Here is a 72089-nt window from a genome sequence, read left to right as displayed (position 1 = left end):
GGGTGCATGTGGATCCATCCAATATCCAAGTCATTCAGGATTGGCCATCTCCAACCACTTTGACATAGCTCCGCAGCTTTCTGGGTCTTGCCAACTTCTACTGCAGGTTCGTGTTGGAATTCTCTCATATCACTTGGCCCTTGGGTCAAGTCACCAAGGGAGGAGAAAAAGCAAAATTATTTTCATCTGAATCTTAACAGAAGGCATTCACAGAGTTGAAACATCACCTTTGGCCAACACTAGTGATCACATTACCACACTTGCAACAACCATTTGAGATTGAGATAGAGGCCTCTGACTATGATATTTGGGCAGTCCTTACTCAACACGAGCATCTAGTGGCATATCATAGTGAGACACTTTCAGAAACAGTCCAGAGGTATCCCACTTATCAAAAAGAGATGTATTCCATTGTGCAGGCTTGCCGATAATGGAAGCATTACATTTTGGGGAAGGAAACTGTCATCCACACACACCACTGGCCCCTTCAGTTCATACAGACGGAAGGGAAGTTGTAGAATGATCACCATCAAAAGTGGTCCACATACCTACAACGGTTCCATTTGAATATCAAGTATAATAAGGGTAGCACCAATAACATTGCAGATTGCCTCATTCGACCACCGATCATGGCGTTAACCACCATGATCAAGTCTTGCGGGCATGAGACTTTTGATTGGCCACTTCTCTACAAAAGCAACCTGGAATTCAGCCACACATACCAAACACTCTTGGAGGGTCGGCATGTTCTAGATTTTCACCTCCAGGATGCCCTGTTATGCCACCTCAGTAACCTTTGTGTTCCTTAAAGCGAGTGTGCCAAGATGATTTTGGAAGCACACTACAATCGGGCTGTTGGGAATTTCGAGGTTGAGAAGATGGTGGCACTACTGCAGAAATTCTTCTATTGGTCGAATCTTCGACAGGATGTTAGGAAGTCCATCAGATCTTGCACTGCCTACACCATTGCCTTATCGACCATCAAGAAGCAAGGCCTCTATATTCTGCTACCTACCTTTAGTTGGCCTTGGGAATCCATCTCCGTGGATTACATGACGGGCCTTCCTTCTACTAAGCATGGAAATGACTGTGTTTTTGTGGTCGTCGACAAGTTCTCGAAGATGGCCATTATGGTGGCCTGCAAGAAGAATATCACAACAGAAGCCACTACTAAGCTCTTCTTTGAACGAGTGTGGGTACACTTTGGGATCCCACAATCTATCATCTTAGATCAGAAAAACAGGTTCCTTAGTACATTTTGGTCCAATCTTTGGTCGATGCTGGACACCAAACTCACTAAGTCCACAACCTTCCATCCCCAAACTGATGGCTAGATGGAGGTTGTCAACAGGATGATCGTACACATTCTACGCATGTACAACTCAAAGCATCCATACACATGGGATGAGAGCCTCCCCTATGTTCAGCACAGCTATAATCGGGCTCTCCATAGCTTGACTGGCCACAGCCCTTTTTAGGTGGGCTTGAGATTCCAACCATTATGTCCCATTGATGTGGCCATGGCATTTGCAGCTACTCAGGTAGATTCTTCTCATGTCTACTCTAAAACAGATAAGGCAAACAACTTCATTGAGCACATCCAACATATCCGTCAGTAGGTCCACGACATTTTGGATAAATCAAATGCCAAGTACAAGCAGCGACATGATCAAAACCTGGTGCCACACAAGTTTTAGGTGGGCGACAAAGTCTGGTTGCATTTGCAAAAGGAATGCCTTACCGGAGCCTATCGAAAACTCAGACCACTCCAATATGGTCCTTACACCATTACCAAGGCTGTGGGAGACAATTCATTTGAGCTCAGCATTCCCCCATTCCTTGGCTTGCACCGAGTGTTCAATGTGGACCACCTTCGGCCATACTTTCCACCATTACTAGACACATCCGACGTTGCAGAACAACTCACACCAACAGGGTTAAATCTAGATTGGATGGAACAAGTTGCAACTAATTGGATCATGGATGCACAGCTCAAGGACACTCGCCAATGGAAGATCCAACTGTATCGAGTTGTCAAAGTAGGCCAACTACTTCACTTGGGCAAGTGGCTCACTAGGGACCATGTTCAGCAAAAGTTTCCTCATCTCATGGAGGAACTCAACGCAATGGGGACCATTGCTTCCTAAGGGGGGACGAATGATCTAGGTCGATATTGGTGACCACTCGCCAATTCCACTTGGACCCTGACCATTGTTTCTTTCAGTTTTTTAGTTTCCTTAATTATAGCACAATTTAATATTTTTAGTATTTTTTTGGGTCCATAACTTCTGGAGCCATTTGGAGGCCCTAAACAACATTTTTTTGGAAACCTAGGACCAACATGGGTCCATTATTTAATGTTTCCATTCTGAAAGTTGTATTCCTCAGATAGATCTTTCTAACGAGGTATTTTACGCATCAAACGGAGATTGTATGCCAAAGTTACAACCTTGGGAATTTGATGTAGGCCTTTGAGGAATATAACTTTTTGTTCCCAAAGTTATATTCCTCTGATAGATCTTTCTAACGAGGTGTTGTGCGCGTCAAATGGAGATTGTATGCCAAAGTTATGACCTAGGAAAGTTGATGTACCAATTTACCCAAAACGGGGCCCATAGTTTGGTGCTTCATCTCCTAGGGTTAGGTTTTTGGATGTTTAGGGTTTTCCATTATTTCTTAGCAATAAATAGGCCTTTGAGCCTCATTTTAAGACAATTCAGAGGCATGTAGCCGCCATATCTCTTCTCAGAGATAAGCTACCATTGCCCTAGCTAGTTTATTTCCATTTCTGTTTGTAAGCATATTTCAGTATTTTACAGTAATGAAATGAAGTATTATTTCTACTCCATCTCTGTACGCATTATTATATCTCTAATTTGTTGCATTCTTGTTTAAATCTGGATCAGTGGTATCATAGCAGTCTGCTCTTTCTCTGTATTTCTTTGCATGTCCCCAACGATGTCGGGATATAAGGAGTTAGGGCTTGAACTGGTCGAATCTTTACATGACCAGCCTCGTAAATCCCAACGGCCTCCCACGGTGGATGAAAATAAAGACGAGGGGGCAGGAGATCCTATCAAAATATTGCTCGAAGAGGCCCTCGAGTGACAAAGGAACGTGATGATGGACAACTTTACCCAAATCCTTCAGCAACTACCCAGGGGTGACACATCTACTTCGAGTAGCTACTATGGAAGTGCCACACCCTTTAAGGTACAAGTTAACTTTGACATTAACATATTTGAGGGTCAGATAGATGCAGGCATCGTAGATAAATGGTTAAATTTGCTAGAAGGGTATTTTTTTAGTCATGATTTTTCCGGCTGAGAAAAGATTACTTTCGTTCTTCTGAAAGCTAGCCCCCACATCAAGGACTGGTGGGAAACCTACTGTGAGCATAAGGATGAAAGTACAACCTCACTATTCTCAACCTCGCCCACTTGGAATTCATTTCGGGCTACCATCAAGGAGCAGTACTACCCCGTCGAAAGATATGAGGATCAATACATAAAGTGGGCCATGCTGTAGCAGGGAAGGGACTAAGGCGTGCTAGAGTTTACCAATATTTTCCATACCCTTTGCACAAAGTTGGGTATCAAGGATTCAGAGCAGCATTTGGTACACAAATACTGCGGCTACCTACACAGGTACATCCAGGACAAAATAGAAATTCATGAACATCTCCTCGATTAGCACGACCTACTGATATGCCATCAAGATCGAGCAAAAGTTTAAACAGAAGAAGCGAGACTTTGGATCTACAAATCTGAAGCAAGGGAAAGGTGCCCCCAAACCACAGAACAAAGGACAAAGCCAAGGTGGGGTGACCCAAGACAACCCGCCAAATCTGCAAGAAAAGAAAAATGTTGCGAAGTTGAAAGAGGACACAGTAAAGTGGTGTAAGTTCCATAAGAGCTCCACTCACAACACAAGTGGGTGTCAGTCCAAGCAGTCACTAGTAGCCGAGCTAAAGGTTTTAGAATTAGATGCATGTTCCAACTTTGAGTTAGAACTCGACAAGGTGAATGACAAAGGGAAGCATATTATCAATGCGGAGCCCAACGCCACCGTTTCCAGCACGAATATCCAAAAGGAGGAGCCCGGAAATCCAAAGGAGGAGGAGCACCTCTTCCACTCCCAGATGTGGGTAAAGGGCTCCCTACTATGGTTCATTGTTGATAACGGGAGTGAAAAGAACCTCATTTCGACAAAGGTCGTGAAGCGGTTGGGCTTATCGACCACAACACATCCACAACCGTACACTATCGGGTGGCTTCACCAACGATGGGATCTTTGCGTGAGCCAGCTGTGTCACCTTCCATACAAGATCAAGCCCTTCACGGATGAGGTATTGTGTGACATTGCTCCCCTTGATGTTTTTGATGTATTATTAGGCCAACCATACTTGTGGAAGTGACATGCTGTGTATGAATCAAGGCTTCGCGCTGTTATTGTCACTTTGGGAAATACGTTGTACAGGATACCGGAGGTAGCATTGCTTACCACCATCTCTTTGGTTACTGCAAAACAATGCAATAAGCTCATTTTCAAAACCATGAAATTTGTTTTCCTGATGATATGCCCTCAAGGAAATAAGAATATGGTGGCCATGACCTCAAGACAGGGCCCCTTTGCATGACAACTATAGATGTACAAGGTCATGGAGGAGTACAAGAACATCTTCACCTCCCCCGCAAGGGTTCCTTTGCACTATCAGGTTAAGCAATCCATCGATCTGACCCCAGGTGTGTCATTGCCCAATGGACCAATCTATCGGTGCTCCGTTCTGGCAAATGTTGAAATCAAGAGGCAGATTCAGGAGCTACTACAGAAAGGTCACATCTGACCGAGTTCATCGCCCTGTGGGAGCCCGATCGTGTTGGGTACAGAAGAAGGATAGGACTTGGAGACTCTGTATTGACTATCGGGTGTTGAATAAGATCACTGTCTGGAATAGGTACCTGATCCCATGGATTGATGACCTTCTGGACCAACTGAAGGGGGTAAAATATTTTAGCAAGATCAATTTGAAGTCAAGATATCACCAAGTACCAATCGAACCCTTTGATGTCTGGAAGACTTCATTCAAAGCCAACGAGGGCCTTTTCGAATGGTTGGTTATGCCTTTCGGGTTGACGAATGCTCCTGCAACCTTCATGAGGCTAATGAATGACATCTTGTGGCCATTGACCAACTCATTTGTAGTGGTATACTTGGATGACATCCTGATCTTCAGCCAGAGTTGGGAAGAGCACCTCCACCACATCCGATAGGTTCTCCAAACATTGCGGGAACACAAGTTATGTGCCAATTTGGAGAAATGCACTTTTGGCATGACGCAAGTTCAGTATCTGGGATACATTATTGATGAACAGGGGGTGCACGTGGATCCATGTATGGAAGCGACATGATAAGGAGCATATTTATTTAATGGATTATATAATTCTAACTAACTAACTATACTATATATATATATATATATATATATATATATATATATATATATATATATATATATATATATATACGCGCGCACACACACACACACACAAAAAATGAGGTGTACATGGGGTGGAGGTGGCCGAGCTTTTCCACAACAATGAGGCACCATATTCTTTTCCCATGACTTAGTTGCCACCTATTTCAGTGTTATTTCTCCAGATACTCAAAGGGAAATTCACAACCTCGAGATGTAAGTGGGAGCAGAAAGGAAATCTCTTTCGAATTCTAAGCTCTTTGAGGACATGTCTGCTTGGGTTCCTATCCATGGGTATACTAGGGACAGAAAGAAGCAATACCTAAACTCTATGGCTCTTCATTGAAAAATGAATACCTTGTTGGGGTTCGTCTTGAAGGATAAGAAAGCTGAAAATATAATGTGTTTTCATCCCTGGAAGAAATCAAGAGGATGCTCAGGAATCAACAATTTTTCTTGGCCATGATTGACTCTAGCCTAATGCATTTGGACAATGATATTGCTTGTGAATTGGGTGGTGGGGTGACGGATCCTCCCAGTTCTAGTGTGAGAGCTCCAACAAATATTTCTTCCTTTGATAATGATTAGTGAGCACAAAGGGTTGGCGGTGCAGTATGTTGGTCTTTGTGGTGGTTCTTGACCCGCTTATGCAAGGCACTTGTTGTCTCTTTTGGTCTTCTTGTTGTGTTGACAATGGGCGGTCATGGTGCTTTGGTCTTCATGATGGTTTTGGGCCCATTTTGTAGGTTCCTTGTTATTTCTTTTTGTATCCTTACTATGTGGCAAATGGTTGGACGTGACACTTCAGTCTCAATTTGAATGTCTGTGTACAAGTTGTGGTAATTTTGTAAGGTTACTTATGAGAGAATTTTGGGTAGATATTTTGTATTTTGTACATCATTGGTGACTTTTATACTTAGGTAATTTGGATGTTCTCTTTGTATGGTACTGCTGGGTAACGAGATAAGCCAATTGTGGCCTTGGCCTCAATATAATATCATTGTGAGAGTATTTTGGTTTTTGATTGTTAATAACTACATGATGAAAAAAAGTTGAATCCTCCATAGTCATTCTTGAAATCCATATAAATCTGATTTTTAATTAATATAACACCTTAATTCTCTCTCTATATAATTATATATTCTTAAAAAAAAATGAATTGTAAATTTCTTACATATTTTTTTTAAACAAAGTCTTTCAGTAGAAATCACATGAGAGAATTTTTGGTCAATGCTTATCGAACCAACAAGTGTGGTTCATCATCAGGACCAGATGAAAAGGCAAACGATGGCAAAGGCTCAAATAGAGAGCAATGTAGAGACATAATTTCAAGTAATGGCTATATTTGAACAATAGTGTTTAAATTATAATATTCATTTATTAATATATTAAAAACAAATATTATTAAGTAACGACTATATTAAACAGCTAGTTTTTGAAAAAAATATTTAAATAATGATATTATTTCATTAATTTATTAAAACTGTTAATAGGTAATGGCTATATTAAACAACTAGTTTTTGAAAAATAACATTTAAATTAATGTATTAAAACCAAATATTACTAGTTCTTGAAAAATGATATTTAAATAATGATATTAATTTATTAAAATATTAATATGTAACGGCTATATTAAACGGCTCATTTTTGAAAAATAATATTTAAATTAATTTATTAAAACCAAATATTACTAGTTTTTGAAAAATAATATTTAAACTGTGATATTAGTTTATAATAAAACAAATATTAATAAGTAACCACTATATTAAACAACTAGTTTTTAAAATAAATAAATAAATAAATAATCAAAGTCAAACTTTAAAGGAGGGAAATACAAAATTATAAAAACTAATGAAGGCCCTAATCGAGACAAGATCATTTGATAAATAAAATAACTAATGGAAATAAAATAAATTATATTAAAAATAATTTATGGAAAAATAAATAAAATATACACGAGTCTATATATATATATATAAACACACACACAAATATATATATCCAAAGAAAAAATAATCAATAAATAAAATAGGGTTAACAATAAAATAAGGGACTCAAACTCATTAAACAAATAAGAAAAATACTAAAAAGAGTTAAGAACAAATAAGATGATAAAATATATAAAAACACAAAGGATCAAGAAAAAAAATGATAAAATATTTTTTCTATTTTATCTGAAATATTATAGTTATTGTTTAAAATATTTTATTAATTATAAAAAAAAAACATCTTTTCATGTAAAAAAATATAACCTTTTAATTTATTAAACATAAAATACGCCCATAAACTTAATAATGAAAACGATACTAAATTTTATTATATTTTTACTTCCCGCTCCACTAAAAGACAAAACCCATTCGTAACAAGAAGTACCTAGTCACATCTTACATAAAAGTGCCTTTCTTACCTGATAGTTTGCTTCCAAAGACGCATGTGCTTCCATTTACTTTTCTCACTAGGGGATTGTTTAAAGGAGAACGTGTTCGTGAAATATTTAAAGATAAAATTTCATTTTAATTTTAGTTTAATAATATACAACTATAATGATGTCATGACCTAATTCCAAGTGTCAGGAGTTATGATTGTTGTCATCATCCCCTATATTCCCATCAATTACTTTGTTTTATATGGGATACAATAATTGTATAACTTAATAATCAACCAATCATATGTTGGACATTAGGGAAAATGAGGTGGCCATTTTCCTGGGACAAATTAAAGTGGGGCATGTAGATATCTCATCCTTCAAGGAAAAAAAAAATTGTCCACCATGTAATCACTTACTATATTATTGCCCGTATTTCCATTATTAATTGTTCATATTATTCATTATACTTTTTCATACTCACTACTTATCTCTTACTCTGCCAAGGTCAACAACCTCCTCTAAAAGTAAAATTAAAAATATTATTGTTAAAATTAGTTGAGGAAAGTGTGGGGACAATGTTATCTTCAAGATTCTACACTTGTTTTTGTAGTGGAAGTTTGACTAAGAATAGAAATATAATAATGCATATATTAATAAAATATGTAATAACTATATTACAACGTAGTGGACTGCAATTTTTCAACTGTCAAATATTCAATTTATACTATGGAAATAAGTGTACACTTTATGGGTTCATTTAATTATGGTGGTTATTAAAACGGAGTCGGCTCCATTGTTTCAATTGCAAAATATTAAATTTATGTGAGATAATAAAAGTTGAATATTTTAAGTTCATATTTTAAGTTCATATGATGATATTTTTATAGTGAGGAATTTTGTTTTATCATATTTTATAAAAGATAGAAAATTAATTAATCTGTTTTAAAAAAAAAAATTCATGTTTAAAAAAATTAGAAAAGTATTTTTAAATTATTTTAATCAATAAAAAAGCTGGGAAGGTTAGTGTTATAATAAATATATAGAAATTGAGATATAATGTAATAAAGATTAACAAAGATTCATCTGAGCACCAAATACTTAGAGGGATTATATTTTTTTACAGGCAATTTTTTTTAGAGTTCAAAATTTGAGAAAATGTTTGTAGCTTGAGAGCTTTAACCGTCTTGAACTTTGATAGATGTGGCTAAGGTGGATCCATGATGGTTCTATGTGTGTGTGTGTGTAAATTTCTTGTTGAGCATAGAAAGAATTTCATATCTTTTTCATTTTGAGCAACACACTAATAAAATGTTTTAACCATAATTTCTTTTTGTTTTCAATTGATTTATTTATAATTGACATTGAATATTTGTAAATAAGTCTTTCTCATATTGAGAATTAAAAGCATGTAATAGGAACCCTTTCTCTCTCTCTCCCTCTCTCTCTTTGTGTATCTATACACAGTTTTTTTGTTATTTACATTATTGTAAAACACGGCATGTCAACTCCATATTAAGAATTGAAGGTGGGCATTAGCATGTTGTTTTGCTTTACCTATATATAGATATATGCATGAAGTTGATATTGAAATATTAGTTAATGGGTATGTTTAAATATTTTATTCAAAGTAGACATTGAATAATGGATGAATTACACAACTAGCTCATACTACAAAAGTAAAAATATAATAATTTTTTTTACATTCAGTTTGTTTATCTCTCTTTATATAAGCTTGATATAAAATTATGTTAATATGGAAATTCAAATATTACTACCAAAGTAGAAATATAAATTTTTTTTACATTCAATTTATTTATATCTCTCTATATAAAGTTGATATTGATTTTTTTTAATAAAGTTTTTTTAAATACTAATGTTTTTTTTTGTAAGCTTAATAATACCTTCCATTCATTCATCTATAGACATGAAACTTATAGTTGTATAAGTCGTTCGGTGGCCTCAACCTACCCAGTGGGAAACCAGGTCTGTTGGCCATCAAATCGCATCATAAGCCATCCAAAACATGAATAGTTTGAGTCTATTTAACCAAGCCATATAAGGCTGATAGTCTAGAAACCAACTAGTAGGCATAACGTTGAAAACATAAATTCTACCTAACATATACAACTAAAATTAGGCCAAAATTAATAGGCATAACTTTGACCAACTAATCATTTGACGATTTCACCAAAGCAAGATCTTTAGCACTTGATCCTGGCAATTCAGATTGTGGCAGACATGGGATATGACACTCAATGCAGCCCAAGCGAGCATTCTGATTCTCCAACTGAAGCTGGATAAGTTGGAGCTCGTTTTGAATGTCTCGGAGACCTGACTCAGCCTCACTTTGTGCTACCGTGTTGGTGGTCGCAACCATTGCTTTGGCCACTATGCATTTCATTAACCAGTAGAGATGGAAGGATTGTCCAAATAGGGTTAGACGACTGCGAACGTACCAAGGTCCGTGATTAGCTCCCCCCAATCTTCGGATGACATTTCAAGCTCAATTTTTAAATTCAACTCTGCCTCCTAGGTCACGATCAATTGTTTCACATGCATCAGGGTCCCTTTGTAGTATGCCTGAACTATAGCCTGAAGATTCTTAGAGTTTGTTTTCCAACACCTCCGTCATGCAGTCCTCTATCGCACAGTCCCCAGCCGCGTAGTACCCAGCCACCCAATCCCCTACTGCGCAGTCCGATTAGAAGAGGAACCAACTTCTTTACCTTTGCCTGCTTGGTGTTTGCAGTCCCTTCCGCCTCGACTTGAGGCTCCACTTCGATGTTGAAACTTCACCATATTTTCCAAGGTCAGGCCCCCTCTCTTCACCCTTCTCCCACTTTCCTGTGCTTGTAAACCAATCCATTGTACAGAGGCCGAAAGTGGATACAACTAGGCGGACCTGGAATATGAGTTGTACATAGAACCACTCGAAAGACTAGCATTAACTTAATGCATGACCAGGAAAAAAAATGAAATGCCAGATGACATTGCGTCCCTTCATAATTTCACCAACCGAGAAAACAATCATACATAAATAGTACCCCTCGGGGATGGGAGGTACCACAAGAATAAAAATGGTGTCCCCCTTGCGTCCTTGAGCCCCAAGTCTGCAGACTCGGCCATGATCATTTACCAAAACCCTTACTCTCCACAGGGCTTGCCCAAACCGTATTCAAACTTAAAACGAGGAACCCAATTATCAACATGGAGAGGAAACATCATGAGAAAAAACTGGAAACCAGTAAACGTGCCCATGCGAGAAAGGATGTTTCCAAAAAATATAGAAATCGACATTACATAGTTGAGAAGGCCAATATTACCAGTCACAAAAACTACTAATTTAACCAGTGTTTCCTTTCCCCTTCGAGCGCAAGAATTATCACAAGCAACAACCCCCAACCCAGGATACAGAGATAAGATTATAACATACAAGACTTTATATGCCAACCTCAAACAAATATAGGTAAGAGTTGGGTATACTTCTCACATTCTCAGTGTTGCAAACCTATAAACATCAAGCTTAGGCTCCCTAAGAGGCTGAGGACCCGAGTTTATACATCGGACAGATGGTCTTAACTCCACCTCCACTCCCACCACTTGTAGGCACCAAGGGTTACCAACCTTCACATTGTGGATCTGCCAAGATATGCAACACTTGATGTTATCATAATGAATAAGTTATGAGGGCGTGGGCAATACCACCCACCGTCCCAAACAAATAAAGGCTCTATCATATCTATCAAACCCAAGCGAGCCTCCAACTGTTTCACACCCCGATCGGGGCTTTTAAATACTAATGTTTTTTTCTTAAGCAAGAGTGGGTCCTTCTATTCAAAAGAATCAGTAATAATATATTACATAAATTACAATAAAACCAAAAAATAAGTGGGCCCTACAGTTAACTAGCTGCCCAAAGTTTTGGGTACTGAGCCTAAGCTCCAAACCGAGCCAAGGGCCCACCAACAAAATAACTAGTCCTTCAGATTATTAACAATTTCCCAAACTGTACCATCCTCCTTCAGTGATCTAACGGATAGGATTACATCTCAGAATGGCAACAAGCACCCTCTATAATTCAGGAAACGGACCCGATGAGAAAACATAGACCACCATAGAAGGATTTTGGGTCCACCAGGGGGGATAAACCTCGTGTAGGAAGAGCGCCAGAAATCAACCCGATCCATGCTAGGAACGGGAACAACACGAAAAATAACACTGCCATCATACTTGAAATGAAATAACACCATCGTATAACTTAAGATCGGGTCCCACAAAATAGCACGATCATTCCTAATCATTGATCCAAGCCTCGAGATCCAACGGATGTTGGAGATATTGCACTGCTTTATGGTGACGATATTTAGCATGTGATGAGGGCGATTTATCATACCGACCCCCCACCACGTGTCAGAAGCAGTATGGGATCGCTCCCACATCGTGAAATCCACTTCTTGCGTGAGAGGAGAGCGATTAAGTAAATACCCATCAATGAGAGGTTTTGTTTTCTGAAGAGTGGAAAAAGGAATACTGCTGCTGTCGGAGAAGCCCGAATACCCTTCCTTTGTCAACAAGCTCAAGTTCCTAAACCCGAAACTGGACCTGTACTTAACACCCAATAACCTGAGAATTCCTTCCACGACACACCAAGGAATTTTGAAGATGGAATTACTCATGTTGTTGAGCCCATTCGAAGCATGCCTCTTACCAGAGACCCGCTCGACCAAAATTAGGGAAACATGCCAAGGCCAAGACATAGCTATCTTGCTTATGTAGTTTTGTTTTTATACACTTCTCTATCCTCTTCCGCTTGAGTGCGACAAAGAATTTTTAGCCTACCCTGAGGCACTACTTGCCATCCCATTGAAACCAAGCGTTCCTTACAGTTTACCCCTTGGTTTGCCAGTATATCCGCTAGCTTGTTGGCCTTTCTGCATACGTGGTTGAATCTTACTGTACGTAGTCCCTGAAGGTGACCTTGAATTCTTTGAAAGACTTGGATTAATCTCCAGTGATTAGAGACTCTCTTCGGCTCTATTCCACAACTGATTCTTTTGACCGAGTTAATGACTAACTCAGAATCCACTTCTATCACCACATTTAAGCAATTGTCTTGTTGTAGATTATCTAAACATTGCTCCAGAACCACTAGCTCCACCATATTATTGGTAGCTTTTCCTAAATGACCATGGAAGAGAGATAAAATACTTCCATCTTCCTCTCGCAGAACCCCTCCAAAACCTGTAGATCTCGGATTACCTTTTGAAGCTCCATCTATGTTGTATTTCAAAAAACCTCTCGAGGGAGGATGCCAGAACTCCTTTTCAGTTTCCTTTAGGAAAACTTTCCTATTCAGGCTTTGTGGGATGATCCTTTGCATATCAAACTGCCTGAGAATTTTCTTATCAGCCTTTGAGGGAGGATTATTGGGAAGATTTCTCACTGTGGTGCCAACCATTTCCTTAAGCTATTTTAAGATTTGCTCAAATAGGCTAAGAGAAGGATTCTTTTAATTTTTGAAAATTCTCTTGTTTCTTTCCTTCCAGACATTCCATATAATGAAGCTTGGCATGAGAGCCCAAGCAGAGTTAAGAACTTCATTTTCTGAAAAAAAAATTCTCCAATTGCTTAGGGTGTTGATGATACTCTCTTTGTCCCTATCCATTTTTTGGAAAATGGTAGCAAATGTGTCCCATAACCTAGATGTGAAAGTGCAGCTGTTGAGAAGATGTTCCATGGTCTCCTCTTGGGCTTCACAGAGCTGGCATCTGGAAGGCCCTAGGAAACCCCTTTTCCAGATGTTGTCCCAAGTCAAAAAAAAATTGTGATACACCAGCCACATGAAGAGTTTGATCTTCATCCACCCTTGATGTCTCCATAGGTTCAGCCAAATTCTGTACTGAGCTTGGGACTCCAGCTCCAGGAGAATACCTTTAGCCTCTTTTATATTAAAGATGCCTTTTTTATTGTTGCCCCACCTTAGCTGGTCCTGCCCCTTAGTAACAAGAATCATCCTTTGTTCTTGTCTTCTCATGAGTTCTTCTGATTTTATTTTCATGGGTCCATCGTCTCTGCAATCTATGTTTCTCCAAGTTCTCCATTTTCCTAACTTGGTAGTGTGATCCCAAAAATCTTTTACTTTTGTTAATCCTTGGTTATCATTTTCTTACTTAAGGCCCAAAAAATATTCTTTTAGCAATGTTGGTTCTTGTTGCCATTTATCCTCCCAGAATAGTGTCGGATCCCCTTCTCTGATTTCCCAAAAACTATTTCTTTGAATTAAACCCCTATTTTCCCAGGCCTTGTTCCAAATGGACGAGCCCATAATATTTATGGACATCCTTATGAGATTAGTATGATGCCAGTCACTGGCATATTTTTCTTTTCAAATACTTTCCCATTGGGCTTTTGGATCTTTAACCTAATGCCACCAAAGTTTGGCAGCTAGAACATTGCTGAGTATCTCCTGATCATCCAAACCTAGGCCTCCTTGGTTCTTGGGTTTACAAATATTTTCCCAAGAGACTAATGCCCATTTCTTTCTATTCTCCTCCTTTCCCCAGAGAAAATCCCTTTGGATGTTTCTGAATTGTTGCAGAACTCCTTTTGGAGTTGGGAGTGCTGAAAGCATAAAAACTAGGAAAGATTGGAGCACCGATTTTGCTAGCACCAATCTCCCTGCCAGATTTAAAGATCTGATGGTCTAGTTTATGAATTTGTCCTACATATTATTGATAAATGGTTCCCATATGCTTTTATGCAAAGGTTTTGCAGTTAGAGGCACTCCCAGATACTTGGAAGGGAGGGAATCCCTTTGAAAGCCTAGAATTCTTGAGATGTTTCTCTGAATAGCAATATTGGTATTAAAGAAAAATATTTTTGATTTGGAAAGATTAACTTCCATACCTGTAGCCATGGCAAAGTCATTTAGAATTTGTTTGTACGCTAAAGCCTCCTTGACTATGGGGATACCTTGTAACAAGGTGTCATCTACAAATTGTTGATGAGTCAAAACCTGTCCATTCTCCGTTAGTTGAAGTCCCTGTATTTTGCCCATAACTCTAGCATGCTTGATCGATCGACCTAGTCCTTCCATCATGAGGATGAAGAGAAAGGGTGAGAGTGGATCTCCCTGTCTAAGGCCTCTTGAAGGAAGAAAAATCTCAGAGGGAGAGCCATTAACTAGAATTGAAAAGCTAGAAGACGTTACAAGGGCCATGATCCATCTGACCCAGTTATGATCAAAACCAAACGCAATTAGTACTTTCCTGATGTAAGCCCAGTTCACTTTATCATATGCTTTGGCTATGTCCAGTTGCATGATCATTCCAGCTTTCTTCTTGCTAGTTAAGGAGTGAACCACCTCATGAGCTTGAATGATGTTGTCTAGAATCTGTCTGCCTTCTACATATCCAGTCTGTTCCCCCGATACCAGAGAAGGAAGCAGAGGTTTGAGTCTGTTGGCCACAATCTTGGATATTATCTTGTAGACTACATTACATAAAGCAATGGGTCTATACCTTTCTGGAGTTTGAGCATTGTCCTGTTTGGGTATCAAGGAGATGAAGGATGTATTGAGCACCTTCAAGATAGTTTTGTTCAACCTGGAATCCTCCACAACCCTCAAAATGTCCTGTTTTACAATATTCTAGCAGGCTTTAAAGAAATCCACATTGAAGCCATCTGGGCCCGGTGCTTTACCATTCTACATTTCTTTGAGGACTTCACTAACCTCCTTTTCAGTCACTGATCTGTTAAGGTTGAAATTGTCCTCTCTAGACACCAGCTTAGGAATATGACTAGTCAAGTCCCTAATGTAATGATCTCTTTCTGGGTTGTTTTGCTGAGCTATGCCTCGAAAGTGTTGGACTAACACAACTTCTATATCCTCATGTGATTGTTGAATATGTCCATTCTCATTCTTGACCGACGAGATTCTGTTGTGAGTTTTATTGGCCATAGTGGATTTGTGGAAAAATTTGGTATTGCGTTCTCCCTCTTTTAGCCATTGAACTCTGGATTTTTGTCTCCAAAATATTTCCTCTTGTTTACACAAATTATCCCATTCTTGATGATGTTTCTCGACTTGCTCATTTTTGTCTTTGTCAAAGCCTTCCTTGATCATGACTTGGTTGAGTTCCTGCATTTTGTTTTCAACAGATTTCTTTTCAGCAAAAATGTTGCCAAAGTCCTTCTTGTTCCATTCTTTTATTTTCATCTTGATGTGCTTTAGTCTTTTGTGTAGAAGGAACATTCTTGTTCCCTGAATTTGTAAATCTTCCATCCACCATTTTTCAATATTTCTCATAAATTCTGGGTGCGAGAGCCATATATTCTCAAATATGAAAGGTCTATTCTGGGGAGTCCCTATGCTCTGAATCTCCATTTGGACCGGCCAGTGATCAGATCCTCCAAAGGGAAGAACCCTTGTTATTATTTCATTATCTATTAGCATAAGATCCTCCGAAATTATGAATCTGTCTAACTTGTAGGCTACATGAGACTCACCTCCTCTTTTATTATTCCATGTAAAGCAGCCATTGTTTGTCTCCATATCCACTAGCTTCATATTATCTATGAAGGTTTGAAAGGCCAAAGAGTTTATATTTAGGGCTCTTGTTCCCCCTTTTTTCTCTGAAAGAGATTTGATCATATTAAAGTCCCCTCCTATAATCCAAGGTATCCTTGTATGTCTATCCCTAAGATCCTCGAGGGATTCTATGAACCGGAGTTTTTCATCTATTCTTTGAGGGCCATAAACATTCGTGACAAGATAAGTTTCCCTCTCTCCAATAGGCTGAATGATCACTGATAAATAATTTTTGGATGCCTCAGCATCTATTATGCTTAATCTTTGAGGATTCCATAGGGAGAGAATACCTCCTGCAGAATTCTCTGCCTTTACTTCTAGAAACTCAAATCTGCTGAGCCATTTGCTATGTATTTGTCTTAACTTTTGGATGGAGCATTTCATTTCCTAGATAAAGATTATATCCAGAGCCTCATGTTTCATTCTATTACTAAGAATTCTTTGTTTCCTTCTGTTAACACCCAGGTTGTTCCCTTTGACTCCTGAGGGAATACGGCCGGGGTAACCACTAACCAAGCTTTGGATTACAGGTTCTAGCCTACCTGTAATCAGAGAGGGCTCTCTCTTTTAGTTTTAACTTTGTTTTTTGAAGATTTTAGGCTAGTTATGAGGTGAGTGTTTGTTTGAATTTTGGTTGTCAGCTATTGTTCAAAGAAGGGCATGTAAGCATCAAAGAGAGTTCAGTCCATTGGGCATGTGGAGTCCAGAAATGAATAGCATTTGATATCTGTGATAAAGAGAGGTTCACTGCAAGGCTAGATGGGTATTCATGATACAAACTTTGATTTTTAGAAAAGAAACAGTATGTATTGCACCAGTGAAAGGCAGTTAAGAGTTCTTTCACAGTGCAACAGGAAATAATAGACAGATCCTAATCAGCAGCAAAAAAGACTTATCATGTGATTAGAGAAAATAGGAGCATTTAAGAATTCCACAGTTGCAGCTAACCCTGGAGAAAACATATTTAGTAGTAAATATTGAGTTCAGAGTGTTTTTAATGGACAAATCCTGAACTATTCTTTTTCTTTTCTACTAAGACTAATCACCATACATCACAGATAGATTACGTAAGAAATGAAACACAAATACAGTTAGAAAACACTTATTGTATCACGCCATAACACGAGAATCCTGCAGCAGTCAATAGTTTCATCACAACACGTCCTATGCCAAACTCATTTTGGAAATCAACAACTCCTTTGCATTATATCTCTCAGAGGATATACAGCCGAGTTCTCTTGAACAACTAAGCAACAACAACCCCCAATAAGCTATGCGGGGGTGCATATATACAAAATATCACAAAATATCTCAACCATGAGTTATTGCACAATAACTGCTCTTACCAACTTTCAAAGATAGCAGATACAATAGTTATTGCTATTTTAAATGGACAATGAATGACTGTTTCAGTTCTGTCAGAAATTCTTTGACTTTTGGAGGCAACTGGGTCTGTCGGGTGCTTCGTATTGATTCTGAGTAATACGCCCTTTATTGCTTTGTCGTGCTGCAACTATCTCAGCCCCGTCATCTGCATCTGTCGGTCTTGCTTTAGTGGCCAAATTTGTTTGCTGAGTTGGCTCTGTCCACTCCTTTTCTAGTCATAGTGAATATATCAATTTTCTGAAAATGATGACTTATAATTGATGTACAAAAATTTGGTGAAAAATCTGTTTCTTCATAGCAATGTCTGTATCATGCTCGTCCACCATTCCTGAGTAGGCAACTGGTGTCTCAAAATTATGCCTAAGATTTCATCTGCCTCAGTATATTTGTAGTAGTTTGGAGGCACTTCAAAAAGATGTCTAATCTCATTCATAATAAAAAACAAATTCTCTATTCTGTCATAGAGACTCTGCCCAGATGGAGGCACTGTTTCCTCTGGGGCACTTGCTGCTGCAGTGATCTGATTTGTAGCATATGTATTTACTCTCTTGGCATAGTTTTCATGAGATAGTAACCTTCCTACACTGGTTACTAAGCTGGGAAGGCCTCTGTTATGCAATGCTGTAAATTTCTCCATGAATTTGTTCACCTCTGTCTGCATTTCCTGGCACCTTCTATCTAATGTTTGTACATGATTTCTCAAAGTGAGCACCCTCTTTAATAGTAAAATGGTATCAGTTCTGTTAGAGATACCCATTGCTGCCAGCTGGGGGCCTGTGCGATTGTTAAGGACATTGATCATCCTATTGGCTATCTCAGGCATATTGCCTAGAGATACCCTTGCTCTTTGACTTTCTTTTTGAGCCCTGCCTATGAGATCCATATGCTCATGGATAGTTTCAATATATTGCCACTGGTCTGTAATAGATTGACCAATATTGGCCCACAGGACTTTCTTGATTTCAGCCACAACCTTATCAAGAGAGAGCTCTTTCTCCAGTTCTTTTATTTTCTTCTCAAGAGCCCTTACCTCTCTTGTTTTTTCAGCTACACTTTGCTTTGATTTATCATATTTTTCATTAACTATAGCCATTTTTTCCTTGGCCTCATTTAGTTCTGCCATCTGGGCCTCCAGAGCTTGAAGTTCTTTCATCATATTTTGCATATCAAGGCTGGGTGTCTGTCCTGATGTTGTAGCTAGTGCTGATGTTGAAGGGCCTGCCTCTGGTGTTTGTCCTGTGGGAGGACTTTTAATTTGAGGAGGCTCCTCAAGGTTTATTACTCGCTGAGAGGGCTGAGGGACCTGCTCTCCTTATTTTTGTTTCAGGGCTGCCTGTAATGCACCCTCTGTTGCTACCAATCGTCCTTCTGTTTCTGCCAATTGTTTGTGTAATGTCATATGTTGACATGAGCCTCTGTTGATTGGTGGGAGCCATCTTGAGCAAATGATTATAAAGTTGGATTCTGACTGGCTCATTCCTAGCTTTTATATCCATAAATTGCTTTTTGATTCCAGACTCTGCCCTTCTTTGTTGGCTTGAGGAGCTGACCTCTCCTCCAAGTGGTCTCTCCTGTTCCTGCTGGAAGGAACTGGCTGATGCTTCCATACTAGGGGGGCCCATACCCATGGATGGTCCAATAGGCATCTCTTCTTCAGAAAAAGGGTTTAGCCTTTGCCTTTTCTCCCCTTGTTGACTTGCTGATGTAGTAGGGGGAGTTTCTTGCTGTCTTTCCCTCTTCCTGGCTCTCTCTTCATTCATCGGGTTTGGAGCACCGAGGTCTCCACTGTTATTTCCTACCTTGGAGGCACACTTTCTTGAACCTGTTGCTCTGTGGATATAGGGGCCTCAGCCATTTCTTCTTGCTGTTTTGTCTGTTCTTTCTGCTGTTCGGCTGTTGGGAGTGTCTGATCCTGCTCCATTTCTTTCCCCTTATCTGTGCTAGCTGCTTGAGTAGTGGTTTGAGCTGTTTGCTGGGGAGCTGTAGAAGATGAGGCAGCTGCTCCAACTTGAGTGTGAGGAAGAGAAAAAACCTGTCCACAATATTCCAAGTCAGCTTCCTTCTCAACTTTCTTTGCTGCTTTTTGTGCTATTTCCTCTTTAGAATTTGACTCTTCTAGGGTGCCTTCTTTCCATTCTAATTGATTGGCATATTTTTCAATATGTGGTAACCTGATATGATCATAGCTAGCCAATTTATATTTGACCCTTCTAAGACTAATGAAGTGATTGGGGTCATAAGGTGACCAGAGGAAACTGGTTTGCAACTTGAGGCACTTCAGGATCTTATCTGCTTCTTGCCATGCCTCTTCTCTTTTGTTATAAATAAATGGGCCTAGCTGGTTTTTGACTTTGAGCTGTGCCTTTTTATTTTTGCTGTGGAAATGGATCATGTCCGCATTTCCAAATTGTCTGAAATATTCTAAAGCAAAAAGTCTCATAGGGACATATCTTGGTAGCCTGTATGGGGCTAACTCACAACCATATATCCTGATCATTGTATGGTGTTGGTAAAAGTACCAATCCCCAATGTTGTAGGCCTTTGAGAGCTGGAGGATTCTTTGCATCTCATCTGTCAATCTTGGAGGAGGAGAACTCAACAGCAAGGACATGGCTGGATGGATGAAAAGGTCTATGAATTCACAGTAGATATATGGTGAAAAGGATGTGTGATGAAAGATTGAAGACCAAAATACCACAGACCTTTGGTTCCCCTGGGAATCAAACTTCTTGAGAGTAATAGGGAAGCTGTCAGGCTGATTAAATAGGAACAAGTGATAGATGTAAGAAGTGTATCTAAATATCCTTTCCCTCTCTAAATTCATCAATTGCTCGTGAATTCTGTTGGCAATGAATGTAGCATAATCATAGTGAACCGAAGGAGGCTTTCCAGGGGAGAAGACAGACATCATAACCAGAATGGTTTCATCAACATCCTCAGTTGACCTGTAACCCAGGATATAACTGATCATATCCACAAGAATTCTGCCCAACTCATTGAGATATACATTTCCAATAGGAGGAGACCTCACAGTTTGAGAGCCTGATTGAATGAATAGTTGATTAACCTTTATGATTTGGGCACTGGACAGCTTACCTCCTTGGTCTATCAAGTGCATCATGGATAGAGGAGTCAATGGCTTTGTAGTATGAAAGTGCAGCATTTGGTTTATAGCCTCAGGGGTGACATATAACAAGACTGATCCTGAGGGACTGAGGACAGCTCTCTGACATGGATCGTAGTTAGCACCGCATCGATGGATTAAATCTGGGAGGACATTGACTTGAGGAAGATTGAAAATGGGCAAATAGGAGTCCCAAATCCCTAGAATATCAGTTCCATTGAGATGTTTGGCTTTTAGCTCATTGATTAAATGAATATGGTATCTGCTGTAATCTGGGATTACCTCTGCCATCTGGTAGTCTCTATCAGCCAGGGCCAGCCATTCTAGCTCTCTGTGTGGGGCATTTAAAGGTGCAATGTTTAGAGCTACTGGGGTCTCCATGGTCAACTGCTACTTTAAGTTGTGTTTAAACTTGATTTTCTGGGCACATCAATACAGAGCAGTGAATTTCCAATGAGGGGGGCAGTTTACAGAGAGGACAAGACAAACAGTGAGGAAACTGAGTTGAAATGCTTCCTCGGAGAGGTTAAATGAGCAAATGTTGGGATTTGAGAGTTTCTTTCCCGGTGGATTTGTCTAGCAGAGGTTTAGATTTGCGAATGCGCAAACAAACTGTGAATTTGTGGTAATTTGGCACAATGCGGAATCTCTGTGGGTAAATTTGAGCTTACAGTGGGAAATGGAAAACTGGTCACTGAGGATTCCTGGTAGTTACTGCGTTTTTTCCCTTTTCTTGCTTATTTTGGTGAATTATGAAAAACCACGGTGCACAGAGGGATACCGATAAATACCTGGGTTTAGTATGACAACGACGTTGACATGCAAGTGAATTCATGACGCCAGCAGCAAGGAAGTAGTCTTGAAAGTTGGTGAGCAAGCAACGTAATTGCTCATGCAGGAGCACAGTGAGTATTTTTGCAAATAATGCGAAAAACTGACTTTTTCGGGCAAAATAGAAAAATTTGGCTTTTGGCGCGTTTTGTTGGATGACGTCATCATGACGTCATAGGTGGGGTCAGGTACGGAGTGATGACGTGGCGGCCTGAGAGTGGTACACATGGATGGGGGACGTGGCAGACAGCTCGGAGCAAGGGCAGACGGGGCGGCAACGTAATCCTGTGGCGGCAGTGACGTGGAGGTGGTGTAGGGGCGACTTGGCAGGCGGTAAACAAAAAGTGGTGAGCGGTAATATCAGACCGCTTAAGGTACAGGCGCGGTTTTGGCAGGAGGCCGCCCGATACAACTCAGGAGTGACACGCGTCCGAGCCCTGACGTCACCCTCTGACAGATTTCGGGTGCTAACGTACAGGCATCGGGGGTGGTCCGATATTGCTGTGGGCCGTCGGATGGGAGGGCCCAAATCCGATGGTCGACGGGGAGCAGACGTGATCGGACAATACGGCGGGGCCTGAAGAATAAACAAATGATATTTCTGGAAAGGCACGCCAGGAACAAAACTTAGGACAACAGAGGATTTGTGGGTTTTGCAATGTTTTTAGAACAAATGGGTTTTCATGTATTTGTTGGTGAAATGTGCTTGGGCTGTTAAATCAACCAGATGTTGATTTAATCCCAAAATAGACCATTTAGCACACTTTTGCCTTAGCGCTAAACTTTCTTTGTGCTTCGACCCTTTGGGACTTAAGGCTATATTGCCTAGGGGAAGGGGTATATACATATTTTTGGGGTTTTTTATATATAATAGCGATATAATAATGGGGGAAAATGGGAACATAGGGAGTTAAGTAATAATAGAGTTAGTAGTTAGTATTGGATGGGAGATATGGAAGAGAGGAAGCAAACACTAAGTTTTTAGGGAACAAACTTAGTTATGAGAGTAGATCAAAATGAAAATATTTTTACACAAGAAATGTGGCTCTTCTATACAACAAGAATCTACAAATGAGTTTGATTTCTGTTATGAACAAAGGTGATAGTAGGATGTTAGAAAGAAGTTTGATAGGGAATGATTGGGAAATTAGACATGCTTCACTTTGCTAGACCAAAATGCTGAATAGGAAGATCTGCACTGGCCACCATGTGTTTCCTTTGCTTAGGCCAGTGATATGAGAGAAAACATGCTTCTGCAACCCCATCTACCTACCCATTCTATTGCCTAGCATTTTTTATTACTTCAGGGAGGGTGCACTTGAACTAGCAAACCCTCAATTGCTATTTTTCTTTTCTTTTGCATTTTCTTTTGATTTTCTATCTAAGGCTAGCCTTATTACTTCCAAGGCCCCAGATTAAGCAGTTGGGAACCTTCATTCTCTACCTAACTACTAATCTGCCAAGATTGAACAGTTTGGACAGATTTCTTTCTCTGATCTATAACAAAAATTGAAATATGGCATGACCCAACTTAGACTGTTGGATCACCCATTCAGAAGTAGGACAGTATCAAACTAAAGATAGGTGTTTTCCCCAAAAATATGAGATATTTGCATCACCAAAGTAGAGCATATTTGGAACTTCCCCTGCCAATCATGAAAAATGAAACCTATTGGTATAGGTAGCTAACACCTTCTACTGCCTAGACCTCTAATATTCCAAGATGTGAAATTCATATTTAGAGATTAGTAAAGGAATAGCTTACGTCTGCTGGGTCCAAAGCTCCCAACCGGGCTTGTCCTTGTTTTTATTAAATGCTCAAATTGAAAATACATCTGAAAAGAAGCATCTATAGGAGAAATATATGGTAAAAATGGATTCAGAACACTTGAATCCTTCAGGATTGACTATTGGATCACCTCCAATGGATACCTGCAACCCTATACAGTGTTCACAAAACTGGGCCCTGGTGGCTCCCAAAACTTTCACGGCTCCAAAACCTCTGCAAATGACATTAGATGGCTCTAAGACCTGCACCAATGGCTTCAGAAGGTCGAAAATACCCAAAATCAAAAAAAAATCGTCCAAAACCGACTTTCCTAGCCAAAGTTATGGCCATTTAAAGTTTCTCTAGTTTGCCCCTAGAAAAACTCCAGCTAACTTTAGTTAACTCTAGATAGCTCCACCAATTATGGCGGGTCCGCCAAATTTGGCGCTCCTGCCAAAATTCCGCCAACTTAACTGCAGTTACATTTAATGTTTGGGTGGTTGCCTCAGATTTCGTGCAGGCGGAATATTCCTTTTTTAATTTTTTTTTGAAAAATTAAAATTTCTAATGTTATGGACAAATTCTTCCTCTTTCCATAACTTCCTCATACGGGGACCGTTTTTCAAACCGTTTGCGGTGCCGGAATTGGAAGACGAGAAATTTCCAGTCAGTTAACTTTGAACCAGTTCTAAGCACTTTAAATTTTGAGCATTTTACGACACTTAGGACATGAGCACCTGATCAGTTCTAGTCTCTTTGGCCTTGTCATTTGTCTTTAGTTGAGCACTGTTGGAAGGTTTTCCTTGTCCATGTTTGCTAATTTTTGAAGTTATGTACCCCTAGAGAAGATATGGAAGCAATGAGTATGGGTGATTTAGGAGTGAGGGGATGGGAGATGAGCTTATGGGCTGGAAAATGAGTGAGGGAGTAGGAATGACAAAAATGAAAGGGAGGGCTTGATTTGTTTGAGAAATTTCCCTTTGGGAAGAGGGATAAAGGGATAGGAATGATATGGAATAAGGATAAATGGATAAAGGGATAGGGAAATAGGGATAGGGAAAGAGGGATAGGGAAAGAGTTTAGAGTTGTAGTGATAGGTGATACGAGGAACAATGAGGGTTTAGGGTTTTAGGCATACTAGGGGCAAATTTAGGGTTTCATATTTACCATGGGAAATGATTCTTAAAAGCTTTATTTTCAAACAAAAACTAAAGTGAGGGAGGTCAAATTAGTTGTAATGAAGGTAAGAGAGAAATTTTGAAGTTTCTTGAAGTTTTGAGGGTTTTTAAACTCTCCTAACAAAAGTGGAGTGCCACCTTAAAGACAATGTTTGACTATCTTCCTCGTGTCAAAAATTAGGTGTGGGATAGCTTGTTGGAAATATTGTCAAATCTACGTTCCAGAACATCTTGAATTTTTCAATTTGGAGTTCAGTTTCCCTGTCAAAAGCGTGATCTACGAAGACTGGGCAAAATGTGCAGAATGAGGCTACCAAAATGCATAGAGTTGTTTTAGTCACCTTTTGAAGGTCTTCCTCAACTCCAAATTGAGCTCATGATAGCTTATTGGAAATATCATTGTGTCTACATATCACTTGACTCATCCATCAAGTCATTTGGGCATTCCATCTAGGAGAACAATTGATTTTACCAAGGTCACTCTAGAGGTACATTAACCCTCCTGAGGCAAATGATGTTTTCGACATTTCTCCCAAACCATAAAGCTTGTGTAAAAAATGAAAGAGGTTTTTCTTATTGGGTCAAGTATGGATAAAAAACTCTCTCACTTTTGTCAAATTCATCATTTCTTGCTCAGAAACAAAGTTTGAAGAAAAACCGTCCCTTTTGTGTTGTGAATGGCTTGTTCCTTGGAATGACTTCTCGACAAATGATGGAGACCTGATGTTTGATGATATGAAATGGCCTCATACCTTCTGATATCCCTTATGCCTCCTCTTCTCAGATATCTCTAATCCCATAGCCAACCCTAGCTCAGTGGGAGAGGAATTTAGGGTTTTAGTGCTTGTTTCTCTTTTCCTTTTGTAGGTGAATTGGTGCTCATGATGACTTGATTTTTGCAATGGCATGTGCTTGGAAACATCATCAGATTCTTAGGAGAAACTAGGAACCAATATTACATATGGAAACATAAAATTACATAAGAAATGAAGATAAAAACAAAATACTCTGTTTTCACCTCAAAACAAGTTTTGAGGTGAGAACTACCTTCAGCTTTCCAAATGATAAATTATGACTTTACCAATCATTATTGGCTTCCTCATGTCCTTGCTGATCATTATTGGCATGTAATAACTGGATTTGACCATGGTGGGACCTTAAAACCTAATGAGACCAAACCCTAAGACCTAATGAAATGAATTGCAAAGGAAACATGAGCCATGACTAAAATATATGGAAGAGGATCAGCAAGTACAGATCATGAGGGAAAATTGAGGTAAACCCTACCATCAATGAATCCATGACCTAATGGAATGCAAACTCATCAATATGGGACTCCTATTATGAAATCTAATGGAGCATATTTTGATCACTGATGCCAGTGTGAAACACTGACACTAACATTACCTCCAATGGGGATGGTAGCTCCTTGGAAGTGCCAAGAACACTGTAGACCAAGTAGCATTATCCATTGGGCATGGAGTCAAAAACTCAAAATAAAATGCATGACTTAATACTGATGACTCAAAAACAAAAACTGACTTTTACTCAACTAAAAACTAACTCGATACTAAAACGGAACTGACAAACTGGAAAAGATACTCAAAATGGAGCTAATTCATTAAAACCTACTCTAACTGTTCCATTCATCACCTGATCAAGTGAAATGAAACAACCAATGCAACCAAGTAGGCATTCTAGTTGCTATTTGAATTCTCTACAAGTGCTTTCTTATGAACAGCAAGTGAGAACTACTGAGAGGGAACTCCCATGAAAACTTGTAAACATATCTGTTGAATAATATGGATGCTCTATCTGACTCCAAAAATATTGCATAAGGATCTTGAAATTCATGTGCACTTGGACTTAGCTCATCCAATGTATTACTTTGCTTCTTCTCATACCATGAATGTAAACATTCATCTAAGCTTTGTGACGAGACTCCTACTGAAAGTGACAAAGAAACTAGCTGTTGGATCAAGTTTGTATCAATACTTTTTTCAAGCTCACAATTAGTTGTTGGAGGACTTTGACTATAGACATCATCCAAGACATCAACTATTGGATCATGAAAAACTTGAAAATACTGTTGTAACCCACTTTCTATTGGTTCCAATGAGATTGCATGATTTTCTACATGCTACTCATTTGAAGATATACTATGCAAAATTCCCTTCAAAAACTGAAATGATTCAAAACAGAATGGTATGGAATCATCTTGCATCATTTGATCATATGTTCCAGCTTCCAAGTCTTCATCTGCAACTTGATAATCAATGGCATTTGGGGGCAGAAAATCTAGATATGAGAAGTCTTGAACAAGGATTTCATTGCCCTCTAAGTGGTCCAGATCAAAACTTATCGACGGTTGATTTCTGATTGCACGAAAGTTGTCCCTGATGAACTGAAATGAAGTAAAACAAAAAAGCAAAGATCCTTCACTTACTTCAAATTTTTTTGCACTTTCCTCCTCACTTCCATGGCTGATATGCATCACCTGATCACTGTATTCGAGTTGCTGAAAGTGAACTTCCTCCCTCCACAAACTAGCTACTGATTTATCTGCAAGACTAGCTTCTGTTTGGAGAACATAATCATCATCATCATACTGATAAAACTTAGGGAAATCATCAATATAAAAGACATCATCAAGCATACATGTCAGATCAACATATCTCCCTTCTCCAAAATGATCTATAAAACAATCATTATCAGGTTTGTGACAGCTGGGATAAGAAGGAAAATGTTTTGAATCAGCAACTTGTTTTACTTCAATCAGTGAGCCATGGTCTTGAACATCATACTCTTTCGTTGGGGTGATTTTTTCATCATCTTTTCCACTGCACTTACCAAAATGTCGAGATTTACCTCTAAAGATGTAAATTCCTCTAGATCTATGTTCTTCCTCTCTTCTTCCTTCAACTTTGCCCTTCTGATTAGAAAATTAGCCTCTACATCTACTGCACTGTTCTGAATCTCCTCAAGTGTTGCAAGGTTCCTTTCCCTTAGTTGAAACTCCATTTCCGGATCAAAGGCTTCTAGGTAGTGTAAGAGAGAGGATCCAGGAGGAGGTCTTAAAGTATTAGGCATCAAATAATAAACTTGATTAAATCTAGCAAAAAACTTTTGTATTGTCTACCCTAGTTGTCTTTTTAGCTGGTTATACTCTTGTAGAATCAAGAAAGGGTTTTGTCTGACCACCCACTTGTCAAGGAAAACTTTGACGAACTATTGGAAATCTGAGATGCTTGCATCAGGCAGGGTTTTGAACCAACTCTTGACTTTTCCTTGCAAAGAAAGAGAAAAAAACCTAATACTGACATCCTCTTCATCAACTTCAAAAAGGTAAAGAAAATACTCAAAATTCAATACATGTCTCTCAGCAGTGATATTGTCACATTCACCATCAAATCTTGGAAGATATAGCTAATGATTTTTAGGGAAAGCATGGGATATAGGAGGTAAAATCAGAGGCTTGTATCTATCTAGAATTTTACAAGGTATAGGAATATGTATAGAAGGTGTAGAATTAGTCTTGGTCTCTTTAGGCTCATCAGTTTGAATATGGTCATCATAAGATTCAGAAGAAGGGTCTTCATCAAGATGAAAGGCATGCGAATATTTGGTATTCACAGTATTCAAAGGGAAAGAATCAAATGCAGGTCTAGGATCTTTTATCAAATATAGTATACTTCGTAAAGCTTTCTTGACATTCTCGGGAAAGGAGAAGAAATAATTTATAAAAAATAACATGATGTCTTGGATGAAATTCCAACTTGAATACCTGATCTTTCCATATTGTCCTTTCATGCTTTTGCTGGTTGGGTTCATCCTCCAGTGGAGTCCTTGGATCTAATCTCGAAACTAATTTAGAGTTGCCAGGTGAATGATTTCATCTTTCTGGTGTCTGATCGTTGTCCACCATCAACAATCAGATCTGAACATGATACATTTTGCTAGGGAACATAAAACTACGTCCCTAGTATGGTCACCACTTTGTTATCACCTAGATTGACCTCAGGCTGAATTGAAGCAATTCTAGGGTAACCACAAACCAAGCTTAACTTGGTAGCTAGCCCTACCAGGTCGGTAGAGGGCTCTATCCTTATGGATATCAGACAAAATGACTGAATCAGATGGGATTTTAGGCTAGGTATAGTAGCTCAGAAGATTTTGATTGAATTTGTTGGTGTTGGTGGATCAGATGGAGCTAGGAAGTTTTAGGTCTAGGAAATTAGGTCAGAATGCAGGGTTTTATATGGGGAAAGGTAGGTATAGGCATTAGCACTTGAAATTTAGTGAGGTGAGATGTATAATACTAGTGAGGAGCTAAGGAGGGCATGTGACAATCATGGATCCTACTCAAACAACAGAAAACATAGAGTATTGAATGATTTCCCAAGGTAGAGCACTGCAAACAATGAATTCTACCTATCTATCTTGATATCATTCAATTAGAAGTAGTGAAATAGATGATGACATACATAAAACACATAAAAAACTAATTAACAAAGAAGAAACAATGCTAAAACACCATACCACATGACTCCCATAAAAATAGCTACAAGTCCTATTAATTTCCTTGCTAAACTACTTACAATGGTGTACAATCTAGCTCAGAGAATCCAAGTGAGTCCAACCTCTACTAATGAAAAATAAAATAAATGATATAGACATAAACACTACTCATCCTGACCATCAGGGGTCGAATCCATGAGAAGAGGGGCTGTTTCAACCATTTCCCAACTAAGAATTGGAATATAGGCAGTCAAACAACCTGCCTCTAAAAGAGTGGAAATAGATACATTTGTCTCAAAACCACCTCTAACTAATGAATCTACCCTCTAAGACTGTTTTACAATTACATTTACATGCCATGTCATCAATTACATGAGTGAAAGCATCCATGAGAAGAGAGAAATCCAATTTATAGTCAAAACAGGTAAATTTTGGTTTTCTGAGCAAAAAGTCCATAAGCACAGTGCCACTAGCCAGAAGCGTAGTACCACGTTCAATTCACGTTTGGAGGCCTTCCCCACATCAAAATTGATCCCATGATAGCTCATTGGAAAGGAATTCAAGTCTAGTTTCTTAAACACCTAGAAGTTTTGAATTTAGAGGTCATTTGCCCCCTCAAACTGTGAATCTCCCAAGACTGCTTCTGTGTGTCCAAAAAGAGGCAGAACAGTCATTTTTGGGTAGTTTTTGGACCTTTTGGTGAACCAAATCTGCTCCAAAACTTCTAAAAATTGCTAGGATGCATGTACTCATCATTTTGAATCCAAAAATGTTAACCTTTTATCCAATGGATGCTTCAGGAAAGGCGCTGCGATTTTGGACAAATTTTTTGTGTTGTGAATTTCAAAATTTCAAAAAGACAAAAACTTCTCAAAATTTGCCCAAATTTGCATGGAGCACCACCATCAAGTGATTTGGTTGGCCAAAGAGGCTTCAGCCAACATTTTGAGTCTATCTTGCTCTTTCTTGCCCTCTAAGGCTCTCCTCAACCTAGATTTTAGCTTCCTGATCCTCATGTTACAAATTTTGGTACGATCCATGTAATGGTATGCCATGTGTCTGAGCATTTTCTCATCCCTATTGGCCTTTTCAATTAGCCATTCAAGATGTAGGTTGACTCTTTCAAGCCAAGTTTCCTATGTTGTTCAATTTCTTGCTCAATAGGAGTCAAAGTGACATGAGCCTCTTTTTCACTTTGTCTCTTTGTCTTCAGTAGCTCAAGTTCCATGAGAACCTGTTTATGACTTAGTTGTTTGTTTTCTTTCTCCAGGTAAGTGATCACAAACTTAGCTCTCTCTAAGTTGTCTGTCAAATCTTGTATTTGGGCCTCTTTCTCCTGAATAATGACATCTTTGACATTTTCCCTCTTTTGAACCTCTAGATCAATGATCTCAATGTCATGCTGCTCAGGCTCATAATCATGCTCCTCCAACTGAAATTCCCTTTCTTGGTCATCATCGAAGTCATCTTCTTGTACCATTTCCTTGCCTTTGCTCATCTGCTCAACCTGTACCTGTTTTGTCGATGTAGAAGGCCAAGCCCCTTCCACACCTTGCGGAGATAACATTTTCCTATGGACTGTTGAAGAAGGCAAGGTCCCTTCCACATCTTGTGGAGTAAACACTTGCCTGGCAGCTGCAAACAACTTCCTTGACCTTATTTGATATGTCAAGAACACCGGTATCTCAGCAGTTCTAGTCTCTTTGGCCTTCTCATTTGTCTTCAGCTGAGCACTACTGGAAGGTTTTCCTTGTCCATGTTTGCTAATTTTTTAAGTTATGTACCCCTAGAGAAGGTATGGAAGGAGTGAGTATGGGTGATTTAGGAGTGAGGGGATGGGAGATGACCTTATGGGCTTGAAAATGAGTGAGGGAGCAGGAATGACAAAAATGAAAGGGAGGGCTTGATTTGTTTAAGAAATTTCCCTGTGGGAAAAGGGATAAAGGGATAGGAATGATATGGAATAAGGATAAAGGGATAAAGGGATAGGGAAAGAGTTTAGAGTTGTAGTGATAGGTGATAGGAGGAACAATGAGGGTTTAGGATTTTAGGCATACTAGGGGAAAATTTAGGGTTTCATATTTACCATGGGAAATGATGCTTAAAAGTTTTATTTGCAAACAAAAACTGAAGTGGGGTAGGTCAAATTACTTGCAATGAATGTAAGAGAGAGAAATTATTAAGTTTCTTGAAGTTTTGAGGGTTTTTAAACTCTCCTGCCAAAAGCACAGTGCCACTGCCAAAAGTGTAGCGCCACCTTCAAGACAACTTTTGACACTTTCCCCGTGTCCAAATTAGGTGTGGGAAATCTCATTGGAAATATTGTTGAGTCTACTTTCTAGAACATCTTGAATTTTTCAATTTGGAGTTCAATGGCCCTGTCAAAATCTCAATCTCCCAAGACTGGTCAAAATGTGCAGAATGAGGCTGCCAAAATGCATGGAGTTGTTTCAGTCAATTTGTGAAGGTCTTCCTCAACACCAAATTGAGCTCATGATAACTCATTGGAAATAACTTTATATCTAATTATCATTTGAATCATAAAAAAATTCATTTGGTCATTCCATCTAAGATAAAAATTGATTTTACCAAGGTCACTCCAGAGCTGCACTAACCCTCCTGAGGCAAATGATGTTTTTCAAAATTTCCCCCAAACCATAAAACCTCTATACAAACTAAAAGAGGTTTTTCTTCTCGGGTCAATGATGGAGAAAAACCTCTCTCACTTTTGTCAAATTCATCTCTTCTTGCTCAGAAACACAGTTTGAAGAAAAACCATCCCTTATGTGTGGTGAATGGCTTGTTCCTTGGAATGACTTATTGACAAATGATGGATACCTAATGTTTGATGATATGAAATGGCCTCATAACTTTTGATATCCCTTATTCCTCCTCTGCTAATATATCTTTTATTCCATAGCCAACCCTAGCTCAATGGGAGAGGAATTTAGGGTTTTAGTGCTTGTTTCTCTTTTGCTTTTGTAGGTGAATTGGTGCTCATGATGACTTGATTTTTGCAGTGGCAGGTGCCTGGAAACATCATCAGATGCTTAGGAGTAGCTGAGAACCAATATTACATATGGAAACATAAAATTACATAAGGAATGAAGATGAAAACAAAATACTCTGTTTTCACCTCAAAACAAGTTTTGAGGTGAGAACTACATTAGGCATTCAAAATGATAAATTATAACTTTACCAATCATTATTGGCATGTAATAACTGGATTTGACCATGGTGGGACCCTAAAACCTAATGAGACCAAACCCTAAGACCTAATGAGATGAATTGCAAAGGGAACATGATCCATGACTAAAATATATGGAAGAGCATCAGCAAGTACAGATCATAAGGGAAAATTGAAGTAAACCCTACCATCAGTGAATCCATGACCTAATGGAATGCAAACTCATCAATATGGGACTCCTATTATAAAATACAAAAGAGTATGTTTTGATCAATGATGGCAGTTGTTAGAGTCGGTCTTGTTAGTCCTTCGTCAGAGATCAAAACTCTTTATGCATTTCATTTTTAGGAGTCCCACTCCATTCACTCAGCTGCATTCCACTAGGGGCATGCCATAATCTGACGGAAAAGGTCATTGCTAGTCATTTCCCCCCATGTCTGGCTCCTGCTGGCTTAGGTATTTTGTCAATGATCACCAAAGTCCATGACAGTCAAGGTCTGGTCCTTTAAAGGACAAAGGTCATTTTCGATAGTTAGGTCTAGGGATTAATCAATTTGGTCTTTAATCATGTCTAGTAAAGCCATGCAGGCTAGAGTGAGGCCCTTATATAGTTATGATTGAGAGAGTTTCATCGTCATGTGGATAGACTTCGACTCTTCTTCAAAACTCTGTTTTGAAGAAAAGTCAAACAGTGTCATTTGTGATAAATTTTCAGAAAAAGTCGTTAGTTGATTTCTTCAGGTGCAAGCATGGTTTCTATGGCCAAATGTCATGTCATGCAATCCCTATAAAGAGTGCCGAAAATTTCATCATTTGAGCTAAAATTTCAAAGGGAAAGTGAAAATCAGTGATTGCTTTAAGTCAGTGAAAAAGTGTCAAAACATAACTTTAGAAAAATGGGTTTTTGGAGAAGCAAAGATTTAACCCATGACTTCCAAGTCTTTATATACAAGTTTTCACCAAAATCAGAGGCATTGTGCAAATCAAGTGCATAGGGAGACATTGCAAAGTGTTTGAGTGTGCATCATACGTGTTTGGAGCAAGGTTGGAGGCAGTTTTTAGGGCGCAACGCATATACACAGGGGCACGGTGCACATAGAGGGTGCAGCGCACACAGATCCACCCCACAGTGAAAAATTTCAACGGGTGCGGCGCACACCCAGGGCATGGCGCACTGGCTTTGGCATGTGGTGCACACCTGCAAAGGGCCAAAACCGTGCCAAATCACCTCAAATTTCTTGTGAAGCCCATCAAATTGAAAGGTAGGCTCTATGACATGACTTGTTCATCAAAGTTTATAAATGATATGGTGGTTTATGGCTATGTTTGAATGAAACAAAACTCATAAAATCAACCACAAGAAAACACCAAAGGCCATTGTTGCTAGGGTTGCATATTTGTGGTATTGAGGCCAAGGTTCCATTTTCACCCACCATTTTTCCCCCACCTACCCTTTTTCCCTATCCTCCCTTTCTAATTTTTCCTATTATCCCTACCCTAAAACACTACCAAACCCTATTCTCTTTCCCCTCCTCTTATTTGTCAACATAACACCCCAAAAACCTACCCTATCAAATACCCAAACCCCCTACATATCCCTAAACAAACTTCTCCCCATAACCCCTATTCCCATCACATTACTCCCCTCCTAATACTCCCTTTTGTTTCATTGTTCCCCTTGGTGGCAGATATCACAAAAGCACCCAGCTTCACACTATCATCAAATGGTAGCCCAAGTATAGTACACACAACAGTCATGGCATCAGGGCGGTCATCAGAGTATGAGATGGAAACACAAACTGATTCATCCTCGGAAGAACAGGCTCCCAGGAGACATCACAAAAGTGGCAAACATGTTAGGGATGATCCCACTACCCTCACTGAATTACAAGCATGCCCTCTTGCCATGTCATGTTTCCAACAACTAGCATGTTTTGAATTTTGTCAAAGGGTGGCTAACGTTAGAGTTCATCATGAGTTGGCCCGTCTTTTTGTGCTTCACCTACATGGAGGTCAGTCTATCTTGACCAGGGTTACCTTCACATTGACACCCGAAACTATCTCATTAGCAACAAGCATACCAAATGTTGGAGAACAGTGGCACAAGAAATAGAAGGTGGATAGGCAACATTATGAGCCTTAAATTAAGGCCAGTTTCTTGAGGCAGCTCACAAGAGTCTTTCCATTCAGATATTTGAAAGATGAATACGCTCCGCTCATGAAGTTGATCATGAAATACTTCAGCTATGAGGGGAGGTTATCTCGTTTATATGCCTATCACATCAGGTTGCTCATGCACTTCACTAGGGTATGGATGATAAACCTCCCATTTTTCATTTGCAAGAACATAGAGAGGATGAACACCTTCATGCAGCACAAGAACCCTCAACAGCAACTCAACAGTGTATATCACTTTGCTCTTATCCAGATTTTGGTGGATCATCAGTTGGGATTGCAGGGCATCACTTGGGATGACTTCATCTCCCATGACATCTTCAGCACTTCACAGGTATTATCAGAGGTTAAACATGAGATAGGTGGTCCTTCTCATCAGTATGAGCTCCATGAGACTACTACGATGCCAGTATTCATCACCTATTAGAGAGGCAGTAGACATTTGTTTGCAGCAGAAAAGCAAGTGTTATCTCCACCCGGGGTGGAAGGGGCCTCGCTTCCGACATCAGCAACAAAGGTACAGGACAAGGGCAAGAAGCGAGAGCATGACAAGGGGCCATCAGGTGAATAATAGGCCGACTTCATCCTCATCAAGGATGATGTTACAGATTTGGAGAGTGCCAAACATAGGAGGACCATCCAGGAGCAAGAAATGAAGATTCAAGCCTTGTCACTCAATTTGGAGAGGACCAGATGGATTATCAGGTATTTGGAGTAGAGGAACAAATAGCTTGAAGACCAGCATGTGATCATGGAGCTGCAAAACATCCGTGAGAATCGCCAAGCTGCCCAACATAGGAGGATTGAGCTCACTTCATTGGAGCAACAGATTAATGATGATCGGGAGTCTACTCTCGAGAGAGTTAACATGCACCTGGATAGAATGCTAAATAAGGCCGATAGAGACAATGCATTTCTGAGGCACATGGCTTTCCACTACATGGCGTGGAACAAGGTTTACAAGGCACAAATAAGGAGTTTGAGGGCGAAATTGAGCAAAGCGACAAAAGGGCAAAAGAGGCAAAAAGAGAAAGATCAGCTTCAAATATTGGCTGAAGCCTCTGTGGCCCAACATAGTACTTCATAGAGGATCTCAAGCCCAAATTTCAAGAAATTTGGGACAATTTTGGTCATTTGACAAATTTTTGGGCAAAACACAGGTTTTTTCTCCCTGTGCACCGCGCCACTGGCATGGTGCTTAGCATTGGGAGCTCCAAATCAAGAATGGTTTGCATTTTTGGATTTCGCATGAAAAATCATGCCTTCTAGTGCATGGAAAAGAAATTTTGGCATGATTTGAGTCCCCGGAGGTCAAAAACACTCAAAAAATGACCTCTCTGCCCCTATTTTGACACATAGGAAGCAATCTTGGGAGAATGAAGTTTTGGAGGGGCAAATGAGCACCAAATTCAGAAATTCTACTTGGGTTGAAAAGTAGACAGGTCAGGATTTCCAACAAGCACACTTGGGCACAATTTGGACTCCTAAAGGTACCTCAAAACAGCCTCCAAAGTGGCATGGTGCATATAGAAAATGGTGCAACGCATATAGGAAAAAAGGCCAATTTCACCTCCGTTTCGCGAAATTTCAATTCACGACTTTTCACAAGTGGTCCTGGTCATCTACATTTCACTTTTTTGGAACCTAAGGTGGCATTTAAAGTATTTTCACTCCAGATTGGCTTCTATCCAAATGGCAAAGGAAGACGAACAGTCACCCAAGCCATTTGTCATGTTTGTAACGCTACACCTGTAGCTAATGGTTGGCTTTCCACCTCCATTTTGTAATGATTCGAGTAACTCCCCAACCCTTGGTGTTATAGACATTTTTGTGCCTAACAGCATGGAGCATGAAATGTCAATAATCTGAGGGATCCAAAGTCCCTAAACATGTTGTTCTTACACTTAGAGGAACAAGGTCTGCAAACCACAGCACTGAAAATCAGTTCTCCACCTGAAAACACTCAAAAACGGGCTATTTCTGGATCATGTCAGCTGCTCCACTGAGCATCTGCGCTGAATGTCAACTGCTCCTCTCTGTACCTGCGCTGAAGGTCAAAACTAATGAAGGCTACCAGCGCTGGGCGCGATTGGCCAAGTGGCACAGTAATTCTGCAAGGTGTCAACTGCCCAAGAAGCTTCCAAACTGACACTTGGGTCAAGGAATTCGCCTTGTGATGAGTAAGAGGGTCTTGATCTCCAAGTGGAAGCAATATTCTCCAAGTGGACTCAAGAACTAAAGATTAACTAAAGTGGGAGAGGACACTAGTCAGCTTCATGCCAGTCTCAAGATGACTCATCCTTTCTCCAAAACCCTATATATAGATCTCTCTCATGAGGTCTAGGGGGGCTGGAATTTTGTGCAAGTAAGGAAGTGTTGTTGGTTTGAGTATAGAGCTATTGGGTGTTTTGCTTAAAGGAGGTGAAGAGGAGATTTTTTTCAGCTGGGAGGTGTTGCTGGATTGGGCCTATTATGGTTGTAACTCTCTCAGAACTTTACTTCTCTTATCAATAAAGTATTTGAGGTTCTTCTATATGCATGTGTCTTGATGATGAATTGATGCTTGTATATTTGGTTTATGCTAATCCTTAAATCGATTATGGATGCATGCTTCTTGTAGTTTCCTTTTCTTGTGCTTTTACAGGATCTGTGTGCAGCTGGGCTGGTGAAAGAGCAAGGAGCTAGGAGCAAGCAGCAAGGAGTGAAGACTGGATCGACTATTAGCGCAAGATAACGGTTAGTAGATCATCATTTTCTTCCCTCTCTCATCTCATAAAGAAGAAACTTTGAATAGCTTTGCATTCAGTTGTTGCTGAAGTACTATCACCTTCAGAGTGGGATAGGGGCATTCTGCATTAGATACTTTTCCCAACAACACTTGGGCATTCTATCTCTTCATGGAACATTCTATATATTGTATGCAAACTATTTGCAAAGGGTTGGTTGGCTTGTAATTTTTGGGAAACTGTGGGAGAAAAACTCAGTTCTTCATTGTATATTTTGACAGAGGATTAATGAAAGGCAGCGGTTCTGTTTCATGAGATTCATGTGGTTGTGAGTGTAGCAAATGTGTTCTCTTTATGTTGCATATATATTTCGTTATGTTTCACAATTCATTCATATTCATTTCCAATGAAATTTTCTAAGTTAGATAAGGTAGAATTCATGTTTATTGCTCTGCCTGTGGGAAAATTTCATGCTCTGTGTTCTTCTTTTGTTGAAAAGCATTCATGTTGTTCATGCCCTTTTCACCCTCCTAAACAATCTCTCCATTCCGCATTTACTTCAAGTTTAATTGCTATACTTTCTGCCTGTCTTGCCTCACGAAGTAATCTGTGCCTTTGTGTTAAATTCTCTGCTCCTTACTGTTTGTTGGTCCCATACCATCCCAGAAACTCAGTCACTCATATAAAATTTGTTTCTTCGTTCCATATTCTTTTACTAGCCTAAAATAAATTTTCGTTATAAGTCATCTCAGATCATTTTGTTTATCTATTCACTGAGCGTGACTCGGAGAGAGCCCTCTCCTGTTCTGGTAGGGCTAGCTACCAGACTAAGCGTGGTTTGTGGTTACCCTGAATTTTGCCTTTCTTCAGCCTGAGGCAGATTTAGGTACTAACATAGTGGCGACTCCACTGGGGACAACACGAAATTACTCCCCATACTTCTGATAATTCTAAGCTTCCGGATGATAAGTTTAGGATTTGATAGGCTGAGTAAGTTGTCTATGTCCTTTTGATCGTTTGAAAGTAGCACGCTGGCTTCAAGAAGATATACCAAAGCTAATCCAGATCCAGATCCTCCTCATATCTACAAAAATCCCAATTTGATTCCAAAACTCCTTCGTCAAGAGAGCTCTACACCTCCCATGTTCAAATCCCATTCATGTCCTGACATTTTTTAGTATCTTGAAGAGCTATATTTTGATGAGCAGTTTGAAATATCATTGTTCGAGACCAAATCCGAAAGGGCTGTTGACTCTACTGTTCCCAATCCATAGTTTCTTGTAGACCTTGAGGTTGAGAGAGCTAACTGATCAATTGACAATTATATTGTGACACAACCCCAAACTCCAATTGTTAATTCTATACATTCTGCACACACTCCCACAACACCTCTGAGGCCAAACCCACCAAGAGTGATGGCTGCCCGTTTTGCAACCCTTGTTCTGCCTCAAATTTTAGATGATATGCCCGCAGATTATCAAAGAAAAATCCTGTTTTTTGATGGCACTCCTAACAACATTACTACTCAGCAACACGTGGACAAAATGTCAGATTTTTATGAACTTCATGATATCGATGCAGAGAATGTGGAAATGAGACTCTTTGTATAGACATTTGCAGGTGAAGTGAGGAAATGGTTCAGAGGTTTTCCGGCGGAAAGTATCGCTACCTTGGCCGATCTACAAAGACAATTTTCAAACCGCTGGGAAGTGAAAAAGAATCCTCTCCAAATTTTGGCTGAATATGAGCAAATCAAACAAAATGTGGGTGAATCGGTCCAAGACTACTGCATGAGATTCAATTCAGTTTATAATCAAATTCCTGATCATATGAGGCCACCTGTGGGGCTAGCTATGGTGAAATTTCCAGATGGTTTTGATGCTGCATGGCTTATCAATTAAGAGAGAGAGAACTGACCATAATGGAAGACATGCAGAGGATAGCAGTCAACGTTGAAGCAAATCTACTGACCAAGAGAGCTAGAGCAAAGGCAGAGAAGAAAGTCACCGTAAAAGAAGAATCTTCCTCGGTAGATCAACTACTCTGAAAGGTAGAGAAGATGCTTGAAAGGGTGAAACTTGACAAACCTAAACCACAAGTTAGAAATCCTAACTTCTGTGGCCAGCAACAGCCACAATATAGAATATGGCAGAGAGATCAGCAAGCCCAAGAGCAGACAGCATAGTAGCTCGTACAGCCACCTTTGCAGCAAAATTTTGTGCATGGACCGGAATCAGATGAGGACGGGAATATAATAGGTGAAGAAAACCACCTCTTTACTCTAGATGACCTGCCTACCTATATCATAGAAGAGGACGAGCATGCGGAAAGTTCAGCTGCACACAAAGATGCAGATTTCATTCTTGCCAATGACACCATTTTGGAGGAAGAATCAGATGAGTATCAAAGAGGCTATATGAATGCTCTGTCCGCCCAACAACAACGATATTCACTTAGAAATAGAGATGTGTCGATCAAACCAATTCAGAAAAGGAAGGACGGTGAGACATCAAAGAATGATTCATCAGTTATACAAAGAAAAGGAAAGGAGGTGGTTGATCCGGATAGCAGCAAATCACCATCAGCAGAAAAATCAAATCAACCAATTGCATCGAAAGAAAAGGAAAGGAAAGAAATCCCAGTCAAAGAGGTAGAAAAGATTCCCGCTTTTAATTTAGAGAATGAGATTTATAAATTGAAAATATCCATTCCCTTGACTAAAATAATGAGGAACAACAGTTATAGAGGGCAAGTATATAGGATGTTTAATTTGGACCCAATGTCCAACATGGTGAATGTTGAAGACAATCAAGCTAAAATGATTTTTGGGCCAGCATTGAATGGTGAGTCTCCTGATAGTGAGGTGCCACCTTTTTATATCCGTTTAAGATTGCATGATTTTGTGTTACATAATGCCATGTTCGATTCCGAAGCTTCTCACAATCTCATGCCCAAGGCTATCATGGATAAGTTGGGTCTGGACATCACCTGGCAATACCATGATCTCTATTCGTTTGATTCCAGTAGAGTAAGATGTATAGGGCTCATCAAAGACTTGGTTGTGAGTCTGGATCAACTCCCAATGAAGAATGTTTTGATGGATGTTTTTGTAGTAGACATTCCTCCCAGGTTTGGCATGCTTCTTTCCAGGTCTTGGGTAGTGAAATTGAAAGGGACACTACAGCTAGATTTCTCCTATGCAACAATTCCGATGTTTGGCCAAATGAGGAAATTGTATCGGGAACAAAAAATGAAATACATGATTACAAGCAAGGAGAAACCAATAAATCATCCGATTAGTTATGTACATATAGATTTAGAGTCTTTTGTTTTGTATTCCAATAGTTTCAATGATATCGATAGTCAGTTAGTAGAAGCAGAGGATATTCCGGAAATAACAGAAAATTTCAAAGAAGTTTTAGAGAAAGAGGGACAAGAACAGCAGAACACAGCTGAGCAATCAGCTGAAAGTAATGGACAACAAGCAGACAAAGGACAACAAACAAATTTTCAACACTTGCAAGAGGAAGAAGAAGGTTTGTAGACCATGGATTTCGATGGAACAGTGGGAAATGATGGCGCTGGAATTGGAATTTGGGTATGCAATCCTTTTTCTGCCCCTAACAAAGTGCCTAGTAATGTGCAGGTGTGCTCTTACAAATTAGCTTTTGATTGTTCGAATAATGAAGATGAGTATGAAGCTCTGATTGCTAGCCTAAAAATTCTAAGAAAGCTCAATTCTAAGAGGATTTCAGTATATGGCGACTCCGAATTGGTAATTAAGTAGGTCAGAGGCGAATATCAAGCAAAACATCCTTGGATGCGGGCTTACCGTAATGCAATTCTAGACATCCTAAAATTATTTATAGAATACACCTTGACATGTGTGCCTCGTATACAAAATAGCATTGCTGATGCTCTTGCTAAAGCAGCAAGTAGTTTGAAGATCCTAATTAAATCTAGCAATAAATTCGAAATCCATGTCAAGCATCATCCAACAAAGTTTTCCAAGATGATGAGGAGATTGACGATGTAAAACAAAGGCAATTTCAAAGAAACCTCAATTGATGTGGAAAATGATGATGGTAAAGGTAATGATACAGATGATATGCAGATCAACGAAATGGACGTGTTACAGCTAAAGAATAACATTATTCCTAAAGGCTTGATACCCTTAGAAGAACTCTTTGATCAAGATGATGTAGCCTGCAAACCAACATTGTAGCCAACAAAGAAGGGTGTGGAAGAAGTCAATATCGGAACAGCTACTAATCCTAAATTGGTAAAATTGTCTAAAGCATTGCCACCAAAGATCAAGGAAAAATATATCAACTTGATGTCTTCATTTGCAGATGTGTTTGCTTGGGACTATTCTGACTTAAAGGCATATGTTACCAATATAATTCAGCACACTATACCCATCAATCCAAATCAGAAACCTTTCAAACAGAAGTTGAGGAGGCTAAATCCAAAGCTGCTGCCATCCATTGAAAAGGAGATAAACAGGTTGTACAAATCAGGAATCATTGTTCCCATCATATTTTCAGATTGGATCTCTAATTTGGTGCCCGTACGAAAGAAGACAGGTGAGATTCGTTTTTGCATTGATTTTAGAAATCTGAATAAAGTTTCGTTGAAAGATAACTATCCACTGCCTAAAATGGACCATATACTTCAGCGAGTAGTGGGAGCATCTCGTATGTCACTACTTGATGGTTATTCCGGATATAACCAAGTTTCTGTCCATGAAGATGACCGAGACAAAACAACATTCACCACTCCACGGGGAACTTTTCATTACGGTAAAATGCCTTTTGGTTTGAAGAATGCGGGTGCCACATTTCAACGTGCAATGGAATTGGCTTTCGCAAATGAGAAGGATGTCTTTTTGGTGGTGTACCTGGATGATTTGATGGTGTTTTCCAAATCTGATGAAGAACACATGTACCATCTAAAAACTGTCTTTCAAAAGTGGCGAAAATATGGCTTGTCACTGAATCCGAAAAAGAGCTTGTTCGCCATAGAGGAAGGAAAAATACTTGGGCACATTATCTCAAAAGATGGCATTCGTATTGACCCAGCACGTGTACAAGCTATTCAACAAATCGATCTGCCCCGGAATAAGAAAGATATTCAATCTTTCAATGGCAAAATGAATTTTCTATGCCGCTTTGTACCTAATCTTGCTGCACACCTAAGAGAGATCACAAACATGCTTAAGAAGGACAGCCAAGTGAAATGGACGGAGGAGGTTGTAAAATCTTTCAGTTTAGTCAAATTGGCTCTTTCTTAAGCTCCAGTTCTAGTCAGCCCAGACTACACTCAGGATTTCATATTATTTTCATTTGCTTCGGAGCACACTATGGAAGTTGTGTTATTACAGAAAAGAGAGGATCACGAAAGACCCATTGTATTCTTCATCAGAGCTATAAGAGATGCAGCCTTAAAATAAAACATCATTGAGAAGCAAGACCTTGCACTTGTGAAAGCATTGAAACATTTTCAGGTATATATTCTACATTCTCATATTTTGGCCTATGTTCCTAACGCTGCTGTCAAAGATGTTTTAGTGAAGAGCGATCCAGAAGGAAGAAGAGGCAAGTGGATTGCAGCCTTGCTAGAATATGATGTGGAAATAAAGCCCACAAAGCTTGTTAAAGGACAGGGATTGGCAAAGTTAATGGCCGAATCAAACTTGCATGCCTTGGGCATAAAACTGATCGTTGCTATGTCCGATGAGAATGAGGAAGGATCGTCGATTAAGGTATCTGAAATGTTTTCTCTTTCTTCGTGGTATTCAGGTATCATATATGTGCTTAAAAAATTTTCACCACCTCCCGACATGGCTAGAAACAAAGCAAGGACACTCAAATTGAAGGCTGCCAAGTTTTGCATTCTAAATTTTGCACTGTATTGGAAAGATCCCGGTGGCGTTCTGTTAAATTGTTTGGTGGAAAAGGAAGCAAAGAAGGTCATGGAGGATTTCCACGGAGGAGAATGTGGTGGTCACCTTTTTTGGAAATCAACGGAAAATAAAATTTTGAGAGCGGGATACTATTGGCCGACATTGTTTGCTGATGTATATAAGATGGTCAAGAGTTGTCATAAGTGTCAGATTTTTGAAGGAAAGCAGAAGTTACAGCCTTTGCCTCTTAAGCCCATTGAGGTGAGTGCTCCTTTTCAGCAATGGGGGTTGGATTTCATTGGTGAAATTCATCCCACTTCTTCTGGTCAGCATAGATGGATCCTCACAGCGACATATTATTTCACGAAATGGATTGAGGCAATTCCCACCAGACAAGCTACAAATGCGGTAATCATTTCATTCCTTGAAATAACATCTTGTCTTGCTTTGGTTACCTGAATAAGTTAATCACTGATAACGCAACATCTTTCAAATCAAAGAGGATGGTAGAGTTTTTTCATAAATATCACATCATTTTGGGTCACTCAACTGCCTATCATCCGCAAGGCAATGGATTGGCGGAGTCTTCGAATAAATCATTGGTCAACATCATCAAGAAGCTGCTGGAAATAAACAAGAAGAGTTGGCATAAGAGGTTGGTCAATGCACTTTGGGCAAATTGGGTCAGTCAAAAGAAATCCATTGGTACATCACCTTTTGAGATGGTTTATGGATTTGATACAATGTTTCCTACCTCCCTCGTAGTCCCGGTAGTCAAACTTCTTCAGGAGGCTGGCAGTGAAGAAGATCCCATGTAGAGAAGGTTGAATCAAATGGTTCACTTGCAGCAGACCAGAGAAGAAGTATTTTAGAACACATCCAAGTTGCAGGAGAAGATTAAGAAAATTTATGATAGAAAAGAAAATGCGGACAAATTTCAGTTGGATGATGTGGTGCTGAAGTGGGATGCAAGGAATGAGGAAAAAGGCAAGCACGGTAAGTTTGACAACCTCTGGAAAGGCCCCTTCAAGATTGCAGCATATTGGGGTCAGAATGCCTTTCTTCTGAAGGAAATGAATGGGGAAGATTGTCCAGGAGGGCCGATCAATGGTCGGCTGCTCAAGCAGTACCATTTCTGAGTTATTAACGTTGCTTCCACTGTCATTGTAAATACCATTTTATTTCAGTTTGATTTGAGTTTGTCAACTTAGTCTTCAAGTCATTTCAATATCGAATTTGAGTAAGTTTTTTTTGGTCATAGTAGTTTCATAAATGAGTCATAGTCTTGTGTTGTTGTCGAAATAATGATTCCATAGCCCAATGGACGAAAGGCACTGTCTAGCTCTTCCAGAGATCTGTTGTTCTTGGAACCTCCAAGGAGCTACCATCCCCCATTGGAGCCAATGTTAGAGTCGGTCTTGTTAGTCCTCCGTCAGAGATCAAAACTCTTTATGCATTTCATTTTTAGGAGTCTTGCTCCATTCACTCAGTTGCATTCCGCTAGGGGCATGCCATAATCTGAAGGAAAAGGTCATTGCTAGTCATTTCCCCCCATGTCTGGCTCCTACTGGCTTAGGTCTTTTGTCAATGATCACCAAAGTCCATGACAGTCAAGGTCTGGTCCTTTAAAGGAAAAAAGTCATTTTCGATAGTTAGGTCTAGGGATTAATCAATTTGGTCTCCAATCATGTCCAGTAAAGCCATGCAGGCTAGAGTGAGGCCCTTACATAGTTATGATTCAGAGAGTTTTATTGTCATGTGGACAGACTTCGACTCTTCTTCAAAACTCTGTTTTGAAGAAAAGTCAAACAGTGTCATTTGTGATAAATTTTCAGAAAAAGTCATCAGTTGATTTCTTCAGTTTCAGGCATGTTTTCCGTGGCCAAATGTCCTATCATGCAATCCCTGCAAAGAGTGCCGAAAATTTCATCATTTGAGCTAAAATTTCAAAGGGAAAGTGAAAATCAGTGATTGCTTTAAGTCAGTGAAAAAGTGTGAAAACATAACATTAGAAAAATGGGTTTTTGGAGAAGCAAATATTTAACCCATGAGTTCCAAGTCTTTATATACAAATTTTCACCAAAATCAGAGGCATTGTGCAAATCAAGTGCATAGGGAGACATTGCAAAGTGTTTGAGTGTGCATCGTGCATGTTTGGAGACAGGTTGGAAGCAGTTTTCAGGGCGCTGTGCATATACACAGGGGTGCGGCGCACACAGAGCCACCCCACAATGCAAAATTTCAATGGGCGCGGCGCACACCCAGGGCACGGTGCACTGGGTTTGGCGCGCGGCGCACACCCACAAAGGGCCAAAACCATGCCAAATCACCTCAAATTTCTTGTGAAGCCCATCAAATTGAAAGGTAGGCTCTATGACATGACTTGTTCATCAAAGTTTATAAATGATATGGTGGTTTATGGCTATGTTTGAATGAAACAAAACTCAAAATCAACCACAAGAAAACACCAAAGGCCATTGTTGCTAGGGTTGCATAATTGTGGTATTGAGGCCAAGGTTCCATTTTCACCCACCATTTTGCCCCCACCTACCATTTTTCCCTATCCTCCCTTTCTCATTTTTCCTATTATCCCTACCCTTAAACACTACCAAACCCTATTCTCTTTCCCCTCCTCTTATTTGTCAACATAAAACCCCAAAAACCTACCCTATCAAATACCCAAACCCCCTACATATACCTAAACAAACTTCTCCCCATAAACCCTATTCCCATCACATTACTCCCCTCCTAATACTCCCTTTTGTTTCATTGTTCCCCTTGGTGGCAGATATCACAAAAGCACCCAGCTTCACACCATCATCAAAGGGCAGCCCAAGTACAGTACACACAACAATCATGGCATTAGGGCAGTCATCGGAGTATGAGATGGAAACACAAACTGATTCATCCTGAGAAGAACAGGCTCCTAGGAGACATCAAAAAAGTGGCAAACATGTTAGGATGAGCCCACTACCCTCACTGAATTACAAGCATGCCCTCTTTCCATGTCATGTTTTTAGCACCTAGCATGTTTTGAATTTTGTCAAAGGGTGGCTAATGTTAGAGTTCATCATGAGTTGGCCCATCTTTTTGTGCTTCACCTACATGGAGGTCAATCTATCTTGGCCGGGGTTACCTTCACATTGACACCCGAAACTATCTCATGAGCAACAGGCATACCAAATGTTGGAGAACAGTAGCATAAGAAACAGAAGGTGGATAGGCAACATTATGAGCCTTACATTAAGGCCAATTTCTTGAGGTAGCTCACAAGTGTCTTTCCATTCAGATATTTGAAAGATGAATACACTCCGCTCATGAAGTTGATCATGAAATACTTTAGCTGTGAGGGGAGATTCTCTCGTCTATATGCCTATCACATTAGGTTGCTCATGCACTTCACCAGGGTAGGGATGATGAACCTCCCATTTTTCATTTGCAAGAACATAGAGAGGATGAACACCTTCATGCAGCACAAGACCCCTCAGCAGCAACTCAACAATGTACATCACTTTGCTCTTATCCAGATTTTGGTGGATCATCAGTTGGGATTGCAGGGCATCACTTGGGATGAATTCATCTCCCATGACATCTTTAGCACTTCACAGGTATTATCAGAGGTTAAACATGAGATAGGTGGTCCTTCTCATCGGTATTCATAACCTATTAGAGAGGCAATAGACGTTTTTTTGCAGCAGCAAGTGAATGTTATCTCCACCCGGGGTGGAAGGGGCCTCGCTTCCGACATCAGCAACACAGGTACAGGACAAGGGCAAGAAGCCCAAGCATGACGAGGGGCCATCAAGTGAAAAAGAGGCTGACTTCATCCTCATCCAGGATGATGTTACATATTTGGAGAGTGCCAAACATAGGAGGACCATCCAGGAGTAAGAAACGGAGATTCAAGACTTGTCACTCAATTTGGAGAGGGACAAATGGATTATCAGGTATTTGGAGCAGAGGAACAAACAACTTGAAGACCAACATGTGATCATGGAGCTGCAAAGCATCCGTGAGAATCACCAAGCCGCCCAACATAGGAGGATTGAGCTCACTTCATTGGAGCAATAGATTAATGATGATAGGGAGTCTACTCTCAAGAGAGTTAACATGAACCTAGATAGAATGATAAATAAGGCCGATAGAGACAATGCATTTCTGAGGCACATGTCTTTCCACTACATGGCACGGAACAAGGTTTACAAGGCACAAATAAGGACTTTGAGGGCGAAATTGAGCAAAGCGACAAAAAGGCAAAAGAGGAAAAAAGAGCAAGATCGACTTCAAATCTTGGCTAAAGCCTTTGTGGCCCAGCATAGTAGTTCGTAGAGGATCTCCAGCCCAAATTTCAAGAAATTTGGGACAATTTTGGTCATTTGACAAATTTTTGGGCAAAACACAGGGTTTTTCTCCCTGTGTGTCGCGTCACTAGCGCAGCGCTTAAGATTGGGAGCTCCAAATAAAGAATCATTTGCATTTTTGGATTTAGCATGAAAATCATGCCTACTGGTGCATGGACAAGAAATTTGGGCATGATTTGAGTCCCCAGGAGGTCAAAAACACTGAAAACATGACCTCTCTGCCCCTATTTTGACACACAGGAAGTAGTCTTGGTAGAATGAAGTTTTGGAGGGGCAAATGAGCACCTAATTCAGAAATTCCCCTTGGGTGGGAAATTAGACAGGCCAGACTTTCCAACAAGCATACTTGGGCATAATTTGGACTCCTGCAGGTACCTCAAAACAGCCTCCAAAGTGGTGTGGCACATATAGAAAATGGCGCGGCGCATATAGGAAAAAAGGCCAATTTCACCTCTGTTTCGCGAAATTTTGATTTGCGACTTTTGACAAGTGGGCCCGCTCATCTACATTTCACTTTTTCGGCACCTAAGGCGGCATTTAAAGTATTTTCACTCCAGATTGGCTTCTATCCAAATGGAAAAGGAAGGTGAATGGTCACCCAAGCCATTTGTCATGTTTGTAACGCTGCACCTGTAGCTAATGGTTGGCTTTCCACCTCCATTTTGTAATGATTCGAGTAACTCCCCAAACCTTGGGTGTTCTATCTCTTCATGGCACATTCTATATATTGTATGCAAACTATTTGCAAAGGGTTGGTGGGCTTGTAATTTCTGGGAAACTGTGGGAGAAAAACTCACTTCTTCATTGTATATTTTGACAGAGGATTAATGAAAGGCAGCGGCTCTATTTCATGAAATTCATGTGGTTGTGAGTGTAGCAAATTTGTTCTCTTTATGTTGCATATGTATTTCGTTATGTTTCACAATTCATTCATATTCATTTCCAGTGAAATTTTCGAAGTTAGATTAGGTAGAATTCATGTTTATTGCTCTGCCTGTGGGAAAATTTCATGCTCTGTGTTCTTCTTCTGTTGAAAAGGATTCACGTTGTTCATGCCCTTTTCACCCTCCTAAACAATCTCTCCATTCCTCATTTACTTCAAGTTTAATTGCTAGACTTTCCGCCTATATTGCCTCACGAAGTAATCTGTGCCTTTGTGTTAAATTCTCTGCTCCTTACTATTCGTTGGTCCCATACCATCCCAGAAACTTAGTCACTCATACAAAATGTGTTTCTTCGTTCCATATTATTTTATTAGCCTAAAATTAATTTTTGTTATAAGTCATCTCAGATCATTTTGTTTATCTATTCACTGAGCGTGACTTGGAGAGAGCCCTCTCCTATTCTGGTAGGGCTGGCTACTAGACTGAGCGTGGTTTGTGCTTACCCTGAATTTTTCCTTTCTTTAGCCTGAGGCAGATTTAGGTACTAACAGCAGTGTCAAACACTGACACTAACATTGGCTCCAATGGGGATGGTAGGTCCTTGGAAGTGCCAAGAACACCGTAGACCAAGTAGCCTTATCCATTGGGCATGGAGTCCAAAACTCAACCTGAAATGCATGACTGAATACTGATGACTCAAAGACACAAACTGACTTTTACTCAACTAAAAACTAACTCGATACTAAAATGCAACTAACAAACTAGAAAAGATACTCAAAATGGAGCTTATTCATTAAAACCTACTCTAGTTGTTCCATTCATCACCTAGTCAAGTGAAATGAAACAACCAATGCAACCAAGTAAGAATTCTGGCTGCTATTTGAATACTCTGCAAGTGCTTTCTTATGAACAACAAGAGAGAACTACTGAAAGGAAACTCCCATGAAAACTTGTAAACAGATCCATTGAATAATATGGATGCTCTATCTGACTCCAAAAATATTGCATAAGGATCTTGAAATTCATGTGCACTTGGACTTAGCTCATCCAATGGATTACTTTGCTTCTTCTCATACCATGTATGCAAACATTCATCTAAGATTTGTGATGAGATTCATGCTGTAAATGAAAAAGAAACCGGCTATCGGATCAAGTTTGTATCAATACTTTTTTAGAGCTCATAGTTAGCTATTGGAGAAGGACTTTGACTGCAGACATCATCCAACACATCAGCTATTGGATTTTGAGAAACTTGAAAAGACTGTTGCAACAAAATTTATATTGGTTGCAATGAGATTGCATGATTTTCTACAGGCTACTCATTTGAAGATACACTATGCAAAATTCCCTTCAAAAACTGAAATTATTCAAAATCGAATGGTACGGAATCATATTGCATCATTTGATCATATGTTCCAGCTTCCAAGTCTTCACCTGCAACTTGAAAATCAATGGCATTCGGGGGCTACAAATCTAGATATGAGAAGTCTTGAATAAGGATTTCATTGCCCTCTAGATGGTCCAGATCAAAAATTATCGATGGTTGATTTCTGATTACAAGAAAGTTGTCTCTGATGAACTGAAACGAAGTAAAACAAAAAGGCAAAGATCCTTCACTTACTTCAAAAAATTTTGCAGTTTCCTTCTCATTTCCATGGCTGATATGAATTGGCTGATCACTATATTAGAGCTGTTGAAAGTGAACTTCCTCCCTCCACAAACCAGCTTCTGATTTATCTGCAAGACTAGCTTCTGTTTGGAGAACATAATCATCATCATGATACTGATCAAACTTAGGGAAATCATCAGTATAAAAGACATCATCAAGCATACATGTCAGATCAACAGATCTCCCTTCTCCAAAATGATCTATAAAGCAATCATTATCAGGTCAATGACAACTGGGATAAGAAAGAAAATGTTTCAAATCAGCAATGTTACACAGCAATTTGTCACCGTCCCTGTTACCCCTCACCCGTACACTGGAGGACTCATTCCGGGACCTGTGAGAAGTGACATGACCTGAAATCACTTGCATCATATTCCTCTAAGTATGAGCTTCATATGCCCTGAGGACATCTCCTGCCAAATACCCATGAAAACAGCTCTTTTTGCATTAGCGCGGGTCCACAGTTCACTGCCCGCGCCAATGAGGGAAATCCTCTAAAAAGGGCGCATCATTGGTGCTCTGTCTCAAAGTCGCACTCGCGCCAACCGAATTGAATAAAGTTTTTAACCAACAAGCTCCCGAAGGTTCTCTTCAACCCATTCACCAACTGAATCTATGTTGAGCTAGGATGGTTTGGCTTCGAATCTCCATAGAAGGGAAAGTGGTTTGCCACCTTTCATGGAAGTTTCCAAGTGATAAAGCCAATCCCATGAATAATGTGGTTGATCCTATCTCTTTCTTCTCTATCTATAAAATCTTGCCTCTATGCCTTGAGCAAGCTAGTTACAATAGTTCTAGTCCCAGCATAGTGATAGAGAGTTTGAATTTGCAAGAACCTTCTTTGCACCCATAAGGCCAAATCTAAGTAAGGAGATTCTTGTCACCCAAAGAGAGAGAGGCTTGTTCCTCATCCCAACAAGCTTTGCAAGACTTGTGTAGCTGACTACCCAGCCAAAGGAGGATTTGACGTCAGAACAATGGTTGTATTCTTCTTGGTTACTTATTAATAATAGATGACTATCATTATGGTTCCACTCTCATTGTCTTATGTTTGATGTTGAGTTATATCTTTTCTGACTGATATATAATTGCATCTACTAGATTTTATGCTTGTTTTCGTATTGTTCTTTGCATGTGCAGGTGTCCAATCACGGAGATCGTGGGGATCGTGACCAGCCAAGGCAAAGGAACGAGGGTGACATCTCTTCTACGAACACTAGCGTTGGAATCCAAGTAGGTTCTCACCATCCACTTTGTATTTGCAATTAGGGACTTGCGTGATAGCATTGTGTGATTGTTGCTAGGCCCGGTCTGGGCTAGTAGGGATCGTCTCTGTCCGCAGAGAGGATTTACCTCCACAACAAGCAATTTGGTTTTCTTCAATCAACGATCCATGGTCTTGAACATCATACTCTCTCCTTGGGGTGATTTTTTGCATCATCTCCTCCATTGGACTTACCAAAATGTCGAGCTTGACCTCTAAAGATGTCGATTCCTCTGGATCTATGTTCTTCCTCTCTTCTTTCTTCAACTTTTCCCTTTTGATCAATCAATTAGCCTCTACATCTACTGCACTGTTTTACATCTCTTCAAGTGTTGCAAGGCTCCTTTCCCTCATTTGAAACTCCATTTCCAGATCAAAGGCTTCTGGGTAGTGTAAGAGAGAAAATCTAGGAGGAGGTTGTTATAGACATATTTGGGCACTGCAACCCCAAAACTCATATGTCCATAAAATAAGGGCTCTTTAGTCCCTAAAAGTGTTGTTTCATACCCTAAAGGATCATGGTCAACTGATTACATCATTTCCCAGAAGTTCCACTTGAAAAACTACTCAGAGCTGACAAAAACTGGACCACACTTACTACTCCATAGATAAGGTGCGATGCATACTAGTTGCCTCACTAGCCAGGTGTGATGCATACTGAAATGGCCTTCTATGGGGTGTGATGAGCGAGAATAGACAAATGGCAGAGATAGTTTGCTAAGTGGATGATCATGGAATCTTCCAGAAACTTCTCCTGTGACACTTGCCTCTCTGAATTCACCCAGGGATGAGTAAGAGATCAATGAAATCTCCAAGTGGAACCAAGAACTATCAGTGGAATGATGCTAATCAAAAACCCAAAGCTAACTCACACCCTTGCAAGACATCTATAAATGGATCCCTCATCTGAGAGATCTAGGGGTTGGAATTTTGTATTTTGTAAGGAAGTGTTGTTGGTTTATCTGTGAGAAGAGACATTGCATTGTTGGGTGATTTGCTTGTTCATGAGGTGAAGAGGGCTTCTACACTGGGAGGATGATGCTGGATTAGACATCTGGGTTGTAATGCTCTCTTTCACTACTATTAATAAAGTTCTTTGAGTTTTCCTCCATATAATCCTGTGTTTATGAATCTTATTGTTTATGAATGTAATTGTATGGTCAATGTGTTTCTAATTCCACATTGTTTATGATGTTTTATATGGAGATTCTTTGATGGTTTGTTGTTACTTTGACTCTACAAGTACTCTTTGAAGTGTGACAAGTAGGAGAGGAGTGGAAAATTCTATCAAGGAAAGGAGAAATCAAGCTAGGATCAAAGCAGAAGATCCAGTTTGGTCCTCTTTTCTTCCCTCTAATCTATCACACTTAAAGGAACTCTTGAAAAGCTTTCATTGTTTGTTTCTAAGATAGCTACCCATCTTAGTGGGACTAGCAGTTCGAATCGACACTAGTTTTCCTTGAAAAAAATGGCGACTCCACTAGGGAACGAATAGTTTGTTTTGTTTGTTTATTGTTTGCTTTATAAACTACAGACGAAGCCTGAAGTTAGCCAGCTAGCCTTCGAAACGCCTTTGCTATGCAATTGCGAACTAGATGAATGATGCTTCAGTCAATCTCCGAGTTGGTTTATGAACTGAACATCTGACTTACAAAGCATTCTAAGTGCCCTTGTGGTAGCTCAGAACCTCATAAGATCCTACCCCTATGTTTTGTTTTTATTTTCCATCATTAGTCAGCCCAAATCACTGAACTTAGCTGCAAATTTTGAGCAAAAACCAAGCTCAGTTTAACTCCTTGGTCCATCGCATTGTTTGTAACTGTGAAACTTGGCTGCATCACACCTCCCGTGTGTTGCAGGTGAGATGCATCCCTGTTTCCCTGTGTTACAGGTGCGATGATTAAGTGATATTGTTTTCTTCTCTGAAAGTTGGTTTTTCCCTCTTTGTTTTCAGCTTTATTTAGTAGTTTTGATGTTCATGATCAGTATCTTCTAACTGGAATCTTCTTCCTTCACATATTTCAACCTCCATCAGTTAGGAATTGTAAATTTTTTGTGTATTTGTGAATCATTTACAGTCTTCCTTTGTCGAAAGTATCTTAATCAAACTGTCGTTTTTTATGCAAGTTTTGTAATTTTCATTTTGAATCAATAGAAGAGTGTCATAATGTCTTCCTCTTCTAGATAGTTGATTGTACTTTTTCCATTGTTCTTGATTTGAGTTATTAGTATTTGAAGTGTCGAAAATAGTTTTCAATTCAAAATCGAAAAGTGTCGTCTTAGTCTTCCTTTTGTTTTGAAAAGAAATTGTTGGAAATGTCACTTTAAAAGAAAATAGTTTAGATTTGTACTTTGCTTTCCTTTTTGGCATTCACACATTAAGGAAGCAGAAAACAAATACATGCATGTTCATTTTCATTTTGGCTGCAAGTGAAATTTGATTTAGGAAAGTGCATTTAGTGTGTGCTCTATGCTCTCTGCTGAAAGAAAAAAATCACAATCTACTTTCCTTTGTAGCTAGGATTTTCATTGCTAAAAGAACATAAACGACTGTTTATCATTTTATATTTCATATTTATGAATTTTACATCTACATCACACAGTGAACCTTGAAAGACAAACTTCTAAACAAGATCAACTCTAAAATAAATCTCAATGAACATAAAAATGCTTTGGAACCTAACGCAACACATCTAGATGTCTAGGCTAGAGACGTGTTTCGGCGTCGTAAAACCTGGTAACTATCATTTTCATTGAAGGTTGGGTGATTCCTCCTCTTTGATACGACAAGTGCTAGTACGGACTTGTGCTCCCCGTATTGTTGAGTATATATTGGGAGACCATTTAGGCTAATATCCTTCATCCTTAGGAAGCCGTGTCTGTCATGCTATCAATTTCAATGCACTGAACACAAAATTCGGGAAGATTGACTGTCGTACATAAGTCCTTGGTAATTTCTCTATCATTTATCACCAAGGTGTATTTTGCAGTTTTGCAATCGGTTTGGTAATCCCTCTATCTAGATTTCCAGAGTAGTCACTTTCGTTCCTTTTCGACTCCTTAAAAGAAAAGGTCCATCTGAGCACTTGTCACTTCAGGCTCATTAAAAATCGAAGGCGACTAGAGTCACCTTTAGATTTTTCTCGCCTCTTAAAAAATGGAAAAGAAGGTTGCGTCAAAGTGTCTTAAATTTTATTTAAATTGGAATAACATCCCTATTCCTTCATTGATCTGAGGTTGAGATAATGGAGTCCACCAATCAAGGGATCCCTCGTGGAGGGAATCATAGTCCTTTTCTCTCTTGGGGAGATATTGGTTCTCCATATATGGCTACATTGTCCCTTCCAAGAATCAAAATCGGCCTGCCAGTATGGCTTTTCTTGACCTCTGTCATTCAAAACACCATAATTCCTCAAAAATCTAATTAGCAACCAGATGACACTGAAGTTACCCCTTCACCTTCTACTTCATTTGTTTCTCCTTCCCCTTCTTCCTCTTCGATTGGTGAAACTAGTGACACTAAAAACCAAGTAGTTGAGAAGATAAATAAAGGGAAGGAGAAGAATAAGAAGCTAGCTAAACAAGGGAACAACCATGCATCATCTGGAAAAAATCCGCACAATAAACTTTCCAAACCAAAAACTCCATGTGCAATTTGCAAGGGAGACCACTACCATCGAGGTTACCCTTGCATTCCATGGATCTTGAGAGAATGGTATCCTTGTTTGCACCATTCGGTGTCATCAACTTCTGACAGTCAGGTTGACAGCACACCATCAACTAGTGAAAACAAAGTCAATAGACATAAAGGAAAGGTCAGATTTCCATGTAGGTTATGTGAAGGTAATCATACTCTTCACTCTTGTCCTTTTCTGGACGAAGCCAAAAGAATTTTGGATAACCGTCCTGCTTCACCGTAGCAACTTCCACTTGGATACAGGAAACTCTTGCCAAGTCCTTCGCTAGTTGAAAACCAAAGTGACATAACTCAATTGTTGAATTTAGGCTTTTGTGATCCATAAGATATTTCACTTGTCAACGTGTTTCGAACCAACTAGTGTGGTTCATCATCAGGATAAGTTGAATGAGTAGATCAGGTTTTGCATGTTAAATAGATAGAGCAAAAACTCCAACAGCTGTATTGCATGACCAGGTAACGGCTATATTGATAACAACTAGATTTGACTGGATTAGGGGAATAACCATTAGTTAATTAAAAATTAACTCTGGTTAGTTAAATTCTTATTAAAACAAAAGTAAATGGACCCTTTTTAACCATTTATAATTATAAATATATATTAAAAATAAATTATAACCTAAATTAATTTACATTAATAGTTAGTTATCAAAGTTGTTATATCTAAAAATTAGAGTAATTAATAGTTAGTTATAAAATTATTAAATATATAAAAATACATAAATATCTAGATATATAAGTCAAAGGGATTGTTCCATATACTAATAAATATTAAATTAAATTATAAACTAAATTAATTTTTAATAATAGTTATATATAGAAGTTAAACAAATATATAAATAATAGAGCAATGTAAGGTTATGATAATAGAGTAAATTAATTATAATTATGATATTATAAATATATATAGTTGGTTCGAAACGCGTCGACAAATGAAATAACTCAATTGTCGATCGAAGCACCTATAATTGAAAGTGAACCTTTTGAGTCCATACCGGACCAAACTCAGCTGGTCGAGATGGGAGTCAACCCAGTCTTACCTTCAGAAGGACCACCTTTGGATGATATTATCACTAGAGAGAATGAGAACAACACCATTCAAATTCTTTTTGTTGAAACAGAGTCTAATGAACTTGGGGGCAATCCACCCATTCCTTTACCACAGGAAGAGACCCCCCTAGTTCATGAGATTTATCTGGACATCTATCCAGTACCTCCTCCGAGTAGTCTAGTCGTTTTCTTTGATTGGAATCAACTAGCAAAACCCTGCCTTCCATCTAATGTACCATTCTGAATCATAGTACAAGTTTACAAAATGATTGTGTCTGGCACTATCATAGATGAATGGGCTTTAGTGGGTATCCTTTCCTCAATTGCTTGGAAAGTTCTTGGTTCGCCATCACTTTTTCCTAAAAAACAATATTTGTCAGGCTTCAACAAAGGAACCAGTTGATCGTTAGGGATCCTTCCAAAGTTACCAATAAATTTGAGAAAGAAAACTCTTCATTTGAATGTGATGGTAGTTCAAGGTCCAATAGATTACAATCTTCTCCTTGGATGTGGCTATATATATAGCATGGAAGCTATTGTTTCCACATTCTTTCGAGTGATGTGTTTTCCACATGAAGGCAGTCTGGTGCAACTTGTTGACCAACTTTCATTCCCTAGTTCAAACACAACTATGAATCAACCATCATGCCTAAATGGTCTCTTCACGTCAACAATGTCTCTTCAACCTTCATTCCATCCACCTAATTACGTAGGTATTTCAGTGAATGTTCTGAAGTTTAGGGGGCATGTACCCTAGTCTGCTTCGGCAAGCGAACCCAGAGGAAAAGAGAGATTTTCTTGAAAGGTATTAGTGCTTGGACTGAAGAAACATTCCCATCTAGGTAATGTGATCAGTCTAATACACTTATTTCCTTTGTACGATTGTGATTGGAAGCTCACATCGTTCACCTTTGTACGTTATGTGATTGGAAGCTCACACCATTCACCTTTGTCCATTTTGATGGACAAAGCAAAGGAAGAGTTTTTGTCTGTTGATAGAAACAATCCTACCTAACGACAGGGACTTCCATTTGGTAACCTGGAAACTCTCCTTTTACTAAAACACAAGGGGGCATGCAAACCTTTGTATGCAAGTGAAAAATGACCTTTGATTTTCTTAGTTTGTAGGTTCTTAACCCTTTAACCTCGTAGCTCGGTTGTTTCTAGCCTGGATAAAAAGGCCATGAGGACATGTTATAGTAGTGTTCAAGCTCATTAAAAAATAAATATACCAAGAGAAATTATCAAAAGACTAGTAAGAGAAATGTTCCGCAAGGTTCAAGCTCGTTAAAAAATCAACCTGCACTGAGCATAGTTTCTCCTGAGTCAAGCTCATTAAAAAATGAAACCACCTTTAGTAAATAACCTTTGTGATTGCCATGCTATCAGCCCTTTCGAACCTTGGTTGTGTTCCTACTGTCACCTCCATTCATTTGGCCAACCATACACTTCCACTTGATTGTTTACCCTTTTGAGGAACAACTGCGATGAGTGATTCTAATTGCCACCCTCTTCACATTGCCATGTTTTGAGAAGTTCCAAACTTTCCTGGAACCAGTTGCTACCGAGAAATACCACTCATTCCTAAAAAACAAGTCACTTTTAAACTCTTTTTAGACTCGTTAAATATAAAAAGATTGTCAAGCTATTGGCCTTTCTAGCTCGTTAAAGTAAAGGGAATGTCATCCCTCTCATATATTTTAATATTTTTTGACTTGAGGGATTATTAAACAAAAAGATCGGGTGCTTGTCTTTGTCGACTCGTTAAAGCTATCTAAAAGTCATCCCTTTTGTATTATTTTATGCTTTTTCAGACTTAAGGGATTATGCCACAAAAAATGACTTTTGGAGTCTCCTTTTCGTCCCTTTTCAAACTCTCTAAACATGAAAAGGACCGAGTTATCTTTGTCGTTAAACTCGTTAAAACAATAGCGACAAACTTGTCCACCCAGACAAGAACGAGTCTCATTGATGCTAGGCTTGCTAAACACAAAGAGACAAGTTTGCCCAAAGGGAAAATTATAGACCAAGCATATGTTATCCTCCTCAAGCTTGTCAAAAATAAAGAGGTATTGGTCAGCAATGACTGGAGAAAAATGGGAAGAAAACTTGAAGAACATTAATGGTAGCAGGTCACTCTTGAACATGACACTTTCACAACATCACCATGATTGAGTTGGGTTGGGTTTTTCCATTCACCATCACCATTGGTCCTCCATACCATCCATGGGGTTAACGCTACCAAGTCCATATCAGTGTCACCAATATGTTCAAGAGAAGTCATTCAGAGAATTCACCATCTAGCAAATGCCTCATCCACTGCAATACTTCCACCCTTCATTTTTCATGACCACCATTTCTGAACCTTATATCATCAGATCGTTTTCACCTCCATAAAAATCATTTTCTCCATTTCACGTCGTATATGTGTGATACATCAAGGTTGTCCTACAATAGGTCACTTCTTGTCAACATCAGTTCATTATCCAAGAAGTTGACTTAGAAACAACACTTTCAGTACTTTGAAGCTTGCATGCCTCAATGGCAAGTTTCTCACTTCCGGCGACAAGTTTACATCAATGACCTTCGACCGAAAGACTTTGCGTGGTGTTCAACATCAACTCATTTATTCACACCACATTAATTGTACTGTAGTACCTTGAGGGTCATCATCATTATCAGTGACTCCTCTCACGTTTGTTAACAGCTTACATTATTGGCTGGTAATCAGGTGATGTCTTTCCATGTTCGACTTCATAACATATTTTCACATGGATCGACTTGTACATTAGGCAAAGATTGAACGAGTTTTGAAGACCCTGGATCTAGTTTCATCCATCAAGGCTGCGATATATTCAGGAACATAAAGACATCAAATGTGCACAGAATATACACAGATAATCATCTAAGCAAAATAAGATGACTCTTCATGTGAAGAATCACAAGTCTGCAACAACAGACGATTGTCTGTCTTATGTACATGAAAATGAATTTATAAAGATGAGCATGGGAATGCCCGCCTCAGATAGATCATGAAAATAATATGATGATGATGTATTTTATTGTATCTTATACAGGTCACCTTCCAGTACGAATACCTCGGATCCTCATGATAAAGCATTTCACCCGACATCAGAAGATTTATGACCTCATGCTTTAGGGGGTAGCTATTATAGCCATATTTGGGCACTGCATCCCCAAAAATCATATGTCCATAAACTAAGGGATATTTAGTCCCTAAAAGTGTTGTTTCATACCCTAAAGGTTCATGGTAAACTGATTACATCATTTCCCAGAGTTTCACTTGAAAAACTACTCAGAACTGGCCAAAACTAGACCATACTGACTGCTCCATGGAGAAGGTGCGATGCATACTGGCTGCCTCACTAGCCAGGTGTGATGCATACTAAAATGGCCTTCTATGGGGAGCGATAAGTGAGAATAGACAAATGGCAGAGACAATTTTATAAGTGGATGATCATGGAATCTTCCAGAAACTTCTCCTGTGACACTTGCCTCTCTGAATTCTCCCAGGGATGAGTAAGAGATCAATCAAATCTACAAGTGGAACCAACAACTATCAGTGGAATGACACTAATCAAAAACCCAGAGTTGATTCACGCTCTTGCAAGACATCTATAAATGGATCCCTCATCTGAGAGATCTAGGGGTTGGAATATTGTATTTTGTAAGGAAGTGTTGTTGGTTTATCTATGAGAAGAGACATTGCATTGTTGGGTGATTTTCTTGTTCATGAGGTGAAGAGGGCTTCTACACTGGGAGGATGATGCTGGATTAGACAGTTGGGTTGTAATCCTCTCTTTCACTACTATTAATAAATTTCTTTGAGTTTTCCTCCATATAATCATATGTTTATGAATCTTATTGTTTATGAATGCAATTGTATGGTCAATGTGTTTCTGATTCCACATTGTTTATGATGTTTTAGATGGAGATGCCTTGATGGTTTGCTGTTACTTTGACTCCACGGGTACTCTTTGAAGTGTGACAAGTAGGATAGGAGTGGCAAATCTATCAAGGAAAGGAGAAATCAAGCTAGGATCAAAGCGAAAGATCCAGGTTGGTCCTCTTTTCTTCCCTCTAATCTATCACACTTAGAGGAACTCTTGAAAAGCTTTCATTGTTTGTTTCTAAGATAACTACCCATCTTAGTGGGACTAGCAGTTTGAATCGACACTAGTTTTCCCCGAAACAAAGGTCTTATAGTAATAGGCATTGAACAATAAACTTGGTTAAATCTGGCAAAAAATTGTTGTATTGTCTCCCCTGGTTGTCTTTTCAGCTGGTTATACTCTTCTAGAATCAAGAAAGGGTTTTGTTTGACCACCCACTTGTCGAGGAAAACTTTGACGAACTGCGGGAAATATGAGATGCTTGCATCAAGCAGGTTTTGAACCAACTCTTGACTTTGCCTTGCAAATAAAAAGAAAAAAGCCTAATACTGACATCCGCTTCATCAACTTCAAAAAGGTCAAGAAAAGACTCAAAATTAAATACATGTCTCTCAGCAATGATGTTGTCACATTCACCATCAAATCTTGGTAGATATAGGTAATGATTTTTAGGGAAAGCATGGGATATAGGAGGTAAAATCAGAGGTTTGTATCTATCCGGAATTTTACAAGGTATAAGAATATGTACAGAAGATGTAGAATCAGTCTTGGTCTCTTTAGGCTCATCAGTTTGAAGACGGTCATCATAAGATTTGGAAGAAGGGTCTTCATCAAGATGAAAGGCATGTGAATATTTGGTATTCACAGTATTCAAAGGGAAAGAATCAAATGCAGGTCTGGGATCTTTTCTCAAATATCGTATACTTCGTAAATCTTTCTTGAAATTCTCGGGAAAAGAGAAGAAATATTTTATAACAGAGAACATAATTTCTTGTATGAAATTCCAACTAGAATACTTGATCTTTCCATATTTCCCTTTCATGTTTTTGCTAGTCAGGTTCATCCTCCAGTGGAGTCCTTCGATCTGATCTCGAAACTGATTTAGAGTCACCAAGTGAATTATTCTAGCATTATGGTGTCTGGTCGTTGTCCACAATCAACAATCAGATCTGAACTTGATACATTTTGCTAAGGAACATAAAACTACGTCCTAGTATGGTCGCCACTATGTTATCACCTAGATTGACCTCAGGCTGAATTGAAGCAATTCTAGGGTAACCACAAACCAAGCTTAACCTGGTAGCTAGCCCTACCATGTTGGGAGAGGGCTCTCTCCTTATGGATCTCAGTCAAAATGACTGAATCAAATGGGATTTTAGGCTAGGTATAGTAGCTCAAAATATTTTGATTGAATTTGTTGGTGTTGGTGGATCAGATGGAGCTAGGCAATTTTAGGTCTAGGAAATTAGGTCAGAATGCACGGTGTCCTATGGGGCAAGGTAGGTATAGGGATTAGCACTTGAAAAATAGTGAGGTGAGATGTCTAAGACCAGTGAGGAGCTGAGGAGGGCATGTGACAATCATGGATCCTACTCAAACAATAGAAAACATAGAGTATTGAATGATTTCCCAAGGTAGAGCACTGCAAACAATGAATTCTACCTAGCTATCCTGATATCATTCAATTAGAAGCAGTGAAATAGATGATGGCATACATAAAACACATAAAAAACTGATTAACAAATAAGAAACTATGCTAAAACAACATACCACACAAATCCCATAAAAATAGCTACAAGTCTTATTAATTTCCTTGCCAAACTTCTTACAATGGTGTACAATCTAGCTCGGAGCATCCAAGTGAGTCTAACCTATGCTAATGACAAAGAAAATACATGATATAGACATAAAAATTACTCATCCTGACCATCAAGGGTCGAATCCATGAGAATAGGGGCTGTTTCAACCATTTCCCAGCTAAGAACTGGAATATAGGCAGTCAAACAACCTACCTCTAAAAGAGTGGAAATAGATACATTTGCCTCAAAACCACCTCTAACTAATGAATCTACCCTCTAAGACTGTTTTACAATTACATTTACATGCCATGTCATCAATTACATGCTTGAAATCATCCATGAGAAGAGGGAAATCCAATTTACAGTCAAAACAGGTAAATTTTGGTTTTCTGAGCAAAAAGTCCATAAGCGTAGCGCCACTAGCCAGAAGCATAGCGCTGCTTTCAGGTCACATTTGGAGGCCTTTCGGGCATCCAAATTGAGCCCATGATAGCTCATTGGAAAGGTATTCAAGTATAGTTTCTGGAACACCTAGAATGTATGAATTTAGCAGTCATTTGACCCCTCAAAACGTGAATCTCCAAAGATTGCTTATGTGTGTCCAAAAAGAGGTAGAAATGTCATTTTTGGTAATTTTTGGACCTTTTGGTGAGCCAGATCTGCTCCAAAACTTCTAAAAATTTCTAGGGAGTGTGTCCTCATCATTCTGAATCCAAAAATGTCATCCTTCTCTCCAGTGGATTCTTAAGGAAAAAGCACAGTGCCGGTGGCACTACACTTTTGGACAAATTTTCTGTGTTGTGAATTTCAAAATTTCAAAAATACAAAAACTTCTCAAAATTTGCCCAAATTTGGCATGGAGCACCACCATCAAGTGCTTTTGTTAGCCAAAGAGGCTTCAGTGAACATTTTGAGTCTATCTTTCTCTTTCTTGCCCTCTAAGGCTCTCCTCAACCTAGCTTTTAGCTTCTTAATCCTCATGTTACAAATTTTGTTACGAGCCATGTAATGGTATGCCATTTGTTGGAGAATTTTCTTGTCCCCGTTGGTGTTGTCAATGAGCCCTTCAAGATGTAGGTTGACTCTTTCAAGCCAAGTTTCCCTATCTTGTTCAATTTATTGCTCAATGGGAGTCAAAGTGACATGAGCCTCTTTGTCACTTTGTCTCTTTGTCTTCAGTAGCTCAAGTTCCATGAGGACCTGTTTATGACTTAGTTGTTTGTTTTCTTGCTCCAGGTAAGTGATGACAAACTTATCTCTCTCTAAGTTGTCCGTCAAAGCTTGTATTTGGGCTTCTTTCTCCTGAATAATGACATCTTTGACATTTTCCCTCTCTTGAGCCTCTAGATCAATGATCTCAGTGTCATGCTACTCGAGCTCATCATCATGCTCCTCCAACTGAAATTCCCTTTCTTGGTCATCATCCAAGTCATCTTCTTGTACCTTTTCCTTGCCTTTGCTCAGCTGCTCAACCTGTACCTGTTTTGTCGATGTAGAAGGCAAAGCCCCTTCCACACCTTGTGGAGATAACATTTACCTATGGACTGATGAAGAAGGCAAGGTCCCTTCCACATCTTGTGGAGTAAACACTTGCCTGGCAGTTGCAAACAACTTCCTTGACCTTCTTTGATATGTCAAGAACACCGATATCTCAGCAGTTCTAGTCTCTTTAGCCTTCTCATTTGTCTTCAACTGAGCACTGTTGGAAGGTTTTCCTTGTCCATGTTTACTAAGTTTTGAATTTATGTACCCCTATAGAAGGTATGGAAGGAGTGAGTATGGGTGATTTAGGAGTGAGGGGATGGGAGATGACCTTATGGGCTGGAAAATGAGTGAGGGAGTAGGAATGACAAAAATGAAAGGGAGGGCTTGATTTGTTTGAGAAATTGCCCTTTGGGAAGAGGGATAAAGGGATATGAATGATATGGAATAAGGATAAAGGGATAAAGGGATAGGTAAATAGGGAAAAGGAAAGTGGAGGGAAAGAGTTTAGAGTTGTTGTGATAGGTGATAGGAGGAACAATGAGGGTTTACGGTTTTAGGCATATTAGGGGCAAATTTAGGGTTTCATATTTACCATGGGAAATGATGCTTAAAAGTTTGATTTGCAAACTAAAACTAAAGTGAGGGAGGTCAAATTACTTGCAATGAAGGTAAGAAAGATAAATTTGAAGTTTTGAGGGTTTTTAAACTCTCCTGCCAAAAGCACAGTGCCACCTTGCTAAAAGCGCAATGCCACATTCAAGACAACTTTTCACTGCCTTTACCATGTTCAAATTAGGCATGGGATAGCTCATTGGAAATATTTTCAAGTTTTCTATCCCGGACATCTTGAATTTTTCAATTTTGAGTTCATTTTCCCTATAAAAAGCTCAATCTCCCAAGACTGGTAAAAATGTGTAGAATGAGGCTGCCAAAATGCATAGAGTTGTTTCAGTCAACTTTTGAAGGTCTTCTCAACTCCAAATTGAGCTCATGATAGATCATTGAAAATATCCTTGTGTCTAATTATCATTTGACTCATCAAGCAAGTCATTTGGTCATTCCATCTAGGAGAAAAATTGATTTTACCAAGGTCACTCTAGAGGTGCATTAACCCTCCTGAGGCAAATGATGTTTTCGACATTTCTCCCAAACCATAAAACCTGTGTAAAAACTGAAAGAGGTTTTTCTTCTTGAGTCGATGATGGACAAAAAACTCTCTCGCTTTTGTCAAATTCATATTTTCTTGCTCAGAAACATAGTTTGAAGAAAAAATGTCCCTTATGTGTGGTGAATGGCTTGTTCCTTGGAATGACTTCTCGAAAAAAGATGGAGACCTGATGTTTGATGATATGAAATGACCTCATACCTTCTGATATCCCTTATTCCTCCTCTACTCAAATATCTCTGATCCCATAGCCAACCCTAGCTCAATGGGAGAGGAATTTAGTGTTTCAGTGCTTGTTTCTCGTTTGCTTTTGCAGGTTAATTGGTGCTCATGATGACTTTATTTTTGCAATGGTAGGTGCTTGGAAACATCATCAGATGCTTAGGAGCATATGGGAACCAATATTACATACGGAAAAATAAAATTACATAAGAAATGAAGATAAAAACAAAATACTTTGTTTTCATGTCAAAACAAGTTTTGAGGTGAGAACTACCTTCGACTTTCAAAATGATAAATTATGACTTTACCAATCATTATTGGCTTCCTCATGTCCTTGCTGATCATTATTGGCATGTAATAACTGGATTTGACCATGGTGGGACCCTAAAACCTAATGAGACCAAACCCTAAGACCTAATGAAATGAATTGCAAAGGGAACATGAGCCATGACTAAAATATATGGAAGAGGATCAACAAGTATAGATCATGAGGGAAAATTGAAGTAAACCCTACCAGCAGTGAATCCATGACCTAATGGAATGCAAAATCATCAGTATGGGACTCCTATTTTGAAATGCAAAAGAGCAGATTTTGATCACTGATGGCAGTGTGAAACACTGACACTAACAATACCAATGAAGGTTCTCTAGAATATGAAAACCCTCATAAGGCACTAAAGCACAACAAAAAATAATATTGATACAAAAATTAGACCAATAGCATAGCAAGCCACACCAGTGAATAGTCCTTTGTAGCAATACCATGTCAATACCACAATATACTAGGTGAACACTTCTGCAATCAACCACCATACTTAGCATAAACCTTTATAATATAATAATATGATTTATTACTAGAAACACAAATAGAAGGACATAGTGGTAGCACCACATAAATATTACTTCAAGAATCCTTCTCATCAATACAAAACTATATCATTAGTGAGGCTCAACAAATTAGAGCCATACTCTTTGTGGTAGTGTTTTTGTGGAAATGGTGTACCAAAATACACCTCATTAATATTTGATTATTCCCTATAAAGGATCATAGATAGAGTTTCTGTTGTTAGTGAACAGACTTAGATAAACATAACATTGTAAACAGTGGAAACAACACATACATAAAAATAAACCAAAACGAAGAGGTAAATACACAAACACTTCCCAATGGAGAAAACAATTTAAAAAATAATGGGAAAATCTCCCTTTATGGACTGCTGGTAGTAGAGGTTGAATACAATAGATGAATAGTAGATACTTGAAGAGAATTCCTTGAGCTATGGTACTCAAAAATCCTCAGAAAAGGGGGTTCTTTTCCTCAATCTCTTTGCAAGTTTCTTGTTTCTCTCAAAGAAGTATGAAGACTCTCTAATGTTGGATTTATATTCTCTCACTAGGATGATCGATTGCTTAGAATAAATATGGCCAATATACTAGTCCTCTTAATTTCTTTGGCTTCAAAAATGGAATGGTGGTTTTCTCTAATGGAAATTTGGCCAGCATAACAATGTATCATATTTTGTCTCTCCCATGGCCTGTTTATATAGAATTTTTTGAATCCTTCTTCCCTCTCTTGGTTCATGCATGATAATGACACATGAGTAGAACAAGTTGATTCCATTGAGGATTTCATATCTTTAGGGTGACTCGAATTCGTTTGTCTTAGACAGAGATATTATGAGGAAATCAACTCCAAGTGTGTGGAGTGGTCCTAAATCACTGAGTCGTCCATTTCTTCGACGACTTTACTTTTGAATGATATTTTGCATGTGTGGCTATTGAATAAATAACCGAGGTGTCATCAATTTTTTATCTTTACAAACTTTGGACCTTATGAGAAATTAAAAGTTTTAAACTTCATGATGGACTCAGCTGGAAACAATTCACTTGTACATTCTGCTAGACATCTTTTAGTGTCTTTAGGATAGGGTGCAAACATGTGTACAATTTTCTAGTGTTAATAGTTCCCCCTGATGTGTGAGGTTACGAGAAAACGTATAGCCTAAATACATCACGTTTTCTATTATGACAGAAATATGACCAACTTTCAAGAGAGAGGATAACTTGTTATGGAGATGAGTAGAGAAACCCCTCAATTGAGTATAAATGATAGCCATGATCTGACAAAAAACTAAGGAGTAAAAATGTCTATATGAGGTGAGCATGTCCCATTCTTGTTATGATGACTAGTCTTGAATTATTACAATTGGACAGGGAATGGCCTTGTCTAGTCAACATTATGGTGGTTGCGCTGTTGATGGCTAATAATGATAATTGTTTACGCCCTTGTTGGTGTTCAAATATGAATCATACAATTCACCCAATTCCACATTAATTGTCAACCCGGGGCTCGACTAGTTATTTCAAGGCTATCATGCAAGGTATATGCAGGCCACAATTTCCCTATCCATCATTGAACATTCAATCATAACATAACAATTTGTAACAACAAGTAATAACTGTAACAACAATTAGAGTAACAACAAGTTAAGAATCACAACACACTGAAATCATTGCACAATAAGGAAATAACACAACCAAAATAAAACTATGCACACAACTAATCCAATGGTGCCTGGTCAAGAGAGTGGCCCAACTCCCTAATCAAGGATGCGACAAGATAAAGAACTATAAAATACTCAGAAGATCAGAAATTGTATTAATCAAAATAAAATCACAAAGGTCTATTGTTACAACTCAGAATTCTCGTGTATCTCTTAGTGGTTGCTTTCCGAGCCCCATAACACTACTTATACATTTCATTTAACAACTGACAATGCCTAAGATTATGACAGTTGTTTGCCTAAAAATTCATAACGATTCTTAAGATATAATAGAATATAAAGGTAACACTTCTACTGGTTGATAAGTTGAACCACCATTACACCTGATATCCAAATATAAAACTACCAACTCGATAGTCATCATATGTTGAATCATGGTCTTGATCATCATTCCTTCAAATCTGCAAGGAAACTTAAGTTAGCTAGTCACTTTAGGCAATATTCCCTTAAGACTATGGCTCATTGATTAAAAATTCAAAAAGACATGATTATTGGTATACCTTTGCTATTTAGAGCACAAATCAACAAATAAGGACATGAAATGAGTACAGGAAAGGGATAAAAATGCAGGTAAAAAGTGGGTAAATTTAGCAACAAACATCTCCCCCCAACTAGCCATTCTGTATGTCCTCATGCAACTTGTCTTCTGCGAAGATCTAGGTTAGAGCTACTGTGGTTAGTATGGAGTTGTGTGAGGTCATATTTCACAGCCATTTCTATTCCTAGAACCTTATATCCATCTGTGTGAAGGACTTCCTTCCACCAATCCTTGTGTACCACATAAGTTGGTGTGTACTGCTCAGGTGGAAACCAAACAATGGGAAACCAAATATTAGACCCATTCATCGAGTCACACAATTCTAAACATGTGCGATATATCATGGTATTTTTTCCCAATCCCAAACAAAATTAGAGGCCCCGAAAGGTTCATGTATCCTTACTGTAGATGATGACAACATCCATCGTTTCTGATAGTCAGCGTGAGCCTCCTTCTGACAAGTAAAACTTTTCTTTGTATACATTTCAATGCACCACTTATGTGTTACCAGAATTTGACACTTTTTTCCTTCTATTCCCAAGAAGGTACGTTGTTTGTTAGAAATATTCACAACATAACAATGCTCCACTCGAACCACAAGTGACATGTTCGCTTAGTTCTCTTTGAATGTGTCGAAGGATTTCTTCCATTTAAGCTGGTTAATTGTGAAGGAGCTAAAGGGTCTTAGCTAAATATCCCCCACATATGGAACTCGATTGAATGATTGATCGGTATCCATAAAATAATTGTGCATGTAGACTTCTCACATTAAGTGCTGGTTCAGGATATTGTGACCCCTTAGAATCCGCATAAACTGTATCGAATCTTGGATTTCGTGGCTTATCTCCCAATGGATGCTCTCCAAACAAAAGAACATGTACTATTCATGGAGGAAAAGAGCATAAATATGAGCAGGAGGTTGGCACGTTGTCTCTTGCTGCACCAGAGAAAACATTTCATGTTTGACACCCTTCAGTAGTTGCACTTGCTCTTGTAATTCCTCAATCTTTTTCTGCTACCTTTCCTATTTCTAATTGCTTTCTCCATATGGGTCATGCAATCAGTCACTACTTTCATAGCTTGTTCCTGAATTCCTCTCACTCCTTCCTGGTGGGCTTCCAAAGAGATAGACACTTGTTGAAGGCAAGATGCAATAGCCTTCCATTTTTGAATTTCTTCGGTGAATAAGAATTCTCGTGATTGAAACTGATGCAAAAATGAATCAGTCTGTGTGGTTGTTGAAGTGGTAGGCATGTCTTCAGTCTGCACTACTACTGAAATGATTTTGGCTCTAGGATTTATGGTAGCCTAACCAACATTCCTCTTATGCTTCCTCACCCATCTCCATAAACGTAACACTTGCTTCCTTTGCTTAATATTTTCCATTTTTAATTTCGTATTTCCTTAAATTGTGACAAGTACCTTTCCTAGATGGGTGCCCTTCTTTTTGTGTATTTTTCAATGAATTCATGTTTGATAATGACTTCCTCCATTGGTCTTGCGGCTAGTGTTGGATTTGGCGGATTGACCTCAGTAAAATCATCAACTAGCTCATGTTTCATCCTTATTTCTTTTGTCTGCTCCACAACTCGGGGGACGGCTCCAACATCTTCTTTCGTAGGTCTTGGAACCTCCATATCTTCCCTGAGTGACTCCAAAGCCATTGCAAGCCCTTGTAGAGTAGCATTTTCAACACCCTTTTCTTGTGGCTGCTCTGTTGCCTGGTCATCTTCTTCCATTTTCTCAGAAATTGGTTATGTCCCTTGTAGGTTGGTACCAACAACAACATTTTATTCCAATGGCTCTGTGAAAACAACATCAGCCATATTTTCTTCAATTTCCCTTTCAGTTGACACTAGTTCTTGTGTAACACTGTCGACCACCATTTCTTCAATTTTCCTAAATTGTCCACCAGTCGACACTGGTTCTTGTGTGACAATGTCGACGATGGTGCCCGTAACTGTCCCTACAAATATTAATATCGAGGGAGATATATTTTCTTTCACTGAGCGTCTAGGAGAGATAATTTTTCTTACCCCTCTTGGAAGGGAAGCAGAAAGTGGAGAAAGAGGGATATCCTCCTCGATTTCTATCCTTCCAATGCATGTTGTTTCAATTCTTTCTCCTTCCCCTTTTTTTACTAGTTGTTCTACACTCTCGTTATACTTTTCTTCCCGTGCCACATGTTTTTCCATTTTGCCCGCTTGCTCCGCAGTTGATGCTGGTTCTTGTGTAACAACTTTTTCTACGGATTTCAATTTTTCCATTGGTTCATCCACCACTTTGGTAAGCGACACTGGTTCTTGTGTAACAACGTCACCTACAGTTTCTTCCAATGCGAGCAATTGTTACATCAGTTTAGCAGTCTACGTTGGTTCTTGTATAACAATGTCACCTACACTTCTTTCTGATTCCATTGCTCCTACTTTGAGGTTGGAAATCAACGTTGATTATTGTGTAGCAGTGTTTCCTGTACTCCCTTCTACCTCCATTACTTCTACATCCAGGTGAACAGTCGATGTTGGTGCATGTGTAACAACATTGTCTGCGACCCAATCCTCTACTGGTGATTCTACTACAGCCTATTCTGTTGCCAATTATTCTAATTGTTCAGTAGCAAACAGTGGTTCTTGTGTAGCAGCGTCATCTGCAACTTCTTCCTTTGCAACTAATTCTTCTTCCACTCTTGTAAGCATCATGGCCACAAGTTCCTCTTCTGCTAATTCAATGAATTATGGCCAATCCACAGAAGTCTGTGACAGGGCTTGCACTAGCAGCAGCTCAAAAAGTTTGTGGTTTGTGACGATCACCAATGGTTGACATGACCAATGAGTAGATCATGCCATTAATTGAAGGTTATTCCATAAGAAATATGGCATATCGATAGAATGCACATGACATAACCAAAGGCATGAAAGAAGTTTAAAATGGTATTTGAACAAGGTAGAGAGGTGACCCTCATAATTAATGTGTCGTACAATTAATTATCCCCTTCCCTTCTGAAACACAATTTCCTGCCTACAAGAATAATTCTAGTAATTCTAGTAAGGGTGATTTATGAGCGAACCATTTATTTCCTCCTTGCAGGAACCTGTTGATAGTCAAGATAATTTCTTGAGTAACAAGAATGTCTAGCCCACAAAATTTGGAATAATTACCTTCCAAATTCAATCCAAATTTGACTATATCGACTTCATCAAATCCCTGCAACCTCTCAAAATAGGTGTTCTATCTTACATCTTGAAAAACCTGCCATACATCAGGATATCTCTAGACCTGCGTTGTGTCTTCCATTTCATGCCTAACACCTTGCCCACCCATTTTTTCAGTTTCTTTGTAGCAGCACTCAGAGTAGTAGAAAAATTGTTGAGGAAAGTCTTAGCTGGTAAAGTTGCAATGACAGGGATTGTGGTGGAAAAGGATGCAGTGATAGGGAAATCTAGGCAGATGTTATGGGGAAAATCCATGGTGGATCATGGTAATAAAAATAATTATTACAACACATTGGGAAGAACCGTAATTCAATGCAATCATAGGTAGTTCAAGCTCCAATAAGTATGGATAAATGTGCAAGGTATGGTGGGGATCAGAAAAATGATCGTGGAATGTTTGAGTTGGCACAAGGTTCAATAACGATAATGATGGGTCATAATTTCTTTTAAATACGAAATCGTTAACATTAATTACGATACCTCCCCCCAACTAAGGGATGACCATCCATGGTCATGTCTAGTCATGTCATAGGTGAAATATCAATCAAATCCAAGAAGTTAGTTGGGGACATCCCTGGCAACTTACCATGACGAAGTAACAACACTGGAGGAGTAACAACTTTGGAGGAGTGTTACACAAAAATATCGTCACCATGATTATTTGCAGTCAGTATGGGTCTAGCATCACTTGTACTGTCCTCCTAAGCAAGTCTCAGACCTCAGCTCTTCAAGTCAATCTTTGAAAATGAGAGAAAGACATTGAAAATCAACAAAGCTCTGGTTCTGCACTTTCTCTCACTGTTGCCTGCGGTCCTGCACCTCTTGTTCACAAAAACTGCGGACCTTCCTACTCTGTCCCAAAAGGAGTGGGTGCGGACCACTGTGAAAGTCAAAAAGGCGCAAGTTTATTCTAAAAAACTCACTTTGGGTTAATTCTAGATGATTAGAAGGAATTTTTACGTGGATTGGTTGCTCTTAGGTGGTTCATGCATCCCAAAAGAGAAGGAGCTAATCCCTTTATGAGAGGAGCTAT

The sequence above is a fragment of the Pinus tabuliformis genome, chromosome 7 (genome assembly GCF_031772625.1).
Source record: "Pinus tabuliformis cultivar Carrire ecotype Pingquan chromosome 7, CPIR1, whole genome shotgun sequence".
Classification (NCBI taxonomy): Eukaryota; Viridiplantae; Streptophyta; class Pinopsida; order Pinales; family Pinaceae; genus Pinus; species Pinus tabuliformis.
Note: the sequence above shows the minus strand (reverse complement) of the source record.